The 56,864-nt window shown below is 49.5% G+C and overlaps 3 protein-coding genes, 1 long non-coding RNA gene and 1 other non-coding gene across 14 annotated transcripts in view; 2 read left to right on the top strand and 3 right to left on the bottom strand.

Annotated features, from left to right (window-relative positions):
* Positions 1-8,378: 8,378 nt before the first annotated feature.
* On the bottom strand, positions 8,379-22,327 carry GOLPH3L (golgi phosphoprotein 3 like). 2 transcript variants are annotated; one of them, XM_068174845.1, is made up of 5 exons: positions 22,250-22,327; positions 21,542-21,733; positions 15,544-15,675; positions 14,357-14,471; positions 8,379-9,013 (listed from the first exon to the last, which is right to left on the bottom strand). In XM_068174845.1, the coding sequence occupies exons 2-5, from the start codon at positions 21,719-21,721 to the stop codon at positions 8,586-8,588; spliced, it is 855 nt and encodes a 284-aa protein (XP_068030946.1). In that variant the 5' UTR covers positions 21,722-21,733; positions 22,250-22,327; the 3' UTR covers positions 8,379-8,585. The 2 variants fall into 2 exon arrangements, with proteins under 2 accessions (XP_068030946.1, XP_068030945.1); XM_068174844.1 differs by lacking the exon at positions 22,250-22,327 and having other exon boundaries at positions 21,542-21,736.
* On the bottom strand, positions 15,687-16,774 carry LOC137463579 (uncharacterized). Its single transcript, XR_010993950.1, has 3 exons — positions 16,685-16,774; positions 16,094-16,630; positions 15,687-16,039 (listed from the first exon to the last, which is right to left on the bottom strand). It is a non-coding gene; the product is annotated as an uncharacterized lncRNA (long non-coding RNA).
* A 2,812-nt stretch (positions 22,328-25,139) lies between the features above and the next one.
* Positions 25,140-37,112, bottom strand: HORMAD1 (HORMA domain containing 1). Of its 7 annotated transcripts, none has more exons than XM_068174827.1 (16): positions 36,974-37,112; positions 36,464-36,556; positions 36,302-36,353; positions 35,857-36,001; positions 35,479-35,542; positions 33,725-33,761; positions 33,343-33,363; positions 33,218-33,244; positions 32,562-32,629; positions 31,683-31,834; positions 30,857-31,113; positions 30,387-30,450; positions 27,703-27,770; positions 26,944-27,027; positions 25,299-25,333; positions 25,140-25,253 (listed from the first exon to the last, which is right to left on the bottom strand). In XM_068174827.1, the coding sequence occupies exons 3-16, from the start codon at positions 36,332-36,334 to the stop codon at positions 25,208-25,210; spliced, it is 1,101 nt and encodes a 366-aa protein (XP_068030928.1). In that variant the 5' UTR covers positions 36,335-36,353; positions 36,464-36,556; positions 36,974-37,112; the 3' UTR covers positions 25,140-25,207. The 7 variants fall into 7 exon arrangements, 6 of the variants coding, with proteins under 6 accessions (XP_068030928.1, XP_068030929.1, XP_068030925.1 ...); XR_010993940.1 differs by adding an exon at positions 27,255-27,328 and having other exon boundaries at positions 25,231-25,333; XM_068174828.1 differs by having other exon boundaries at positions 25,231-25,333; positions 36,302-36,380.
* A 7,833-nt stretch (positions 37,113-44,945) lies between these two features.
* Positions 44,946-56,864, top strand: part of KHDC4 (KH domain containing 4, pre-mRNA splicing factor) — a 15,904-nt gene continuing 3,985 nt past the window's right edge. The window contains exons 1-12 of one of the 3 annotated variants that reach the window (XR_010993972.1): positions 44,946-45,095; positions 45,174-45,414; positions 48,300-48,428; positions 49,234-49,313; positions 49,808-49,860; positions 52,275-52,438; positions 52,815-53,026; positions 53,369-53,429; positions 54,219-54,276; positions 54,380-54,633; positions 55,293-55,448; positions 56,457-56,541. Coding sequence is in view for 2 of the 3 variants with exons in the window: in XM_068175147.1 (XP_068031248.1) it covers positions 45,049-45,095; positions 45,174-45,414; positions 48,300-48,428; positions 49,234-49,313; positions 49,808-49,860; positions 52,275-52,438; positions 52,815-53,026; positions 53,369-53,429; positions 54,219-54,276; positions 54,380-54,633; positions 55,293-55,448; positions 56,429-56,541 (1,568 nt within the window). In the remaining variant the exon portion in view is untranslated. Of the gene's footprint in view, positions 45,096-45,173; positions 45,415-48,299; positions 48,429-49,233; positions 49,314-49,807; positions 49,861-52,274; positions 52,439-52,814; positions 53,027-53,368; positions 53,430-54,218; positions 54,277-54,379; positions 54,634-55,292; positions 55,449-56,428; positions 56,542-56,864 lie in introns of all 3 variants that reach the window. The other 2 variants (XM_068175148.1, XM_068175147.1) reach the window with 2 other exon arrangements.
* LOC137463804 (small Cajal body-specific RNA 4) lies at positions 52,601-52,729 on the top strand. The gene has a single exon (XR_010993977.1). It is a non-coding gene; the product is annotated as a small Cajal body-specific RNA 4 (non-coding RNA).

The following is a 56,864-nucleotide window of genomic DNA, read 5'->3' as shown; positions in this document are numbered from 1 at the left end:
GGAAGGAATTCCTGGATTTTAGGAAGGAATTCCTGGATTTCAGGAAGGAGTTTCGGGATTTTAGGAAGGAATTCTGGGATTTTAGGAAGGAATTCCTGGATTTTAGGAAGGAATTTTGGGATTTCAGGAAGGAATTCTTGGATTTCAGGAAGGAATTCTGGGATTTGAGGAAAGAATTCTGGGATTTCAGGAAGGAATTTTGGGATTTCAGAAAGGAATTCTTGGATTTCAGGAAGGAATTCTGGGATATTCAGGCAGCAATTCCTGGAATTTAGGAAGAATTCTGGGATTTCAGAAAGGAATTCTTGGATTTCAGGAAGGAATTCTGGGATTTCAGGAAGGAATTTCTGGATTTTAGGAAAAAATTTCAGGATTTTAGGAAGAATTCTGGGATTTCAGGCAGCAATTCCTGGATTTTAGGAAGGAATTCCTGGATTTTAGGAAGAAATTCATTGATTTTAGGAAGGAATTCTGGGGTTTCAGGAAGGAATTCTGGGGTTTCAGGAAGGAATTCTGGGATTTCAGGAACGAATTCCGGGATTTTAGGGCGAATACTGGGATTTCAGGAAGCAATTTCTGGAATTTCAGGCAGCAATTCCTGGATTTTAGGAAGAATTCTGGGATTTTAGGAAGGAATTTTTGGATTTCAGGAAGGAATTCTGGGATTTCAGGAAGGAGTTTCGGGATTTTAGGAAGGAATTCTGGGATTTTCAGGCAGGAATTCCTGGATTTTAGGAAGGAATTCTGGGGTTTCAGGAAGGAATTCCTGGATTTTAGGAAGGAATTCTGGGGATTCAGGAAGGAATTCCTGGATTTTAGGAAGGAATTATTGGGTTTCCAGAAAGGAATTGCTGCATTTTAGGAAAGAATTCTGGGATTTCAGGAAGGAATTTCGGGATTTTAGGAAGGAATTTCAGGATTTCAGGCAGCAATTCCTGGATTTTAGGAAAGAATTCTGGGATTTCAGGAAGGAATTCTTGGGGATTTTAGGAAAAAAATTCAGGATTTTAGGAACAATTCTGGGATTTCAGGCAGCAATTCCTGGATTTTAGGAAGAATTCTGGGATTTTAGGAAGGAATTCCTGGATTTTAGGAAGAATTCCTGGATTTTAGGAAGGAATTCTGGGGTTTCAGGAAGGAATTCCTGGATTTTAGGAAGGAATTCCTGGATTTCAGGAAAGAATTCTGGGATTTCAGGAAGGAATTTCGGGATTTCAGGAAGGTATTTCTGGATTTCAGGCAGCAATTCCTGGATTTTAGGAAGAATTTTGGGATTTCAGGAAGGAATTCTTGGGTTCTAGTAAGGAATTCTGGAATTTAGGAAGGAATTCTGGGATTTCAGGAAGGAATTTCTGCATTTTAGTAAAGAATTTCTGGATTCTAGGATGGAATTCTTGGATTTTCAGGCAGCAATTCCTGGATTTCAAGAAGAATTCTGGGATTTCAGGAAGGAATTCCTGGGTTTCAGGAAGGAATTTCGGGATTTTAGGAAGGAATTCCTGGATTTCAGGAAGGAATTCTGGGATTTCAGGAAGGAATTCTGGGATTTTCAGGCAGCAATTCCTGGATTTTAGGAAGAATTCTGGGATTTTGGGAAGGAATTCAGGGGTTTTCAGGAAGGAATTTCTGGATTTCAGGCAGCAATTCCTGGATTTTAGGAAGAATTTTGGGATATTGGGAAGCAATTCCCGGGTTTCAGGAAGGAATTCCTGGATTTCAGGAAGGAATTCTGGGATTTTCAGGCAGCAATTCGTGGATATTAGGAAGAATTCCGGGATTTTAGGAAGAATACTGGGATTTCAGGAAGGAATTCCTGGGTTTTAGGAAGGAATTCCCAGGTTTCAGGAAGGAATTCCTGGATTTCAGGAAGGAATTTCTGGACTTTAGGAACGAATTCTGGGATTTTAGGAAGGAATTTTGGGATTTCAGGAAGCAATTCCTGGATTTTAGGAAGGAATTCTGGGGTTTCAGGAAGGAATTCCGGGATTTTAGGAAAGAATTTCTGGATTTTAGGAAAAAATTTCAGGATTTTAGGAAGAATTCTGGGATTTTAGGCAGCAATTCCTGGATTTTAGGAAGGAATTCTGGGATTTTCAGGAAGGAATTTTAGGATTTGAGGAAAGAATTCCTGGATTTCAGGCAGGAATCCGGCATTTCAGGCAGCAATTCCAGGATTTTATGAAGGAATTTTGGGATTTCAGGAAGCAATTCCTGGATTTCAGGAAGGAATTCTGGGATATTCAGGCAGCAATTCCTGGAATTTAGGAAGAATTCTGGGATTTCAGAAAGGAATTCTGGGATTTTAGGAAGGAATTTTGGGATTTCAGAAAGGAATTCTGGGATTTGAGGAAAGAATTCTGGGATTTCAGGAGGGAATTTCTGGATTTTAGGAAAAAATTTCAGGATTTTAGAAAGGAATTCTGGGATTTCAGGCAGCAATTCCTGGATTTTAGGAAGAATCCTGGGATTTTAGGAAGGAATTCTGGGATTTTAGGAAGGAATTCCTGGATTTTAGGAAGGAATTTTGGGATTTCAGGAAGGAATTCTTGGATTTCAGGAAGGAATTCCTGGATTTCAGGAAGGAGTTTCGGGATTTTAGGAAGGAATTCTGGGGTTTCAGGAAGGAATTATTGGGTTTCCAGAAAGGAATTTCTGCATTTTAGGAAAGAATTCTGAGATTTCAGGAAGGAATTTCGGGATTTCAGGAAGGAATTTCTGGATTTCAGGCAGCAATTCCTGGATTTTAGGAAGAATTTCGGGATTTCAGGAAGGAATTCCTGGGTTCTAGTAAGGAATTCTGGAAATTAGGAAGGAATTCCTGGTTTCAGGAAGGAATTCTGGGATTTCAGGAAGGAATTTCTGCATTTTAGGAAACAATTTCTAGATTCTAGGAAGGAATTCTGGGATTTTCAGGCAGCAATTCCTGGATTTTAGGAAGAATTTCGGGATTTCAGGAAGGAATTCTTGGGTTCTAGTAAGGAATTCCTGGATTTTAGGAAGGAATTCCTGGATTTCAGGAAGGAATTCCTGGGTTTCAGGAAGGAATTTCGGGATTTTAGAAAGGAATTCCTGGATTTCAGGAAGGAATTCTGGGATTTCAGGAAGGAATTCTGGGATTTTCAGGCAGCAATTCCTGGATTTTAGGAAGAATTCCTGGATTTTAGGAAGGAATTCTGGGGATTCAGGAAGGAATTCTGGGATTTGAGGAAAACTGGGATTTCAGGAACGAATTCCGGGATTTTAGGGCAAATACTGGGATTTCAGGAAGCAATTTCTGGATTTCAGGCAGCAATTCCTGGATTTTAGGAAGAATTCTGGGATTTTAGGAAGAATACTGGGATTTCAGGAAGGAATTCCTGGATTTCAGAAAGGAATTCTGGGATTTTATGAAGGAATTCTGGAATTTAGGAAGGAATTCCCAGGTTTCAGGAAGGAATTCCTGGATTTCAGGAAGGAATTTCTGGACTTTAGGAAGAATTCTGGGATTATAGGAAGGAATTTTGGGATTGCAGAAAGGAATTCTTGGATTTCAGGAATGTATTCTGGGATTTGAGGACAGAATTCTCGGATTTCATGAAGGAATTTCTGGATTTTAGGAAAAAATTTCAGGATTTTAGGAAGAACTCTGGGATTTCAGGCAGCAATTCCTGGATTTTAGGAAGGAATTCCTGGATTTTAGGAAGAATTCCTCGATTTTAGGAAGAATTCCTGGATTTTAGGAAGGAATTCCTGGATTTCAGGAAGGAATTTTGGGATTTTCAGGCAGCAATTCCTGGATTTCAGGAAGGAATTCTGGGGTTTCAGGATGGAATTCTGGGATTTGAGGAAAGCTGGGATTTCAGGAACGAATTCCGGGATTTCAGGGCGAATACTGGGATTTCAGGAAGTAATTCCTGGATTTTTAGGAAGAATTCTGGGATTTTAGGAAGGAATTCCTGGATTTCAGGAAGGAGCTTCGGGATTTTAGGAAGGAATTCTGGGATTTTCAGGCAGCAATTCCTGGACTTTAGGAAGGAATTCTGGGGATTCAGGAAGGAATTCCGGGATTTTAGGAAAGAATTTCTGGATTTTAGGAAGAATTCTGGGATTTCAGGAAGGAATTCTGGGATTTCAGGAAGGAATTTCTGGATTTCAGGAAGGAATTCTGGGGTTTCAGGAAGGAATTCCTGGATTTTAGGAAAGAATTCCTGGATTTCAGGAAAGAATTCTGGGATTTCAGGAAGGAATTTCGGGATTTCAGGAAGGAATTTCTGGATTTTCAGGCAGCAATTCTGGGATTTTAGGAAGAATTTCGGGATTTCAGGAAGGAATTCTTGGGTTCTAGTAAGGAATTCCTGGATTTTAGGAAGGAATTCCTGGATTTCAGGAAGGAATTCTGGGATTTCAGGAAGGAATTTCTGCATTTTAGGAAAGAATTTCTGGATTCTAGGAAGGAATTCTGGGATTTTCAGGCAGCAATTCCTGGATTTCAAGAAGAATTCTGGGATTTCAGGAAGGAATTCCTGGGTTTCAGGAAGGAATTTCGGGATTTTAGGAAGGAATTCCTGGATTTCAGGAAGGAATTCTGGGATTTCAGGAAGGAATTCTGGGATTTTCAGGATGGAATTCCTGGATTTTAGGAAGAATTCTGGGATTTTGGGAAGGAATTCAGGGGTTTTCAGGAAGGAATTTCTGCATTTCAGGCAGCAATTCCTGGATTTTAGGACGAATTTTGGGATATTGGGAAGCAATTCCCAGGTTTCAGGAAGGAATTCCTGGATTTCAGGAAGGAATTCTGGGATTTTCAGGCAGCAATTCGTGGATATAAGGAAGAATTCGGGGATTTCAGGAACAAATTCCGGGATTTCAGGAAGAATACTGGGATTTCAGGAAGGAATTCTGGGATTTTAGGAAGGAATTCCTGGGTTTTAAGAAGGAATTCCGGAATTTAGGAAGGAATTCCCGGGTTTCAGGAAGGAATTCCTGGATTTCAGGAAGGAATTTCTGGACTTTAGGAAGGAATTCTGGGATTTTAGGAAGGAATTCTGGGATTTTCAGGCAGCAATTCCTGGATTTTAGGTAGAATCCTGGGATTTCTGGAAGGAATTCCTGGATTTCAGGAAGGAATTCTGGGATTTCAGGAAGGAATTTTGGGATTTTGAGGAAGGAATTTTAGGATTTAAGGAAAGAATTCCTGGATTTCAGGCAGGAATCCGGAATTTCAGGCAGCAATTTCTGGATTTTATGAAGGAATTTTGGGATTTCAGGAAGCAATTCCTGGATTTCAGGAAGGAATTCTGGGATTTTCAGAAAGGAATTCTGGGATTTGAGGAAAGAATTCTGGGGTTTTATGAAGGAATTTTGGGATTTCAGGAAGGAATTCCTGGATTTCAGAAAGGAATTCTGGGATTTTCAGGAAGGAATTCCAGGATTTCAGGAAGGAATTCCTGGGTTTCAGGAAGGAATTCTGGGATTTTCAGAAAGGAATTCTGGGATTTGAGGAAAGAATTCTGGGATTTTATGAAGGAATTTTGGGATTTCAGGAAGGAATTCCTGGATTTTAGACAGGAATTCTGGGATTTTCAGGAAGGAATTCCTGGATTTTAGGAAGGAATTCCGAGATTTTTAGGAAGGAATTCTGGAATTTAGGAAAGAATTTCTGGATTCTAGGAAGGAATTCTGGGGTTTTCAGGAGGAATTCTGAGATTTTAGGAAGGAATTTTTGGATTTTTGGAAAGAATTCTGGGATTTTAAAAAGGAATTCCGGGGATTCAGGAAGGAATTCCTGGATTTTCGGCCCAAACCAGTCCAGGATTCCCTTATATCCCTTGCCACATCGCCCTGAGGGACATTCGGGGCTCCAGGCAGAACTTGAAGGAGAATTTTGAGGCTCCCAGGGAGGATTTTGGGTCTCCTGGGAAGGATTTTGGGTCTCTGGGAAGGACTTTGGGGGATCTCCGGTAGGATTTGGGGTCCCAGGACGGATTTTGGAACTCCCAGGTAGAATTTGGGGCTCCTGGGGAATATTTTGGGGGATCTCAGCTAGATTCTGGGGATCCTGGGAAGGATTTTGGGGGTCCCATGTAGGATTTGGGGATCCTGGGAAGGATTTTGGGGCTCCCAGGTAGAATTTGGGGACCCTGGGGAGGATTCTGGGGCTCCTAGTTTGGATGTGTGGATCCTGGGGGATCCCAGGTAGAATTTGGGCATCCTGGGAAGGATTTTGAGGGATCTCAGGTAGAATTTGGGGTCCCAGGAAGGATTTTGGGGATCCCAGGTAGAATTTGGGCATCCTGTGAAGGATTTTTGGGGATCTCAGGTAGGATTTGAGGATCCTGGGAAGGATTTTGGGGTTCCTGGGGAAGATTTTGAGGGATCTCAGGTAGAATTTGGGCATCTTGGGAAGGATTGTGCGGGATCTTGTGTAGGATCTGGGGACCCTGGGGAGGATTTCAGGAATTCCAAGCAGGATTTTGGGGATCCTGGAGATATTTTAGTGTTCTTGAATAGGATTTTAGGGTCAGGGGAGTCTGACAGCAGCACCCAAAGCTTTGTCCCCTGAAGCCATTCCAGGATCTCTCGGCTCCCCTCAGCTCCCAGCCCCCTCCCAGCCCAGTTCCCCCCATCCCGGGCCCGTCCCGGGCCCATCCCGGTCCCCTCATCCCACCCCACCGACCCCCCACCACCCCCCACACCGCCATCACGCCCAAGACGGAAGTCCCGCCCACCCCTACTACTGTAGCCAATCAGAGCCCGGTATTCGCCAGACGGACAACAGAAACAACCAATCGCCGCTTAGGACTGGAAAGAGGGACGTGCAGCCGAGCCAGTGGCAGCCCGCCCGACACCCTCTTCTTCCCCCGGCGGTTCCCCCACCTGTTTCTCCCGCCCGGTCTCTTCCGTGAAGGCGCCGGTACCGAGCGGAGCTGCCATGGCGGCGAGGGGGGCTCGGCGCTCCCTCCGCTGCGTCCGGCCCCGCGCCCTGCTCCAAAATGGCCGCCACCGCCTCCACCGCCTCAGGTGTGTGACGGACAGCAGCTGTACCCAATGGACGCAGAGAAGCGGCCGCAGTGACATCACAATTGACCAATCAGTGCGTGCGGAAGGCGGGGCACTGAGAGGAGGCGGTGCAAACAAAAGAGCGGGGCCGCAATGACTGACACGAACGGCAGCCAATAGAAAATGAGAACCATCGAGTGGGCGGGGAAAGAGGCGGGGCTACAGCAGTCCCTCAGCGCGTTCGAGCCCGGGGCTGGAGGATGCGGGGACACCGCGCGGGACCGGGGGATGCGGGGACACCCGAAAGCGCCCCGGGAAGGGAAAGGGGCCTGGAGGAGAAGGGAGCTCACCCCCACCCGTCCGCTGAGACCACCCTCAGCTCATGTCACCGGTGTCACCAACACCCTCCCGAGCCAGTGCCCCTTGAAATGCCAACGCCGGCAGCTGCACCCACTGAAACACGGACAGAGCCCTGGGCTGCAGAGAAATATTTACGTTTTTAAGTGAACTACAGGAGAATAAAGTGGGGGAGGGAGGAAGGAAGGGGGATGTGAACAAAAATAATCACAGCTTCACTTGGTTTCTTACCAGAAAGAGCAGCTGAGCCATGGGGGCTCTGCAGAGCTGCTCCTGCACGGAGACACGCGGGGGAGCTCTGGGTGCCAGGGATGGGGCTGCTCCCGCCTGCCCAACACCCCCAAACCCACTCCAGGAGGCTGTGAGTCCCTCAGGGGCACCCCCAGAGCTCCCAGGTACGCCCTGGCTGGGGGACAGGCACCCAGGAGCTGTCCCAGCCCCTCGGTGCCAGGGTTTGGCCTCTTGGAGCAGCTCCTGGGCCACCCCTGGCTGTGCCACCTCTGGCTGTGCCACCCCGGCTGGGCCACCCCTGGCTGTGCCACCCCCGGCTGGGCCACCCCTGGCTGTGCCACCTCTGGCTGTGCCACCCCGGCTGGGCCACCCCTGGCTGTGCCACCCCCGGCTGGGCCACCCCTGGCTGGGCCACCCCCGGCTCTGCACTGGCCTCAGAAGGAAATGGCCAAGGGCAAGGAGTGAAGAGCTGCTGCCACCTCTCCCCAGAGGCACCAGGGGCTGTGGTGGTGGTGGGGGGTTCTCACCTCCCAGCCCTACCTGGGGAGGGGAAAAGCAAAATCCCCTGGTCCCTCCCCAGGCTGAGCCCACCCAGTGCCCCTGGAGCTCCAGGTCCCCGTGGGGAGACCCTGGAATGGGACCCCAGGATGGGACCCATCAAGGGTCTCCCCCACCCCACGTGAGAAGTTTAGGACTTATTGAAGGCCACCAGCACGGCCCAGATCATCTCCGTGGCCCTGCCTTTGGCAGCTTCCACCTCAGGTCCCTCTGGGGAGAGGGGTCCCCTTGATGGGATCCCAGGTAGGGTGTGGGGTCTCCTTGATGGGACCCATCAAGGACCACCCCCACCCCATGTGAAGAGTGTTTAGGACTTATTGAAGGCCATCAGCACGGCCCAGATCATCTCCATGGCCCTGCCTTTGGCAGCTTCCAGCTCCAGGTCCCTCTGGGGAGACCCCTGGGTGCGACCCCATGACGGGACCCATCAAGGGTCTCCCCCACCCTACGTGAGGAGAAGTTTAGGACTTATTGAAGGCCGCCAGCACGGCCCAGATCATCTCCGTGCCCTTGCTTTTGGCAGCTTCCACCTCAGGGTCCATATCCAGCAGGTCCTTGGTCCTGTTCATGGCCACGTCGTACTTGTCGTCGGCCAGGCTGGCGAAAACGTTCTCCAGCACGTCCGAGGCGTGGGCCAGCACCAGCAGGGCCAGAGTCCTGCGCTCCATGCGCTGGGGCTCGTTGACCCAACGCTCCAGGACGCTCTCCTGGAGCCTCTTCAGCAGGCGCTGCTTCTCGGAGGCGTTGCTGACGGGGTGGGTGGTCATGTCGAAGAGGAGGAAGTTCTGCTTCTCCGTGGTCAGGATGCCCTTCTCCACCAGAGCCTTGGCCAGGCGCTCCCGCACGTTGCGCAGCTGGTACTGCAGCTTGAAGGGGTTCCAGGTCTCTCCTGAGGGGTGGGAGGCTCTGGTCAAGGTTTGTTTCCCAATCCCAGTGTTCTTCCATCCTTCCACGATGTCCTGCATGGACACCGGGCGCTGCCGCAGGAGCTCTGAGCTCCAAGATTTCCACCGAGCTCCCAACAAAAGAACACCCGGAAAATCCTTCTCTGCCCCCACATCCAGCCTTCCCCGGCTCTCCCCATCTCCAGGGATCTCCAGGGATCTCCAGGGCCAGGGAGGCTCTGGTCAAGCTTTGCTTCCCAATCCCAGTGTCCTTCCACCCTTCCATGATGTCCTGCATGGACACCAGGCTCTGATCCCTTGGTCTGACTCAGATCCTCCTGGCAAAGCTCCCAGTGGAGTTTTGAGCAGAGATCCCAGGGCAAATCCCATCCCTTTCCAAAGCCTCTTCCACCCGTGGATCACCCCCAGCCTGCTGAGGCCTCAGCAGGAACTAAAGGAGAACAAGTCCAAGATCTCCCAGAAGAACACCCGGAAAATCCTTCTCTGCCCCCACATCCAGCCTTCCCCGGCTCTCCCCATCTCCAGGGATCTCCAGGGATCTCCAGGGATCCAGGACCAGGCCAGGGAAATTCTGGTCAAGCTTTGCTTCCCAATCCCAGTGTTCCTCCATGATGTCCTGCATGGACACCAGGCTCTGATCCCTTGGTCTGACTCAGATCCTCCTGGCAAAGCTCCCAGTGGAGTTTTGAGCAGAGATCCCAGGGCAAATCCCCTCCCTTTCCAAAGCCTCTTCCACCCATGGATCACCCCCAGCCTGCTGAGGCCTCAGCAGGAACTAAAGGAGAACAAGTCCAAGATCTCCCAGAAGAACACCCGGAAAATCCTTCTCTGCCCCCACATCCAGCCTTCCCCGGCTCTCCCCATCTCCAGGGATCTCCAGGGATCTCCAGGGATCCAGGACCAGGCCAGGGAAATTCTGGTCAAGCTTTGCTTCCCAATCCCAGTGTTCCTCCATGATGTCCTGCATGGACACCAGGCTCTGATCCCTTGGTCTGACTCAGATCCTCCTGGCAAAGCTCCCAGTGGAGTTTTGAGCAGAGATCCCAGGGCAAATCCCCTCCCTTTCCAAAGCCTCTTCCACCCATGGATCACCCCAGGCTTGCTGAGGCCTCAGCATTTGGATCCTCCAAAATGCTTCCCAGGAGCTCAAAATCCTGTTGAGGATCTGGAAATCCTCCCCAGGATCCACAAATCCTTCCTGAGATCCTCAAAATCTTTCCCAGGATCCCCAAATCCTACCTGAGATCCTCCAAAATCCTTCCCAGGAGACCCAAATCCTATCTGAGATCCTCCAAAATCTTTCCCAGGAGACCCAAATCCTACCTGAGATCCTCCAAAATCTTTCCCAGGAGACCCAAATCCTATCTGAGATAATCCAAGATCATTCCCAGGATCCCCAAATCCTACATGGGACCCCCAAAATCCTTCCCAGGAGACCCAAATCCTACCTGAGATCCTCCAAAATCTTTCCCAGGAGACCCAAATCCTACTGAGGATCCCCAAAATCCTTCCCAGGATCCCCAAATCCTATCTGAGATCTTCCAAGATCTTTCCCAGGATCCTCAAATCTTACCTGGGACCCTCAAAATCTTTCCCAGGATCCCCGAATCCCACATGGAACCCCCAAAAGCCTTCCCAGGAGACCCAAATCCTACCTGGAACCACCCAGAATCCTCCAGGAGAACCTTCAAATTCTACCTGGACACCCTCCAGGGTGATGTGGGAAGGGAAATCAGGGAATCATGGACAGGCCTGGAGAGGGGTTTTGGAGGGATTTGAGGGTCCAGGGCCGTTCTGGGGCTCTCCCCTCTTTTTGGGGCTCCCTCACCACCAGATCCTGGAGCTCTGGACGCAGAGGATGATGCTGGACCTGGGATCCTGGATGGATTTTGGTGGCTTTGACGGGGTCTGAGGGATGTTTGGACAGGCTTGGAGAGGGGTTTTGGAGGGATTTGAGGGTCCAGGCTGGTTTTGGGGCTCCCTCACCACCAGATCCTGGATGCAGAGGATGATCCTGGATGGATTTTGGTGGGTTTGGCTGGGTCTGGGGGATGTTAGGACAGGCTTGGAGGGATTTGAGGGTCCAGGCTGGTTTTGGGGCTCCCTCACCACCAGATCCTGGATGCAGAGGATGATCCTGGATGGATTTTGGTGGGTTTGGCTGGGTCTGGGGGATGTTAGGACAGGCCTGGAGGGATTTGAGGGTCCAGGCTGGTTTTGGGGCTCCCTCACCACCAGATCCTGGATGCAGAGGATGATCCTGGATGGATTTTGGTGGGTTTGGCTGGGTCTGGGGGATGTTAGGACAGGCCTGGAGGGATTTGAGGGTCCAGGCTGGTTTTGGGGCTCCCTCACCACCAGATCCTGGATGCAGAGGATGATCCTGGATGGATTTTGGTGGGTTTGGCTGGGTCTGGGGGATGTTAGGACAGGCCTGGAGGGATTTGAGGGTCCAGGCTGGTTTTGGGGCTCCCTCACCACCAGATCCTAGAGCTCTGGACGCAGAGGGTGATGCTGGACCTGGGATCCTGGATGGATTTTGGTGGCTTTGACGGGGTCTGAGGGATGTTTGGACAGGCCTGGAGAGGGGTTTTGGAGGGATTTGAGGGTCTAGGCTGGTTTTGGGGCTCCCTCACCACCAGATCCTGGATGCAGAGGATGATCCTGGATGGATTTTGGTGGCTTTGGCTGGGTCTGGGGGATGTTAGGACAGGCCTGGAGGGATTTGAGGGTCCAGGCTGGTTTTGGGGCTCCCTCACCACCAGATCCTGGATGCAGAGGATGATCCTGGATGGATTTTGGTGGCTTTGGCTGGGTCTGGGGGATGTTAGGACAGGCCTGGAGGGATTTGAGGGTCCAGGCTGGTTTTGGGGCTCCCTCACCACCAGATCCTGGAGCTCTGGACGCAGAGGGTGATGCTGGACCTGGGATCCTGGATGGATTTTGGTGGCTTTGACGGGGTCTGAGGGATGTTTGGACAGGCTTGGAGAGGGGTTTTGGAGGGATTTGAGGGTCCAGGCTGGTTTTGGGGCTCCCTCACCACCAGATCCTGGATGCAGAGGATGATCCTGGATGGATTTTGGTGGGTTTGGCTGGGTCTGGGGGATGTTAGGACAGGCCTGGAGGGATTTGAGGGTCCAGGCTGGTTTTGGGGCTCCCTCACCACCAGATCCTGGATGCAGAGGATGATCCTGGATGGATTTTGGTGGGTTTGGCTGGGTCTGGGGGATGTTAGGACAGGCCTGGAGGGATTTGAGGGTCCAGGCTGGTTTTGGGGCTCCCTCACCACCAGATCCTGGAGCTCTGGACGCAGAGGGTGATGCTGGACCTGGGATCCTGGATGGATTTTGGTGGCTTTGACGGGGTCTGAGGGATGTTTGGACAGGCCTGGAGAGGGGTTTTGGAGGGATTTGAGGGTCTAGGCTGGTTTTGGGGCTCCCTCACCACCAGATCCTGGATGCAGAGGATGATCCTGGATGGATTTTGGTGGCTTTGGCTGGGTCTGGGGGATGTTAGGACAGGCCTGGAGGGATTTGAGGGTCCAGGCTGGTTTTGGGGCTCCCTCACCACCAGATCCTGGATGCAGAGGATGATCCTGGATGGATTTCGGTGGGTTTGGCTGGGTCTGGGGGATGTTAGGACAGGCCTGGAGGGATTTGAGGGTCCAGGCTGGTTTTGGGGCTCCCTCACCACCAGATCCTGGAGCTCTGGACGCAGAGGGTGATGCTGGACCTGGGATCCTGGATGGATTTTGGTGGCTTTGACGGGGTCTGAGGGATGTTTGGACAGGCCTGGAGAGGGGTTTTGGAGGGATTTGAGGGTCTAGGCTGGTTTTGGGGCTCCCTCACAACCAGATCCTGGATGCAGAGGATGATCCTGGATGGATTTTGGTGGGTTTGGCTGGGTCTGGGGGATGTTAGGACAGGCCTGGAGGGATTTGAGGGTCCAGGCTGGTTTTGGGGCTCCCTCACCACCAGATCCTGGAGCTCTGGACGCAGAGGGTGATGCTGGACCTGGGATCCTGGATGGATTTTGGTGGCTTTGACGGGGTCTGAGGGATGTTTGGACAGGCCTGGAGAGGGGTTTTGGAGGGATTTGAGGGTCTAGGCTGGTTTTGGGGCTCCCTCACCACCAGATCCTGGATGCAGAGGATGATCCTGGATGGATTTTGGTGGCTTTGGCTGGGTCTGGGGGATGTTAGGACAGGCCTGGAGGGATTTGAGGGTCCAGGCTGGTTTTGGGGCTCCCTCACCACCAGATCCTGGATGCAGAGGATGATCCTGGATGGATTTTGGTGGCTTTGACGGGGTCTGAGGGATGTTTGGACAGGCCTGGAGAGGGGTTTTGGAGGGATTTGAGGGTCCAGGCTGGTTTTGGGGCTCCCTCACCACCAGATCCTGGATGCAGAGGATGATCCTGGATGGATTTTGGTGGGTTTGGCTGGGTCTGGGGGATGTTAGGACAGGCCTGGAGGGATTTGAGGGTCCAGGCTGGTTTTGGGGCTCCCTCACCACCAGATCCTGGAGCTCTGGACGCAGAGGGTGATGCTGGACCTGGGATCCTGGATGGATTTTGGTGGCTTTGACGGGGTCTGAGGGATGTTTGGACAGGCCTGGAGAGGGGTTTTGGAGGGATTTGAGGGTCCAGGCTGGTTTTGGGGCTCCCTCACCACCAGATCCTGGATGCAGAGGATGATCCTGGATGGATTTTGGTGGCTTTGGCTGGGTCTGGGGGATGTTAGGACAGGCCTGGAGGGATTTGAGGGTCCAGGCTGGTTTTGGGGCTCCCTCACCACCAGATCCTGGATGCAGAGGATGATCCTGGATGGATTTTGGTGGGTTTGGCTGGGTCTGGGGGATGTTAGGACAGGCCTGGAGGGATTTGAGGGTCCAGGCTGGTTTTGGGGCTCCCTCACCACCAGATCCTGGAGCTCTGGACGCAGAGGGTGATGCTGGACCTGGGATCCTGGATGGATTTTGGTGGCTTTGACGGGGTCTGAGGGATGTTTGGACAGGCCTGGAGAGGGGTTTTGGAGGGATTTGAGGGTCTAGGCTGGTTTTGGGGCTCCCTCACCACCAGATCCTGGATGCAGAGGATGATCCTGGATGGATTTTGGTGGGTTTGACGGGGTCTGAGGGATGTTTGGACAGGCCTGGAGAGGGGTTTTGGAGGGATTTGAGGGTCCAGGCTGGTTTTGGGGCTCCCTCACCACCAGATCCTGGAGCTCTGGACGCAGAGGGTGATGCTGGACGGATTTTGGTGGGTCTGGGGGATGTTTGGACAGGCCTGGAGGGAGCTGGGGTGGTGGAATTTCCACCTGGCCCTACCAGTGAGCAGCTCTATCCAGGTCTGAACCGTCTCTGCTGTCTCCGTGGCCTTGATGTGCCTGAGGGTCTCATCCAGCAGCACATCCCCAGTGGGAGCATCCGACTTCAGCAGCACCTGGCAGGAGAAATGGGACAGAATATGAAAATATTGTCATTTTGTAGCGTTATTGTATAAATAATGTAACATTACCATAATATAATAATAAAACATTATATATATAACGTTATATAATAATATAATGCTACAATTATATAATAACATAATAATAATATAATAACATAACATTATAAATATAATATAGCATTACAATTATATATTACATATAATATGATATAACATAACATAATATAGTAAAATATAATATAGTAAAATATAATATAATATAATATAATATAATATAATATAATATATATTATAACATAGTATAACATAATATATTGCATTTATATATTATATTAATATAACACTATAATATAATATAATATAATATAATATAATATAATATAATATAACATAGTATAACATAATATATTGCATTTATATATTATATTAATATAACACTATAATATTATATTACATTAAATTATTGGCTATATAGTATTATATATTAAAGCTAAGAAAGTATATAATGTACTCTATACAATATATTATAGATTCTATCAATATAACATAATGTATAATAATATAATGATTGATATTATAATATTGGCTTTTTGTAAATATTTAAATGGATTTTATATGTGTAATGTTAAAGCAACTTTGTTATAAACCTTGTAAAGTTTCTAGTATAAACTTCGTAATTAATTGTTATAAACAGTAAACTTTACAAAGCTTGTAAACTTTGTAAATTTTACTTTGTAAAGTAACTTTGTTTTATTTCAGCTGTTAATTAAGCTGAGTAAAACAGCTGATATATGTTACAGATATATATTACAATATGGGCTTTTTGCAAGCATTAAATTGGATTTTATATGTGCGGTGTTAAAATAACTTTGTTAGAGAGCTGCAGCTTGTATTTCTGCTTTGTGGCCCGCATCTCCTATTACCCTCTATGAAAAGTTTACACTTTCACAGCAGAGTGAACAAGTTTATCACAGCGGGACAGGGGCTGGGGCTGGCGGCAGAGCCGTGCCGCTCCCCGGGCAGCACGGCGTGGGCAGAGCCCCGGACCCTGCTGCAGCCTCACCTTCCTCTCCAGCAGCCTCTTCTTCCTCAGGGACAGCGGCTCCAGGCGGATGCGGCCGCGCAGAGCCAGCTCGATGAGGATCCCGCCCCGCAGCCCCGAGGAGATGCAGTCGTTCCAGAAGGACGTGTAGCCCTGGGGAAGAAAATGGGGAGGAATTTTTCCTCTCTTCTGCTCCTCGTCCCTCCTGGCTTGCTTGGATCCTGCCCAGGAGTCTCTCCAGAGCTTCCCAGACTTCCCGGCTCCCATCTCTCCAAAGCTTCCCAAATTTCCCTGCTCCTGTCTCTCCAAACCCTCCCAAATTTCCCTGCTCCTGTCTCTGCTTCTGTCTCTCCAAACCCTCCCAGATTTCCCTGCTCCTGTCTCTCTAAACCTTCCCAAATTCCCAGATTTCCCTGCTCCTGTCCCTCTAAACCCTCCCAAATTTCCAGATTTCCCTGTTCTTGTCTCTCTAAACCCTCCCAAATTTCCAGATTTCCCTCCTCCTGTCTCTCTAAACCTTCCCAAATTTCCAAATTTCCCTGCTCCCGTCTCTGCTTCTGTCTCTCCAAACCCTCCCAGATTTCCCTGCTCCTGTCTCTCTAAACCTTCCCAAATTTCCAGATTTCCCTGCTCCTGTCTCTCTAAACCTTCCCAAATTCCCAGATTTCCCTGCTCCCATCTCTCTAAACCTTCCCAAATTTCCAGATTTCCCTGTTATTGTCTCTCTAAACCTTCCAAATTTACAGATTTCCCTGCTCCTGTCTCTCCAAAGCTTCCCAAATTCCCAGATTTCCCTGCTCCTGTCTCACTATACCCTCCCAAATTTCCAGATTTCCCTGCTCCTGTCTCTCTAAACCTTCCCAAATTTCCAGATTTCCCTGTTATTGTCTCTCTAAACCTTCCCAAATTTCCAGATTTCCCTGCTCCTGTCTCTCCAAAGCTTCCCAAATTCCCAGATTTCCCTGCTACCATCTCTCTAAACCTTCCCAAATTTCCAGATTTCCCTCCTCCTGTCTCTCTAAACCCTCCCAGATTTCCAGATTTCCCTGTTCTTGTCTCTCTAAATCTTCCCAAATTTCCAGATTTCCCTGCTCCTGTCTCTCTAAACCTTCCCAAATTCCCAGATTTCACTGCTCCTGTCTCTGCTCCTGTCTCTCCAAACCCTCCCAGATTTCCCTGCTCCTGTCTCTCTAAACCTTCCCAAATTTCCAGATTTCCCTGTTCCTGTCTCTCCAAAGCCTCCCAGATTTCCAAAGGGAGGTGGAAATCTTTCCCCCACCAGGTGAGAAGCTCCAATTTTCCCCCTTCCTGCCCAAAAGCTCCTCCAAACACTGAGCAGGCTGTGCCCTCCTGGCTGCATGTTGGATTATGCCTTTTTCTGACCCACAGATGGGATAACGGAGAGGTGTTTTAAAAACTTTCATTCTGTTTTCAGTCTCATGTGAAGGGTGAGACAATACAGGTGTTATAATTTACACCATCACAATCAGAAGCTAATTATTTCTTGATTACAATACATTATTATAATGTTTTGGCTTATCAGCTTTAGCCACACCATGCTGTAAATATCTTAAAGCAAATAATTTAAAATTACCCCTTGAGGGTCCTACTACAATACACCTTTCATAGTTCTGTTTCTCCAAAGTTCTCTATTTCTTATTTACAAAACCACCCTTTAAAACTTGTTTCTAGCTCCATTTCTCTCTCAACAATGTCCTATTCTATAATATTTCCAAATAATCTTTTTTTTATCTCAAAGTTTACACAAGATGCACACCATGTGAGCCTTCTGTCAAGATTTGAGAATTCTCTACAAATTCATTTCCCATAACCACAGGGCACACCCAGCTCCACCCAGCCCCAGGGTGTAAAAAATCCACAGAAAAGTGAGAAAAGTGTCAAAAATCATCCAGTTCCAGCCCTTGCCATGGCAGGGACACCTTCCACTATCTGCAAGCCCTGGCCTTGGGCACTTCCAGGGATCCAGGGGCAGCCACAGCTTCTCTGGGCACCTGTGCCACCCTCCCAGGGAGGAATTTCTTCCCAAAATCCCATCTAAACCTCCTCTTTGTCCACTTGAAGCCATCCCCCCTTGTCCTGTCACTCCAGGTTGTTGATGGGGCCTCATCCTGAGAGCTGCCAGCTCCAAAAGCAAAGGATTTGGGAAAGGTGCAAAGGTTTGGGAAATAAAACCCACAAAGAACCAGGAACTGAAACAGGAATTTGGCCCGGGAAAGAGAGGATGGAGGGAGAAGAGGATGAAGGAGATCAGACACATAAAAAGGAGCAGCAAAAAGGAAGAGAATCCAAGTTTCACTGTGCACAGGACACTTCTGGCCTGGAATTGCAGCCAGGGAGGAAAAAACACCTGGACAAGAAAGCCCAGGGAAGGGCAGGGAGGGAATTTGCCCTGGGAATTTGCAGGCAGGGAGCTGGTTGAACCCTGAGGTTCAGCAACGCTCAAGTGATGCTTTCCAAGAGAGCTGGCTCTGCTTTGGAGCAGTGGGGCAGCCCAGGTGACTTTTCCTTTTCCTTTTCCTTTCCCTTTCCCTTTTCCTTTCCCTTTCCCTTTCCCTTTCCCTTTCCCTTTCCTTTCCTTTCCTTTCCTTTCCTTTCCTTTCCTTTCCTTTCCTTTCCTTTCCTTTCCTTTCCTTTCCTTTCCTTTCCTTTCCTTTCCTTTCCTTTCCTTTCCTTTCCTTTCCCTAACCCCATCCCTTCCCTTCCCTTCCCTTCCCTTCCCTTCCCTTCCCTTCCCTTCCCTTCCCTTCCCTTCTTCCACTCCTCTTTCATTCCCTGGTGAGAACAAAGCCCGATTGTTTCCTTCTGTCCCTTGGATTTCAGGGCAAGCCAGGAGCATTCAGGGCTCCGGGAGAGCCTCAGGGGGCTGGGCTGGCATTTGAGGGGTGCCCAGGGGAAGGGTGACCCCAGGGGGATCACACCACCACCCGCTGCTTTGCAGGGAGACCCCAACCCACGTGAATGGGCTCCTGGTGGGAACTTCCACCTTTCTGCTGCTCTCTTCCCTCCCTTTCTGCTCTTCTTTTCCCTCTCTTTCTGCTGCTCTTTCCTCTCTTTTTTTTATTCCTCCCTTTCTGCTGCTCTATCTTTTCTTTTTTCTCCTCTCTTTCTGCTGCTCTATTTTATCTTTTTTCCTCCCTTTCTGCTGCTCTATCTTCTCTTTTTCCCCTCCCTTTCTGCTGCTCTATCTTCTCTTTTTTCCCCTCCCTTTCTGCTGCTCTATCTTCTCTTTTTTCCCCTCCCTTTCTGCTGCTCTATCTTCTCTTTTTTATCCCTCCCTTTCTGCTGTTCTTCTCTGTTTTTTCCTCCCTTTCTGCTGCTTTCTTTCCTCCCTTTCTGCTCTTTTTCCCCCTCCCTTTCTGCTGCTCTTTCTGCTCTTTTTCCCCCTCCCTTTCTGCTGCTCTTTCTGCTCTTTTTCCTTCCCTTTCTGCTGCTTTTTCTTCTCTTTTTTCTCCCCCCTTTCTGCTGCTCTTTCTCTGGATGGAAAACAGGGAGGGAAGGACAGGTCTAAAAGCTACCAGGAGACTGGAGAAAAAGTGAGCCCCTTCCCAAGGAAAACAGGCTGGGACCCCCCAGCCCTCCCCCAGGGAAGGTTTTCCCTCCCCAGGGGTGAATTCCCACCCCCTGTGGGTCTGTTTGAGCAGGGCACGTGGACACTGGCCTTGCCCAGCACTGAGGACCATAAAAGAAATGAAAACTTTTATTTGCTTTCTCCATTTCCTCGTGCAGGAAGACAAAGCAACCTTTCATCCCTGCCCTCCTGCTTTCCGTTCCTGGGTTTTGCTCATGGCTTTTACAAACAAGTTCTCCAGGAAAGGGTGTGAAGATGAGCAAAGGTTTCAATTTCCTGGCCTCAAGGGCAAGTTACCCCTAGGAAATTTTAAATTCCAAAGCTCCTGGGTTATTTCCAGCTTCTGGAATCAGACTGGTTACAAAAGCCAGGCTGGTTTGCAGCCAGGTCCTCCTACATGGACAGACTGGTGCTTTAAATAATGAAATTACACTGTGAGCTCATTGAGTTTGGCAAAAATGGTCTTGTTTTTCCCCAGTCATCAAAGCATGAGTGAACACCCGAGCTGTGAAAACAGAGCCCAGCTCAGGGCCAGGCTGCTGCTGCCTCTGGTTGTGAGTTACAGGAATGTGGAAGGACAGGATGGAGAAAAAAAAAATAAAAGTGTGACAAGGTTTTTTCCTGTATTTGTTGTGCTCTACCAGTTCCTGGTGGCTGAAGGGCCGTTCCCAGGATACATAAACCAAGAACACCAAACACAGCCCAGGAAAAAGGCAGCCCATGGCACCCCACTCCCAGGCTGCTCTCAAATATTTGCTCCAGGATTATTTGCATTGTGTTCCCTTTACAGCCCTGAGCTGCTGCCACTTCCCAGTTGGCTCCTAGGTCTTATCTGGGGCTCTCAAACAGGACAGCCCCAGCCCTTGTCACTGTCACAGCCTGGGCTGGATCCCTGTGACAGCTCAGCACCAGCTGGGACCAACCCAGAACTGCAGAGCCCAGCTGAAAGAAAGGTTCAAGCACCTCACAAAGGTTGAATTCCACCCCTGAGGAATGAAGAGGAGGAGGACATCCACCTCAGCTCCTCAGGGTGGGAGCCAGGCTCACACAGGAATCATGGAATAATTACAGCTGGAAAAGATCTCCAAGGTCACTGAGTCCAGTCTTGACCAAAGTGGGTTCCTGGAGCTGGAAAGCCTCTGTAGAAGCTTCTGCTCTGCCACTGTCACCCCAAGAAGCACTTTGGGCACCTGGTTGGCTTCCCCTGGTCTGCAATTCCCCATCCACTCGTCAGGAATGGCAGATTTTAGAACTGTGGAATAGTTTGGGTTGGAAGGGACCTTAAAGGTCAACTAATCCCATTCCCTGTCATGGCAGGGACAGGTTCCACCACACCAGGCTGCTCCAAGCCCCATCCAACCTGGCCTGGGACACTCCCAGGGATGGGGCAGCCATGGAATAACCTGTGCCAGGGCCTCACCACCCTCACAGCCAAAGATTTCCCCAAGCGGATGCAGAAGATGGATGCAGGGGTGAAGTCAAGGCACAGGGACAGCACAGGCAGCTCAGAGAACTCCATACCAGGCACCTTCCCCTTCCAGGCAGAGCTGACAAACGAGTTCCAACAGCTGATAAGCACAAAACAATTCTGTTTGACCAGGATTCCCTTCCTCCAGGGTGGCAGGCACACAGGAGGAGCTCCCAGCACTGACACTCCCACCCAGCCCCATCCCAGGAAGCCAGCAGAGATGCAGCTCCTGCTCCCTCTGCACCGTGGGTGCAGACTCAGCCCGTGCCTGCTCCCAGCTCCCAGCCCAGCTGACTCTGCTCCCTCGGCCTCTTCCCTCTGCTCTTCCCCACATGAATTTTTAAAGAGCAGAGCAGTGCTCACGGGGTCCCTGTGTGCCAGCTGGTGCTTTGGGGCTGCAGAGGAGGATGTTCACCCTTTGATAAACCAGCTGAGGCTCCTTCTACCCATGGCTTCAGCCCTGGAAAGAACAACCCCCCCCTCTGCTCTGCACACCCACACCTCCTGCCACTGTCCCCAAGGCAGGGCTGGTGGCACAGCACTTACCGGCCACGCTCACAGCTCAGGTTGCCATCTCCTGGCACAGGGAGCCCAGCGCAGCTGGCCCATCCCTGGAATTGTCCAAGGCCAGGCTGGACAGGGCTTGGAGCAGCCTGGGATGGGGGAAGGTGTCCCTGCCCATGATGAGGGTTTGGAACTGGATGAGCTTTACAGTCCCTTCCAACACTCAGTGAGGTTTGGTTGAGGTGCTGGGGTTGGACTCGATGATCTTTAAGGTCTCTTCCAACCCAGTCATTCTGTGAATTCTGCGACCCCAACCCAGACCACGACTCTGTGATTCTAAGCAGGTTCTGAGGGAGAGCACTGACGAGAACCCACCCGATCCCTTCTGCTGCTCCCCGAGAGCCTCGAGTCCAGCGTGAGCACAGCACTGCCCACGTGCCAGCGGACACCTGCCTCACCTCCTTGTCCTTCAGCCCCAGGAGCAGCACCTCCTCCATGAGCGTGAGGCGGATGTCTTTGGAGTCATCGGGATCGTCCTCGTTCAGCTCCCTGTCCGCAGCCGCCTCCTCCTCGCCGTCCGCCTTCTTCTCCGCGCTCCTGCCCTCCGCCCGCCGGCCCCGGTGCGTGAGCGTCGTCATCTCCCGCTGCAGCTGGGCACGGCAGGGCACAGCCGCGCTCAACACCCGCCACGGGCACGGTGCTGGGCCCCAGACCCGAGCCCGAGCCCCCAGAGCCAGACGCGAGCCCCCAGAGCCAGCCCCAGGGGCGCTCGTCCCTTCTAGCCCAGGATTTCCAGCTCCCCCTCCCCATGGCGGAGGCGGGGGGCCGCCGTCCCCCGTCGCCGCGCCGGGACGCTCGCAGTGCCAGGTTCTGCAGGGAGCCCCGGAGGCCGCACGGGCGGTCCCGCACCCCCGGCAGCGTCCCGGGACGGCCCCGTCGCACCGCCCGCGACCCCCGCTCTGTCCCACCCGCCTCCCAACCCCGGCCCGGCTCTGCCTCAGGCCTCCGGGCTCTGTCCCACCCCCCCCCCGGCCCGCACCGTCTCGCCCCGCCGGACCAGCCGCGCTCCATCCCGCCCGCCGCCGCAGCGCCCCGCGGGTGAAGATTCGCCCCCCTCCCCACGAGGGTTGGGCGCTGCCAGACCCCCGCCCACCGCGCGGCCTCACCGCGGCCCGGCGGGTCCGCCCGCCCCGCTCCGCTCCGCTCCGCGGGCAGGAAAAGCCTCCCCGGGCCGCCGCCGCTTCCTGGGCTCCGCTGGGCCCGCCCACGCCGCGGCGCCGACCAATGGGAGCCCGCGCCAGTCGGAGCAGCCAATGAGTGCGGCCAGGCTGGGTCGAGGGGCGGAACTTCCTCCTGTCAGTCAGGGAGTGGCTCCGCCCCCGCCCGCGTGTCCTGTCCCACTCCCGTTCCTGTCCCCGTCCCGTCCCGTGTCCATCTCCGCTCCAGCCCGGTCCCGTGTCCCGTCCCGTGTCCATCTCCGCTCCAGCCCGGTCCCGTGTCCCGTCCCGTGTCCCGTCCCGTGTCCATCTCCGCTCCAGCCCGGTCCCGTGTCCCGTCCCGTGTCCCGTCCCGTGTCCATCTCCCCTCCAGCCCGGTTCCGTGTCCCGTCCCGTGTCCATCTCCGCTCCAGCCCGGTTCCGTGTCCCGTCCCGTGTCCATCTCCGCTCCAGCCCGGTCCCGTGTCCCGTGTCCATCTCCGCTCCAGCCCGGTTCCGTGTCCCGTCCCGTGTCCATCTCCGCTCCAGCCCGGTTCCGTGTCCCGTCCCGTGTCCATCTCCGCTCCAGCCCGGTTCCGTGTCCCGTCCCGTGTCCATCTCCGCTCCAGCCCGGTTCCGTGTCCCGTCCCGTGTCCCGTCCCGTGTCCATCTCCGCTCCAGCCCGGTTCCGTGTCCCGTCCCGTGTCCATCTCCGCTCCAGCCCGGTTCCGTGTCCCGTCCCGTGTCCATCTCCGCTCCAGCCCGGTTCCGTGTCCCGTCCCGTGTCCATCTCCGCTCCAGCCCGGTTCCGTGTCCCGTCCCGTGTCCATCTCCGCTCCAGCCCGGTTCCGTGTCCCGTCCCGTGTCCCGTCCCGTGTCCATCTCCGCTCCAGCCCGGTTCCGTGTCCCGTCCCGTGTCCATCTCTGCTCCAGCCCGGTTCCGTGTCCCGTCCCGTGTCCCGTCCCGTGTCCATCTCCGCTCCAGCCCGGTTCCGTGTCCCGTCCCGTGTCCATCTCCGCTCCAGCCCGGTTCCGTGTCCCGTCCCGTGTCCCGTCCCGTGTCCATCTCCGCTCCAGCCCGGTTCCGTGTCCCGTCCCGTGTCCATCTCCGCTCCAGCCCGGTCCCGTGTCCCGTCCCGTGTCCATCTCCGCTCCAGCCCGGTTCCGTCCCGTCCTGTGTCCCATCCCATTCTCGTCTCTGCTCCAGTCCCGTCCTGTCCCGTGTCCCATCCTGTTCCTGTCCCTACGTCCATCCCCACTCCAGTCCCAACCTGTCCTGTGTCCCATTCCATTCCCATTCCTGCTTGTCCCATCCTGTCCCAGGTCCCATCCCCGCTCCAGTCCTGTCCCGCGTCCCATTCCTTGTCCAATCCTGTTCCCGTCCCTGCTTGTCCAATCCTGTCCCAGGTCCCGTTCCTTTGCTGCTCGTCCCATCCCATTCCCGTGTCCCGTTCCCGCTCTAGTCCTGTCCCATGTGCCATTCCATGTCCCATCCCATTCCCGTCCTGTCCCGTGTCCCGTTCCGGCTCCAGTCCCGTCCCATGTCCCATTCCGTGTCCCATCCCATTCCTGTCCCGTGTCCCGTTCCCGCTCCAGTCCCGTCCCATGTCCCATTCCGTGTCCCATCCCATTCCTGTCCCGTGTCCCGTTCCGGCTCCAGTCCCATCCCGTGTCCCATTCCGTGTCCCATCCCATTCCTGTCCCGTGTCCCGTTCCCACTCCAGTCCCATCCCGTGTCCCATCCCATTCCCGTCCTGTCCCGTGTCCCGTTCCCACTCCAGTCCCGTCCCATGTCCCATTCCGTGTCCCATCCCATTCCCGTCCTGTCCCGTGTCCCGTTCCCACTCCAGTCCCGTCCCATGTCCCATTCCGTGTCCCATCCCATTCCCATCCTGTCCCGTGTCCCGTTCCCGCTCCAGTCCCATCCCGTGTCCCATCCCATTCCCGTCCTGTCCCGTGTCCCATTCCCACTCCAGTCCCGTCTCCCTCTCCCATCCCGTTCCCGTCCCACCGGTAACGGAGCACGCTGCCGCCAAAGCTGAACGCCGTTTAACAGAGGATTGATGATGAACGGACATTGTTAGTTTAAAAGTCAAAACCGTCAAGAAACGTTCAGCTGTCCCCGGCCGCGCCGGCGGGGACGGCTTCACTCCCATTCCCTGCCAATGAACGGTTTGGGGGTGCAGGAGGGCTTGGCACCGCGTCCCACCCCTGCCATAAACAGCTCCAGGGACAGCCAGGTTCTCCCAGGGCTCCCACACCTTGCAACAGACGCTGCCATGGCTCCTCGTGGCATGGACACCGAAATTCCTGCATCTGGCAGGGAGTCTGGAATTTAAGGCATGAAGAGCGCTTGTTCTTCACCTGAGGATGGTGCTTCTGGTCTGGAAGAAATGCAAAGCATCCAACTTCTCCTCCAACTGTCCCGGTAGGAAAAGCAAAAACTGTAACCTCAAAACTGTAACAGCCTGTAACTGACAGCCCAGCCCTCTGGAAATCACCCCAAAACTGCAGAGGTTTTGGGGCAGGCAGGTCCTCAGCTCAGAACCAGAGCCCAGAGGACTGGTGAAACTTTGTGCTGGGGGGATGAATTTCCTCCAGCACCATCAGGGCATGAAGCCAACCCACAAACCCCCAAATCCAAGGATTTCTGATCCTGCCTGAGGGTCCTGTACAAAATGAGTTTGGAATCCTTCAGCTGGGCTTCCTGACGTTTTCCTTCCTTAAAACACACTGCCATGGGACTGCTAATGGAGCAGAACAGATCCTTCAAACCCAACAGTCTCGTGGAACAACCAAACAGGAGTGGAGAACTTGGGACAGCGGGAGATGGGCAACTAAAACGGCTCCTCGGGCTCGCTGAGCTTCCTCCTTTTGGGCAGCTAAAACGGCTCCTCGGGCTCGCTGAGCTTCCTCCTTTTTGGGCAGCTAAAACGGCTCCTCGGGCTCGCTGAGCTTCCTCCTTTTGGGCAGCTAAAACGGCTCCTTGGGCTCGCTGAGCTTCCTCCTTTTGGGCAGCACCTCCTGGCTGGAGGAGAGCTCAGCCTGGTGCACCTGCCAAGGAAAACCAACACCTGGAATTACAGGAGCTCCCTGGGGTCAGGACAGGGCACAGGACAGAGGTGTGACACAGCCAAAGCCTCACCCCAGTCCCTGCCCAGATGTGCTGCGCCTGCAGGAACATCTGGATGCTATTTCCTGGCAGAACTGACCCACTGAAGGAAGGCTGGGAAGTTTTCCTGCTGCCACAGCTGCATCAAGGAGCTGTGTCCATCAGGAACTGCAGCACAGGACAAGAAGTTGTGGGTTCAGACTGAAAGAGGGGGAAATTGAGGTGGGAGACAGAGGAGACATTGTTCCCTGTCAGGTGGGGAGCCCTGGCACAGATTACTCCATGGATGGCCCTGGACCCCTGGAAGTGTCCAAGGCCAGGCTGGACGGGGCTGGGATGGTGGAACTTGTCCCTACCCAGGGCAGGGGTGGCACTGGGTGGGCTTTAAGGTCCCTTCATCCAAACCATTCCCTGATTCCAAGGCAATGCTGGCTGTCCCCCTGCACCGTCCTGTTCCAGGAGCAGCTCTGCACCCTGCAGAGGCTGACTCTGATCTCCCATGAAAAGATGACAATGAACCATGAAAAGATGACAATGAAGCTCCACTGTCCTGTTGGTTATTTAAAGCAATTGTGTTTTGTTTAATACATTTATTATTAAGTTCAGTAAAATCTCTTTGAAAAATACACAGGGATGGTGAGCAAACAGAACAGCCTTCTCTTTTTTTTTTTTGGTCACATCACTGAGTAAGAAAAAGCATTGAATATTATTAGTTGGAAGCAGGGAGGGACCTTAGAGCTCATCCAGTGCCACCCCTGCCACGGGCAGGGACACTTTCCACTATTCCATTTCACTGTGTGCCCAAAGCTGGCCTGGGACACTTCCAGGGATCCCAGGGGCAGCCACAGCTTCTCTGGGAATTCCATCCCAGCGCCTCCCCACCCTCACAGGGAACAATTTCTTGTGTAAAAGAGAGAAAAATTCACCCCACAGGTTTTGGAGAAGGATTTGCCCCTCACTCAGCATTCCCAATATTCCAAATACCTGGTGAAGGCCCCCAAAACCTCCCAGAGCTGCAGCTGCCCAGCTCAGTCAGTGAAGGAGCAGCACAGACATGGGGCCCAAATTCCAGCCTGGACACAACCTCTGCTCCAGCTGTGCCAGGTGGGAAGGATTTGGGTCCCCACAAGCAGCACTGCCTGCCAGACTGACCTGATTAAGCAAATAAAAGGGATTTTTCTTGGAATGAAGGCGTCACATAGGTGAGGTTAAAATTTTGGCCCAGTGTTTCCCAAGTAGAAGCACAAGGAAGCACTGGGTGAGCTGTGCTGGGCATCTCTGCTGCCACAAACTCCCCTGGCTGATGGATGAAACCAGCAGGAAATTTGGCTAAATATCAACTAAAACTAAGGAATCTTTCTCAATCTGTGTTACCTGCACTGAGTCAGCTTCCAACTCTTTGGGACAGAATTTTTTTTGACAGTGTTGAATGAATGGCAATTTGGGAAGTGATGAGAATTTCATTCTGTCAACAGCAAATGCATTCAAGCTCTGAATTTTATTCACTGTTTGGAACAGAAATGATGAAAACTAAAGAAAAACTGATACTAACAATGCAGCTTTGGAATATCTTTCCACTTCTTGTCCTGCTCTCTGACACAATCAGCTCAGACGTTTTACGGGTCAAATGATCAACCTGGAATCAGAAAATAGATTTTGCAAAAATTACACACTGGAGAGCACAGCAGGGCTCAGTGCTGGGGCATTCACTGTTCTGTGCAGTGCCTGAGCCAAAACTGAAATATGGGGGTATTTAAATGGTGATAACCCATGGAAATCACAGCTTTTACAGCCAGGTGTGCTGGAGGGCCCTGGCAGAGAGAAGCATGTGCTGGTTTTACACAGTAAATCACTCACACTTACCTACAGCCATCCTGTTTTAAGAAATCCTAAGGACCTGTATGAAGCAGTCCTCCATGTATAAATGCCACCAATTTCTACATGCAGGGAATATAACCTGAGCTATAAACTTGAATTTTTAAGTTTTAATCAACTTTTAGACAAGCTTTGGTTTGTCAGTGGAATTCCCATTAGGCAGTTTGTTAACATGGAAATTACATTTCCCTTTTCACTCAGAAACAGTCACAGCATCTGTTTGTTTTGAGAGCTGTATTTCAGAGGAACAGCCTCTTGTCAGTGCTTTAGAATAGTTTTGGAAAACACCAGGAAGTGAAATGTAAAGGAATTTTGTCGCTGGAAATAGCAACTGTGGGAAATAAGGCTTCAGCAGATTAACCATGAATCAAAGCAGGGAAGGAACTGCACAGAAGCTCCAGTGAAAGCTGAAGATCACAGGGCAGACTGTTCCTACCTGAGGATTGGAAACATGGGGGGAAGTCTGGATCCCTCCAGCTTCCTCTTCATGAGTTGAATTCTTTTCTTTCCCTTTGAAAGAAGGGAAGAATTGGAGAGTTAAATAAAGGTGTTAACAGCACACCAACAACCCAGAGCAAACAACACCAGCTCTGCCCCAGGGAACACTTCATAACTGCTGGGAACAGACTGTAGACTCCAGTTCTCTGTGTCCAGCACGTCCTTAACTCCATCAAGCTTTGAACTTATTTAACTCAGCCACTTCCTATCCCAACCTCCAGCTCGCTGCAGTAGCAGTTTACACACAGGCTCTCTGGAAGAGTGGGTTTGATCCCCAGCTCCCTCACACACTGCCCTGCTGAAGGGATTTGACTCAAGCCTGAAGCCTCAGGAGCCTGTGTTGTGCTGCAGGACAGGGAAAAGGCCACTCTGGGCCAGCTCCTGCCCTGCCAGCCCCAGCCAAGCAGCAATCCCAGCTGCAGAGGGATTGCAGCACTGCCTGCAGCTGCAGGAACAGGCCCTCAGGAGGGGAACAGGCAGTTCCAGGCAGTTTTTTGCTGTTCCTAATTCATGCTGTTTTTCTAGGATACAGACAGAAGCATGGAATGGTGAATGGGTGACTGTGCATCAGCTGTGGAAACAACAGAAGAATTCCAGGGTGACAAATGCGTTTCCCTGTGCCTCGTAGTTCCTGTAAATAAAACATTTGCCAACTCCCTAGGACAAGAAATTTTCTGGATTTCTGCATGGTTTTGGAAATTTTATGACTTTTTAGAAGAATCAGACACACCTTCATGTGGTTATTCCAGTTCTGCAGCCTACCAGCATTGTCAAGACAAAAATTCTGACCTACATATGCTGTTTCCTACACATTTCCACCATTATTTTTGAACAGCATGGAAATGGCAGCTGGTTTGGCAAAGCTGCACATGTTTCTTCTCAAAAAAACCCCAAACCCAACATTTGAAATGCTTTCTGTACAGCAAATGGGTTCCAGATTGTCTGGATGCTTCTATACAGCCTCTCCAAGAGGAGCAGATCAACAAGCAGCAATTCCTTCTTCAGTTTGTTTGGCAGCAAAGTCCAGTCTTCAGGCCCCTGGGCTAAAGTGGGAAATGTGAACACAAACCATCCTCTGCTTTTCCTCCTGCTTTACCTAAAATCTGAAAAGGAAGCTCCTGAGATCCCTGAGGACCTCATGGATCCCTTGGTGTCTCATGTTTTGAGCTGGAGACAGTCTGGGTCCACATTTTGCTCTGATTAACAGCCAGCAGTGGGGAGTTTCCAGGGCTGGAGGAGCCAGGACAGTTATTTACTGACAGATTTTATTTACAGTGTTAGGAAAAACACTTGAGGAAATTCATTTTTGTGTGATTCATACTAACAAAAATACTTTGCTAGAACTTGTACTTATTAAAGTTCCTTGACAAGGAAAGGCTGAGAGAGTTGGGATTGTTCAGCTTGCAGAAGAGAAGGCTCCAAAGAGACCTCAGAGCCCCTTCCAGTACCTAAAGGAGCTCCAGGAGAGCTGGAGAGGGGCTTTGGACAAGGGCCTGGAGGGACAGGACAAGGGGGAATGGCTTTACCCTGCCAGAGAGCAGGCCTGGATGGGATATTGGGAAGGATTTGTTCCCTGTGAGGGTGGCAGGCCCTGGCACAGGTGCCCAGAGAAGCTGGGGCTGCCCCTGGATCCTTGGAAGTGCCCAAGGCCAGGCTGGAGCCACCTGGGACAGTGGAAGGTGTCCCTGCCATGGCAAGGTGCCACTGGATGAACTTTAAGGTGCCTCCCAACCCAACCCATTCTGGGATTCCATTCTGTGATGGCAAAACCATTCACCTGCAATTCTCCAAGGGCTGCAGTACACAGGGAAAGGGCAGCAGGTCCCCAGAGCACACTCAGCTGGGAAAGGAACTCACAGGAAGCAGCACAGACAAACAGAACCGTTCATAAAACAAAACACATTCTGCTGAGGTTGCTGCTCCAGGAGCAGCAAGTCAGAGCCACGAGCAGCTCCCTCCGGAGGTGCTGCACCGGGGCTACCAGAACACAAAAGCTCCTCCACCCTCAAGAGCCCCGATGCTCTCAAGTCCTCCACAGCCCTGGGCTAAAGGTGTGGGATTCTGGGCTAGTGCAGGGAAAAGGTGGCTAAAAGTGGGATTTCTGCTGAATTGAAGCCCAAAAAGCTGAAATTAAAAACAAAACCAAAAAAAACCAGACCCAGACCACTGGTTTTTGCACAGAGAATTCTGTTTCGCAAGTCTGCAATAATGAGCTCAACAATACAAAACCTCTCTGAGCTTAATGTGCAAACGAAATATTATCAAGAACTAAATAAATCAGTAATTATTAGTAACAAAAATAGTAGAAAAAGCAAATAAAATTTATTTCTAAATATAAACTCCATTCAATTTAGCTTATCTGATAAAATGGAGCAGAAGATCACAATTTTGAACAGTAACATGAAAATGTTAATCATGTTAACATTTGTTAACTGAGTGCTTCACAGAATGAAGCTCTGACAGAAAATAAAGGCACAGATATATGTGAAGAAAATAATAAAAAATTGAATATAGAAAATGGAGGGCTTGAATAATATAATAGATAATATAAAATTATAATACATTATAATAAATATATTATACAATAAAAATATAATATTGAAATACAGATACAAATATTACCTTGAGCTTCTGAAACAGTCACATGATTCTTATCTTCCACTTCATTATCCAAGACAGGATCCTCCTAGATTAAGGAACAGGTCTGTCACTTACTTCAGACACACAGGGAAGAAGGTTTCTACTGAGGTGATTAAGGACACACTTATTAGATGGATTTGTGGTGGAATAAACTGAAATAAGTGATTGTGACACGGGACTGTGAGGTTCCATCTGAGCCCTGTGCTGGGACACATGGCAGTGTCCCCAAGGCACGAGCTGTGCCTCTGCTGCTCCTCGTGCTTGAACAGCGACAGGCTGCAAACTGGAGCAGTAAAATTAAGGAAAAAATGGATTAAAGACATATTGTCCTTCTTAACCAAGTCTGAAAATAGAAGGGGTTACGGTTTACACATAGTGAAATAATAATGGACTTTTTCTAGATGATATACCACAAAAATTCAAAAAGCTACACAAAAAGTCTGTGCTCTTACGCTCAGGTCCTGGCTCTCTTCTTCTGGGTCATCTCTGCTCACTCCACACACCTGGAGAGGCTCAGCAGTCTCTCTCTGCTTTAGGATGCTCTTATCAACATTCTCCATGCGCTGTTTCTCAGTTGTAATTTTCAGTTTCAGCAGATGAAAAGGTGTTGGCACTTCCCCCACATTCAGGTACATGGGCTCCTCCTTAAACAGCAGCCCCTCATCCTTGGCCTCCTTGAACCCTGGAGGCTGGTAATCAGGGGGTGTAACTGCAGAGAAATTAAATGTGTTAGAGTGAAATATGTTCTTGCAAAACTCATTTTAACTCTTTTCCCCTTTAAATACAGAGTTACTGCAAAAAAACATGTGTGGGGAGGGGAATAATCAATATTCACTTTGGAGTAAATGAAGTTCTTTTCTCTTTGCACAACAGGCAAAGCCCTGTAAAAGCTCTTTGGAAGAGGTTGTAGATACAGAGAGAGAAAATAGAAGCTCTGATTTGTCACTGTAAGGCAGTAACACACTCAGAAAGCAGAGCCAGGTATTTGGACAGTTATCAAACTAGAACCAGGCTGGGAAATTATGCTATAGCCTGACAGACCCTGGGAAACTCCAAATGTTTTAAAACCCAGCCAAATCCAATGAAGTCAGTGCCAGGATTGTGTTCCTGCAGTGAGATCACATCCCTCCCCCATGGGATTCAATCTGTCCCGAGAAACAGCCACACGTGAAATAACCTCATTTAACAAGTCCCAGCAGCCACAAAGATTATACACTGAAATATTCCTTTGGATTGCTCTGCAGAGCCTGAACAAATCAGGGTGACATGGCACTGTACCCTCGTCATAGTACAGGAGTTTCATGGTGAGGCAGACGTCGTTGGGCAGGGGGCTCAGGTTCTGCATCAGGATGTAGATCTTGCGGATGAGGAGGATGCTGGCCTTCTTGGTGTCTGCACAGGTGATGGTGGAGTCTGACTTCTTGTCCTTGCTAAAACCACACAGAGCACTCAAGATTATTTTTGACACAGATTTCCATAGTCTGTTTGTTAACAGACTATGAACGGGAGAAGCATCCTGTTTATTGCCCAAGCTCTGAGATGGAGCACTCCAATTCCTAACCCTGAGTCCTGCATGTTCTCTGATCTCTTTGGGAGAGCAAACCCTGGGCCAGGGACATCAGGAGAGTTTGGGGATCAGCACCTGGCACCAACTGCTCTATGCTACATCACACAGTGCTTAAACACCCAGGGATCCCCTCCCTATGGCTGGGGATGCCCAGTGTCCTCACAGTGAGCTCATCTCAGCAATGGGAATCCACCACGACTGAGCTGTGTACCCCAACTTCCATGCCTATTACACTTCTGCTGTGGTTTGGTGTATTTTCTATAATTTCTGCTAAATGAGGAATTCCATGTAACATTCAGTATCTTCAGATAAGTAAATCTGGTGTGAAGCTTCACCTCCTACACATAAAATATCTCAAATATCCTCACAGAGTATCAGACTCTAACACTGAGCATCATCTTCTGAGTGGATATTAAAATTATGAGCATAATCAAACAAAATGATCAACTGTATTTTAGTACATCTAAGCTAGTAGTGTATGTTGACAAAATTAGTCTCAAAATGCAGAATTTAAAAAGCAAACAGATGAAATGCAGAGCTGTGACATTCAGGGGTGTCCAAGGGACATGGAACAGTCCCAGGGGCTGTACCTGCCAAAATCCAGGAGTGGCCCATTGTGGGTGTACTTGAACTTGAAGTGGTAACACTCTGTGACTGTCTGCAAACAAAGCCAGTAATTATTAAACTAATCCTAAACACTCCTGCTGCAGCTCTGCTCAGTAATCTATTAACCTTTAAAGGAAATAACTACAGACCAACTCCCATCCACTTACGTGCGCTGAATACAGGTTCCTAATCCTCTAACAATTAACAGTAAAAATGCATAAAACTCTTTAAAACATAACATAAATGGTGATTCTTTTCCAGGAAATCATCACGATGAAATATTTTGAAAATCAGCTGAAGTTTTTAGCACAAAATATTCCAGTTTCAATCACTATGAAAATGTTTCACACATGGAAGTGATGTGGTGACACCCAGTGGGTTTTGTGTTTTCCACAAAAGTCCCATAAAGTTGTTAGGCAGAGTCAGGATCTCACTCTGCAACGACATTTTGGTTTCTTGCACAGCCTGAGAATACTCAAATGCAACTTCACACATGGCAATTTCCACTGACTCCAGTCATTTTTACACCTGGTATTTCAAAATGCCCTTTTTTTATAAATGTGCATGTTAAATATTCCTGCTGGTACACACATTTCACTATATCCATATTATCATCAGTGAGATATTCCAGCAGATTTACCTGAGGATCTTCTGTCTGGGTACAGACCTGTATTTTTAAAGAAAACAGAGGAATCAGAATGAGAACTGCACATCCCTCAAAGAATGTCCCCTAAAAACATGTCCCTGCTTTTCAGAGATACTCACTGCTAGGACAATCTGTCTCAACTGTCAGGAACATAAACGGAGGGAAAAAAAAAAAAAGAACATTAAATATATTTCATTGCCCATTTGTAATGCCCAAGCTGCTTTGTCTCTAGCTCTGGAATCCAACACAGGCAACTAAGGCCTGTTGGAAGAAAAGCCTTTTCCTCTTCACTCCAGTGGAGGAGAGGATTCAGCTGCAGAAGAAAACACCCACAGATCTCCGTCTTTCTGTGCTGCTGTTTACAAGAATTTTATGCAGAAATGCCTGTGCATCCCACACTGCAGCTGAGTGAGCTCAGCTACTCCCTGAGCAGTCCTACAACTACACTGGCAGATTGAAATAAACATTTCAATACGACTGAAATGAGACTGGAGGACTTACGTATTTCTTCTGCAAGGCATCATAGCATCCTAACATCCTGCAAAAACCAAATAACATTGGCCATCTACTGCTAATTTTCACTTGTTTTTCACTAAATCAAATAGCACCAAAAAATGAAACTCTTGTTTTTACTCTTACTGTATTAGAGCAATAAATAACACTTATTCCATCATTCTCTTATTAGCAGTGATACAAGCAATGACTCTCTTTGTAACACCAAATCACCCCAACCTCTTGAAAGAATAATTAAATATATAATCTGTAGGTAAATCAATTAAAAATATAACCTGTAGGTAAATCATTTATCAGTAAAAGCATATTGCAATGCTTCAAACATTTTCCAACACATGTATTCATTAATCAGGGAAGCAACTTGGTCTGGTTGCAGGTGACCCTGTCCATGGCAGAGAGTTGGAGAAAGGTGAGCTTCAAGGTTTCTTCCAACCCAAACCATTCCATGATTTCATCATAAATCAGTAATTCAGCTGAACAGCAACATTGCTGAAGCACAAAGGAGTGATGACCTTTATTTTTTAGATGTTGACATTTCCTTTTTATACAACACCCAAACAGGGAATCAAAACTTACCCTATTTTATTTTTCTGACGTTCCTTTCAATTACAGTCAACAAACAAAAATTGGGTTTGGTGTGAACGTGATGCTGGGGCGAGAAAGGCCACTCCCAACAGGTACCACACCCCTCCCCTCAAAACCAGGGAGCCTGTTCTGCTCAGCCTCCACAGGCTGCTGTGAGGGGAAGGAGAACTGCACTGCCCCTTCCATTTCCTCACCCAGGGAAGATCCATGAGGAAATTCCAGCTTTTCTCCTCCCTCACTTTGTGACAGCACATGGCTGATTCCATCTTTAACATCAACTCTCAGCCCTCAAGCCTAAACTTTGCTAAGTGCAGCTGACATCTCTGTTGGGTTTTTTGTGTATTTTCTCTAATTTCTGCTAAATGAGGAATTCCATGTAACATTCAGTATCTTCAGATACGTAAATCTGGTGTGAAGCTTCACCCCCCACACATGGACTATCTCAAATATCCTTGTCCCAAAATCCAAACCCCTCAGCACTGCCAGGGGATGAACGCAGCATCCCTCGCACACCTTGTACGAGTGGGGAAAAGAGGGCTAAGAACCTTTATGGAGGTAACAAAATACAGGAATATGTAACTAAGGCAAAGGCCACACAGAGGTTTCTAAAGAGCAAGGAGAGCACCTGGAACAGAGCTCCCAGTTACTGTGGGCAGGAAGAAAACCAGAAGCAGCAGCTGCAGTCCCAGGTGACAGTCCCAGCCAGCTGTGGCAGTGCTCAAGCAGGCAGGCTGTCACTGGCAGCACAGCTCTGCCTTTGAACACTGACAGTGCCGCTCTTAACAAATCTATGAGCGAGATCTTTAAATTTAAGATGCAAAATGGTGGCATTGAGTCTCCTGAGCAACTAGAGAGGAACTACTGGTTAGACTTTTGCATTTCTGTGCACCCTTGAGTGCTCATGAGCACCCAGAGGAATGAAGCATACAAATACATAGGGTTAGATATTTAGTAAATATAAAGTATAGTCACTCTGCAAACAGAGGTTTGTGCTCTCCTAAGCCTTGAGCTGAAAACCTTTCTGGAAACATGGATGTTACATCTGTGACACAAATGTAGGAGAGAACATTTTGCCTTTAACTGGAAAAAAAACAGGAAGGAACCTTTGAGCACTTACATGCTGAGGAAGTGTTACCTGTGTGCTGGAATCAACCTACCATTTCACCAGCTGGGTAGAGCCAGGACAGTTTTTGTCTTCCCGCAGAATTTTGACACAGACATCTCAAAAAAAAAAAAGAAAACCCCCCCACACACATTTACTTAGGGCAAAGTGCAACGAAAAGTTCATTGCCTAAAAGTACAGATCAAGAAGAGACTAAAATTAACATTACTGACAAGCATGAGCATAGTTTTAATGCTGAGTTTGCAGCAACAACATTAACGAAATTATTAATTTAAAAATTTAATTCATTCATTCGTGAAGTTCCCTTTACATGCACCAAAATGGCGTCCAGTCATTAAAATGACCAAGTGGCTTTAAAAACAACTCCATGGCAACAGCTTTTTTGCAAATTTTCATGGAAACAGCCCCTTACCATCCATGTATCTGGTTCCATAGGCACTTTCAGGGAAGATTCCCCTCAGGTATGTGATGCAGGACACTGCCACTGCCAGGAGCCTCTTCACCAGCATCAGGGATTGCTGCTCCGTGGCTATTTTCTTGGGAAATACAACTGCACTCTGAAAATCACAGCAAGAAATCAATTAATTTTTGTGATTTATAAAGTTAAGCACATTCCTTACACTTGGTGTTACAACATTTGTAGGACACAGCTGGTTTCTACCAAGTGTACGAAGACGAAATTCAGATTATTCTTCAATTTTTTTTTTCTATATATTCTTTATTCATAATTAAAAGACTGAATTAGCCTGCTATTTTCACATTAAGAAATATCACAGAGCACCTGGGTGCACTGCTCCAGCCAGAACTCCCCCATTTTTCTCCCATTGTTGTGCTGAAATACACAAACAAAACCGTACCACAGAACTCCTTTGCTTCTGAGCAGTTGCCATTCTGCAGAGACTCCTGTGCCTGTCAATGAAGCACCTGCATTAGCACCTGGGTAAGGAAAAGGGCAGCTCCTCCAGGGCATTCCCTGGATTTCCAAACACCTCCTGCACAATCTGCCAGCTCAAACAAACCTGTGTTTTTCATGAAACAGAGCAGTTCAGTTCCTCTAATCATCCCCAGTATCAGATTCTTGATTTTCACAGCAGCACAGGCCTCCCCTGAGGCTACAGGATGCAATAATTAGAACATTTATATCTGTATTTCTATGAAATATGAACCGCCAAAGACAGCTCTCTTCAACCTACGGGATTTTCAAAGGACCTTATGAAAAGGCTCCCCACATTTCAAACACCCCCAGACTTGAGTTGTTTTCATCTGTAATTTAAATGAGTATGGGAGAAACAAAACCCTCACCACCCTGAGCCTGACTCCACACAAGCCTTCCCCCCAAATCAGGAATATCAAATGCACCCACGCCTGAGGAAAACACCTTTCCTGAGTTAGAAATGAGGTCTGGATCACGAAGGGCACCGAGCTCCCCTCAGCAATCCTCCATAAAACCCCCAATGACAGCACGCGGCCGAGTCAGGCCCCGCTGTGAGGAAAGAGCCGCCCCCCAGCTGCCTCAGCCCAGAAACCACCTGCTCCCTCAAGGGAAACTGAGGCAAGCAGGGGATGAAAGCGCGAAGACACAATACTGCAGAGCAGCGCGGGGCGGCGGGCAACAAAACTCGGAGGGGACGTGTGGGTGAGTTGAGAGAGAGAATGGAGGAAAAACTGCAGGAGAATGGGAGGAGAGAGAAGGCAGGCGCAGGAAGGCGACCGCCCACCCTCACCCTCAGAGCGCCCTCAGCCGCCCTCGCCCTCAGGCGCTCTGCCGAGCGGCCGTGCTCAGGCGCGGGGGGAGGCGGGGCTCTCCAGCCGCGCATGCGCAGCTGCTGCGGCTTCTCTGAGGGGTCCGGGGCGTGAGGAACGGCCTGGGCTGTGCGGGAATGGCCAAGCTGTGACTGTACCTGGCCCTGCACTGACACCCAACAGCCCCGCTCTGGGCTGTGCGGGAATGGCCAAGCTGTGATTGTACCCCTGACCCTGCACTGACACCCAACAGCCCCGCTCTGGGCTGTGCGGGAATGGCCAAGCTGTGATTGTACCTGGCCCTGCACTGACACCCAACAGCCCCGCTCTGGGCTGTGCGGGAATGGCCAAGCTGTGATTGTACCTGGCCCTTCACTGACACCCAACAGCCCCGCTCTGGGCTGTGCGGGAATGGCCAAGCTGTGATTGTACCCCTGACCCTGCACTGACACCCAACAGCCCCGCTCTGGGCTGTGCGGGAATGGCCAAGCTGTGATTGTACCTGGTCCTGCACTGACACCCAACAGCCCCGCTCTGGGCTGTGCGGGAATGGCCAAGCTGTGATTGTACCCCTGACCCTGCACTGACACCCAAAACAGCCCCGCTCTGGGCTGTGCGGGAATGGCCAAGCTGTGATTGTACCTGGCCCTGCACTGACACCCAAAACAGCGCCGCTCTGGGCTGTGCGGGAATGGCCAAGCTGTGATTGTACCTGGTCCTGCACTGACACCCAACAGCCCCGCTCTGGGCTGTGCGGGAATGGCCAAGCTGTGACTGCAGCCCCTGACCCTGCACTGACACCCAACAGCCCCGCTCTGGGCTGTGCGGGAATGGCCAAGCTGTGATTGTACCTGGTCCTGCACTGACACCCAACAGCCCCGCTCTGGGCTGTGCGGGAATGGCCAAGCTGTGATTGTACCTGGTGCTGCACTGACACCCAACAGCCCCGCTCTGGGCTGTGCGGGAATGGCCAAGCTGTGATTGCAGCCCTGGCCCTGCACTGACACCCAACAGCCCCGCTCTGGGCTGTGCGGGAATGGCCAAGCTGTGACTGCAGCCCTGGTCCTGCACTGACACCCAACAGCCCCGCTCTGGGCTGTGCGGGAATGGCCAAGCTGTGATTGTACCTGGCCCTGCACTGACACTCAACAGCCCCGCTCTGGGCTGTGCGGGAATGGCCAAGCTGTGATTGTACCCCTGGCCCTGCACTGACACCCAACAGCCCTGCTCTGGGCTGTGCGGGAATGGCCAAGCTGTGATTGTACCTGGTGCTGCACTGACACCCAACTGCCCCGCTCTGGGCTGTGCGGGAATGGCCAAGCTGTGATTGTACCCCTGACCCTGCACTGACACCCAACAGCCCCGCTCTGGGCTGTGCGGGAATGGCCAAGCTGTGATTGTACCTGGCCCTTCACTGACACCCAACAGCCCCGCTCTGGGCTGTGCGGGAATGGCCAAGCTGTGATTGCAGCCCTGACCCTGCACTGACACCCAACAGCCCCGCTCTGGGCTGTGCGGGAATGGCCAAGCTGTGATTGTACCTGGTGCTGCACTGACACCCAACAGCCCCGCTCTGGGCTGTGCGGGAATGGCCAAGCTGTGATTGTACCCCTGACCCTGCACTGACACCCAACAGCCCCGCTCTGGGCTGTGCGGGAATGGCCAAGCTGTGATTGTACCCCTGACCCTGCACTGACACCCAACAGCCCCGCTCTGGGCTGTGCGGGAATGGCCAAGCTGTGATTGTACCTGGCCCTTCACTGACACCCAACAGCCCCGCTCTGGGCTGTGCGGGAATGGCCAAGCTGTGATTGTACCTGGCCCTGCACTGACACCCAACAGCCCCGCTCTGGGCTGTGCGGGAATGGCCAAGCTGTGATTGTACCCCTGACCCTGCACTGACACCCAAAACAGCGCCGCTCTGGGCTGTGCGGGAATGGCCAAGCTGTGATTGCAGCCCCTGGTCCTGCACTGACACCCAACAGCCCCTCTCTGGGCTGTGCGGGAATGGCCAAGCTGTGACTGCAGCCCTGGTCCTGCACTGACACCCAACAGCCCCGCTCTGGGCTGTGCGGGGATGGCCAAGCTGTGATTGTACCCCTGACCCTGCACTGACACCCAACAGCCCCGCTCTGGGCTGTGTGGGAATGGCCAAGCTGTGATTGTACCCCTGGTCCTGCACTGACACCCAACAGCCCCGCTCTGGGCTGTGCGGGGATGGCCAAGCTGTGATTGTACCTGGTGTTGTACTGACACCCAACAGCCCCGCTCTGGGCTGTGCGGGAATGGCCAAGCTGTGATTGTACCCCTGACCCTGCACTGACACCCAAAACAGCGCCGCTCTGGGCTGTGTGGGAATGGCCAAGCTGTGACTGCAGCCCCTGACCCTGCACTGACACCCAACAGCCCCGCTCTGGGCTGTGCGGGAATGGCCAAGCTGTGATTGTACCCCTGACCCTGCACTGACACCCAACAGCCCCGCTCTGGGCTGTGCGGGAATGGCCAAGCTGTGATTGTACCTGGCCCTGCACTGACACCCAACAGCCCCGCTCTGGGCTGTGCAGGGATGGCCAAGCTGTGATTGTACCCCTGACCCTGCACTGACACCCAACAGCCCCGCTCTGGGCTGTGTGGGAATGGCCAAGCTGTGACTGCAGCCCCTGACCCTGCACTGACACCCAACAGCCCCGCTCTGGGCTGTGCGGGAATGGCCAAGCTGTGATTGTACCTGGTGTTGTACTGACACCCAACAGCCCCGCTCTGGGCTGTGTGGGAATGGCCAAGCTGTGATTGTACCCCTGGTCCTGCACTGACACCCAACAGCCCCGCTCTGGGCTGTGCGGGAATGGCCAAGCTGTGACTGCAGCCCTGACCCTGCACTGACACCCAACAGCCCCGCTCTGGGCTGTGCGGGAATGGCCAAGCTGTGATTGCAGCCCCTGGCCCTGCACTGACACCCAACAGCCCCGCTCTGGGCTGTGCGGGAATGGCCAAGCTGTGATTGTACCCCTGACCCTGCACTGACACCCAACAGCCCCGCTCTGGGCTGTGCGGGAATGGCCAAGCTGTGACTGCAGCCCTGACCCTGCACTGACACCCAACAGCCCCGCTCTGGGCTGTGCGGGGATGGCCAAGCTGTGATTGTACCTGGCCCTGCACTGACACCCAACAGCCCCGCTCTGGGCTGTGCGGGAATGGCCAAGCTGTGATTGTACCTGGTGTTGTACTGACACCCAACAGCCCCGCTCTGGGCTGTGGGGAATGGCCAAGCTGTGACTGCAGCCCTGGCCCTGCACTGACACCCAACAGCCCCGCTCTGGGCATCCCTGAGAGCCTTGTCCAAACCTGGCAGCCCCGGAGCCGTGCCCATCCCCTGAGTGGCCTGGGCAGTGCCAGCACCCTCTGAGGGAAGAACCTTTTCCATCCTAAACCCTGCTGACACAGCTCCAGCCATTCCCTCGTGTCATACATGCATGTTATAATATTGGCTGTGAAAAATGCACATTTTATGATTGGCTCTTCGCAAATATTAAATTGAATACTATATGTATTATGTTATATTGATTAGAAGTGCTGTATTAACATTTTAATAGTATGGTATATGTAGTTTTGTAGTTAAAATAGAACCTATGTATGTGGGGTTTTTTTTACCAGCTCAAGCAAGAGATGAGATAATGAAGAATCTCTTCACACAGAGATGACAATGATGGGGGCCCATAAAGAATTACTGTCTCCTTATCAGAAAAGACAAACATTCTTCCACCTTCTCTCCGTCTTTATGGAACCACCAGGATTAAGGGGAAGAAGTTGACAAGAACCAGAAAAGTTCTTAATTTGCAAGGAATTTATGCATCATGGATGAGATATATGAATATGCAACAGTGTATGGTTTTTAAAGATTATTCCTTTGTTCACAAGGCATGCTTATTGGGCTTAAGTGCCCGAGAGCATCCGGACATCCGTAATTCTTTACTTTTTATTGTCTTGTAATTGTCATAACTCTAAATTTTCATTACTCTAATTGTATTACTATTTTTATAACTATTTTATTATTATTAAGCTTTTAAAATTTTAAAAACCAAGCGATTGGCGTTTTTCACATTGGCTTTTCGCAAATATTAGAGTGGATTCTCTATGTGTGATGTTAAAGTTACTTTGTTATAAGGATGTGGTTTTTATTTCTGTTCTTAATTAAGCTTAGGGAAATAGCTGATATAAGTATGCTTGTGTTAAAATGCCTGCTTGGATGGGGTAACATCCAATGAACATAAGAAAAAGACACCTGCTACAGATCTGCCAACTATCAGCACCCACGATCTGAGGGCAGTGCGGACCAAGGCTGCAAAAACTGGAGGTTATGATAAAATGGACTAAAACCACGAGCAAGGAATCTGCATGCTCTGAAAAGGTGGAACCAAGGAGGAGCCATGCTGAACAAGTCTTGGAATGTGTAAACTAGTTTGGGAGAAAAGTTTGCTCTGCATCATCATTTATGAATATGTAACAAGCTAATGTAATAGAAGGAAGTATTTAAAGGGTATCGCCGAAGATAAGCGTGCTCTTAGCTAAGTACTGCGGTAAGCACATTTCTCTCAGGATTTTTCGTAGAGGTGCACAGAGAGAAAGAAAGAGAAAACAATTTCAATTTCTGCTCCTTGTTTTTCCCATGTGGAATGTGCTTGGAGAATTGTTTACCTGGGGTGATTGCTTGGTTGGATTCTGGTGAGGATTGTTTGAGCTTTGTGAAAAATGCCAATCACTTGGTTTTTAACATTTTAAAAGTTTAATAATAATAAAATAGTTATAAAAATAGTAATACAATTTGAGTAATAAAAATTTAGAGTCAGGACAATTACAAGACAATAAAAAGCAAAGAATTACGGACGTCCGGATGCTCTCGGGCACTTAAGCCCAATAAGCATGTTTTGTGAACAAAGGGATAACCCTTAAAAACCATACACTGTTGCATATTCATACATACGTCATGGTTATGCATACATTCTCTTTAAAATAAGAAACTCTGTCTGGAATATGCCAACTCCTAATCGCCACGGCCTCTTCGAGTCTGAGCGAGGCCTGAAGAAATTAGCTTCTTCTGCTAAGAGAACCATAAATTCCTCTTCTCTGGAAGATTTAGGTGTTTTGGGATTGTTCTCTCAAAGCGAGTATCTCATTTTTTAAAAAAAACCCCACCTACATAGTTTCTATTTTAACTACAAAACTACATTTACCGTACTATTAAAATGTTAATACAGCACTTCTAATCAATATAACACAATACATATAGTATTCAATTTAATATTTGCGAAAAGCCAACCATAAAATAGGCATTTTCAGAAGCCTGATGGCCAATCCAACCCACCTGTGTCTGCCCTCGAGAGAGAGGGTCACGAGTTGTTAGCTGGTTAGAGATGGTAGGTAGAAAAAGTAGCTGTGAAAAATGCAGATTATATGGCTCTACGCAGATATTTACTATATGTATTATGCTAGGTTGGAAATTTAAGTTGTATTAACATTTTAATAATATAGTAAATGCAGTTTTGTAATTAAAATTAAGCTTTAGTAGTTAAAATAGGAATTATGTGTGTAAGGTATTCTTTTAATTAGCTCAAGAAAAGGAGAAGATAATAAAAAAATTCTTCGCACAGGGATAACAATTACAGGAACCCCTAAATCTTCCAGAGGAGAGGAATTTATGGTTTTCCTTATCAACAGAAACGAACTTCTTCAAGCTGGACTTAGACTGGAAGGCGCCTGGGGATTACAGAAAATTTCTTGACAAGTACCAGATGGATTTCTTGTTTTAAATAAAATATATGCATATTCATAAAGTGTTTTGTATATGCAACAGATTACCCTTCTTAAGGAGTAAATTTTCTTTTAACGGGGTCGTTTTCCTGGCTCACTTTTGTCCAGAAAGAGGTACCCAGCCCGGGCTGTAACTCTTTGCTGCTATTGTGTCTTGGTTTGAAAAGACAGGAGTCTGTGAAGGAAGGCAAAAGCCTCCTGTGAAATGGAAAAGGTAAACCCCCTCCTTCCGAATTATCACGATTTCAGAATTAAAAGGGCTCTCAGGCAAAGATATGAGAATGGGAATAACAGTTTTTTACTAGGAAGGAAAAAAACTAAATAACAATGCAATTTAGCACAAGCAAAAAAAAAAACACTGGCAGAGTGAGAAAAACCTGACACCCTGAGAAGTCAGGGTGTTGATAGTAGTCCAGCCAGGTGGTGGCTGCTCCTCCTGGAGCGGCAATCTGCAGAAGGGTGTAGGTCCTTTCTGAAGATGCAGCGAAGGAGCAGCTGGGCCTGGTTCCTGATTCCTCTGGGAAATCCGGCGAAGAAGGCTGTCTGTTGTCTCAGAAATGCTTGTTTTATGGTGGCAGGGATGCTTGGCTCCTCCCTCTGGGTGGAGCATCTCACAATGGGATGATGTAACTAGTCTTACCAGCCACAGTGAGTAATTCAATAGCCCATTAACAGGAGATTATCTTCCTGGCAGTGTCATTGTTCTTGAAAGAGCTAAGAAAAACTGCCTAACTCCCAACAGATGGCAAAAATAGAATACATGCTTATTTTACAAGCCAGGATATATTGTCTCATTAATTGTCCTAACTCTAACTGTGTAACCTTTATTACTACATTTGTATTATTTTTATAACCATTTTATTTTTATTAAACTTTTCTAAATTTTTGAAACAAGTGATTGGCGTTTATTACATAGCTATGTAGTTTTAGTGTCTCCTTTAAATAGCATATTAATGTAGTATGGTTATGTGAAAAATGCAGATTATATGGCTCTACGCAGATATTTACTATATGTATTATGCTAGGTTGGAAAGTTAACATTTTAATAATATAGTAAATGTAGTTTTGTAATTGAAATTAAGCTTTAGTAGTTAAAATAGAAAATATGTGTGTGGTATTCTTTTTGCTCAAGAGAAGGAGAAGATAATCAAGAAATTCTTCACACAGAGATAACAATTACAAAAACCCCTAAATCTTCCAGAGGAGAGGAATTTATGGCTTTCCTTAGCAACAAAAAACCGAACTTCTCCAAAATCGACTTAGACTTCAAGGCGCCTGGGATTAACAGGAATTTCTCAACAAGTAGCAGACGAACTTCTTGTTTTAAATAAAAAATATGCATATTCATGAAGTGATTTGTGTATGCAACAGGTTACCCCTCTTAAGGAGGGAATTCTTTTTATCGGGGTCCTTCTCCTGGCTCACTTTTGTCCAGAGAGAGGTACCCAGCCCGGGCTGTAACTTTTTGCTGTTATTGTCTCTTTAATTGTCCTAACTCTAATTGTTTAATCTTTATTACTTTACTTGTATTAATTTTTTTCCCAATTTATTTTTATTAAACCTTTATAAATTTTAAAAACCAAGTGATTGGCGTTTATAACAGTTATAACAAAGAAATCATTCAGCCTCCTGAACTGGACTCAGACATCCCTTCTTCCCACCGGCTTCGCCTGCATTTCACAATAAAGTACCAAGATGCACCCGGCCGTAGCAAGCTTTGCTTTATTGTCGTTGTCCCCTGCTGTCCTTTGGTGAACTCTTCACGTTTTCGCAGGAGACTGAACGCGTTTCTCACGGCGGGGGTTGGAGCAGGTCCTCTCCGGGGTGCCCTCGCCGCTCCCGACCCGCGGAGCCACGTCCGTCCCCGTGGCGGCGGCCGGAAGTGGCAGCGGCCGGAAGTGGCCGCGCCGTCCCCATGGCAACGGCCGGAAGTGACCGCGCCGTCCCCATGGCAACGGCCGGAAGTGACCGCGCCGTCCCCATGGCAACGGCCGGAAGCGGCGGCGCGCGGCGGGCGCGGGGCCGGAAGTGACGCCCGGGAGCCGTGGCGGCCATGTCGGCGGGCGGCGGAGCGCAGCGGGACGCGGGGGCCGCGGGCGGGTGAGGCGCGGCCGCGGCGGCTCGGGCGGCCCCGGCGCCCCGCGGAGCAGCGCCTCACCCTCCCTCTGTCTTTTCCAGGCGCCGCAGCAAGTGGGATCAGCCCGGCCCGGCACCCAGTTTCCTCCTCCCCGGCACGGCGCCGCTGCCCGGGCGCCCGTTCCCCGGGGGGGGCGGCGATGGCGGCGCCGCCGTGGCCGGGTCCGAGAGCTCCGCGGCGCCCTCGGGGGCGCTGGATGCGGCCGCGGCCGTGGCGGCGAAGATCAACGCGATGCTGATGGCCAAAGGGAAGCTGAAGCCGGCGCCCAGCACGGCGGACAAGGTGGGTGGGCGCGGGGGTGTCACGGCTGGGTCCGGGGACATCGGTTCAGGAAATTGGCTGCGATAAAAGCCGTGGGAAATAATGTTTAAAAATTTTTTTAGCGTAACAAAAAGCACTGGGTAGCTGTGAGGTCAGTCCGCTGTAAGACTTTACCAAAGCCACCTGTAGGGAGGTGAAAAACTTTTTTTTCTCGGAGCTGTAGAACATTGTGAATTGTAAGGGAGCCGCGAGGATTTTTCCTGAAATGTTTTCCGGAGAGCAGAGCCGATGGAAAAACTGCTGTGTGAAACAAATGCTTTAAACTATGGGACCAAATGATTTTTGTGCCTGAAGAAGTTACCGAAGTATGTCAAAGCCCTAAACATCTTGTTCAGCCTTTGCTGAGCCCTGCCCCGAGCCTGGTTGACCCTGGTGAGCTCAGGCAGTTGGACTGGATGCTCCCTGCGTTTGTCTTACATAGTCTCTGAGTTTCCTATTCTAAAGCAAGTGTAACTTAAAGCTGCTTTTCCAGTTCCAGTCACAGTCTTGTCGTGCTCTTCTGCCTGTCCTCAGCCTGTGCTAGAGCCAAGTTTAGAAGCTGGTTCAGATTTCATGGAATCACAGGGTGGTTTGGAGCACATCTTGTGCTCCAGGGACACCTTCCACTGTCCCAGGTGGCTCCAGCCTGGCTTTGAACACTTCCAGGGATCCAGGGGCAGCCCCAGCTGCTCTGGGCACCTGTGCCAGGGCCTGCCACCCTCCCAGGGAGGAATTCCTTCCCCATATCCCACCTAACTTTGCCCTCTTGTCATTTTAAAACCATGGCCCCATGTCCTGTTTACTACATGCCCTGGGAAAAAAAATCCTTCTCCCTCCTTTTTATAACCCTTTATGCCCTGGAAGGGGCTCTGAGATGTCCCTGGATCCTTCTCCAGGTGAGCACCCCCAGCTCTCCCAGCCTGGCTCCAGCCCTGGGAGCAGCTCTGTGGCCTCCTCTGGACTCCCTCCCTTCCATTTTTGAGGACCCCAATTTCCATCCAAACTCCTTGAAATAAAAAATTAACAAGAAGAGTTGGTTTTCTGGTGTTGTATTTCCTTTCTGCACCCAAAGGAGTGTTCATTTTTCCATGGGATTTACTCACAGATTAAAAAAAGAAGGGGAGGTTTTCCCAAATTCTCCTTAAATTGCTTCCCTGTCACTGCTGGGGCTGAAACCACCCTTGCAGCCTTTTTGGAGTGCTCATTTTGTCATGGGATTTACTCACAGATTAAGAAAAGAGTGGGGAATTGTCCCAAATTCTCCTTAAATTGCTTCCCTGTCACTGCTGGGGCTGAAACCACCCTTGCAGCCTTTTTGGAGTGCTCATTTTGTCATGGCATTTACTCACAGATTAAGAAAAGAGTGGGGAATTGTCCCAAATTCTCCTTAAATTGCTTCCCTGTCATTGCTGGGGCTGAAACCACCCTTGCAGCCTTTTTGGAGTGCTCATTTTGTCACGGGATTTACTCACAGATTAAGAAAAGAGTGGGGAATTGTCCCAAATTCTCCTTAAATTGCTTCTCTGTCACTGCTGGGGCTGAAACCACCCCTGCAGCCCTTTTCCTGTGCCAGGTTTAGCAGCAGGTGTTTTTTGGAGCATTGCTGTCAGGAATCCCACAGGGAAATGATGAGACTTGCTTCTCAGTGCTGAACAATCCCCCCAGAAAGGGTGTAATTTCCCAGCTTTAAGGACACATGGCTTGGTTTCAGGGAGCCTCCATAGTCACAACCCATGGAAGTAAAATCCATTTGCTGACTGGCACTTTGAGACATCCAAAAATTGGCAGATGCTGGTGCTGTCTCATTCTCCCAGCTCTGTTTTTGTCACAAGCTCTGGTGGCCCTCTGGCATCCTGTGACAAACTGTTTTGCTCTGGGAACCATTAATCAAGTAATTAATGTGCATTTGGGGTGCCAATTTTTATTGCAGAGATTTTTTATTTTTTAACATAGTAACAAATATATATAATATGCATATAATTCTTTCACTGCATATTTTGCTTTTGGAAGAACATGTTCAGTGATGCCATTTCCAGAGTAATTAACTCTGATGACTTTTCAGGTTGTGAGGAAATGGAAATTAAGGAGCTGCAAGTTAATGAATATTTTTTTTTTAAGTGTGGAAAGAATGGAGCAGTTTGAAGTCAGAACAGTGCCCTGTACTGGAGTCCCTCTGTAGCTGCCTTGTGGCTCTCCTGCAGGTGCTTCAAGTGATATTTGTGAGAGTGGATGGGTGATCCTGGAAGGTTCTCTTTTTTTAGAGTCTTGTTTGACCTTGATGTCCCCCAAATTAATTTCAGGATATTCAGAAGGCTGTGCTAACGCTGTACATTGCAAAGGTCTTTGTGGTAACTCCCAACTCTTCCCCTGTATCTTCTGAATCTGTGACTGGGGCTTTTTATTTCTTAGCCTGACACAAAATATTACACCCCTGTCTTAAAGGTGGAGGGAAGTGCAGTGTGGATGAGTTCAGATCTTGAGCAGGAATTCTAAATTCTGTCTGTAAAGCCTGTTGAGAGGAGCAGGAGCTGCAGACATGAAGTACACATTTCATTGGCCTCTCAGATTTCTGTCAGAGCTGCCAACTGAAGTGTGAAATGCTGAAACTCTACATCTCGGTTCCACATCACGTACAGAGCAGAAACATTAATTATTCTATTAATATGTGCTGAAGATAATTCCAGTGTGCTTGTTTGGGCTGTGAGGAGGCAGATCAAGCAGTAATTCCAATGTGCTTTCCACTAATCTCGGTGAGGATTTTGCCTTCAACAGCTGAAAGGGGTGAACAAGAAGGACGTTCACCCCTCCAGTTTGCTTTCCTGGCATCACTGCTTTCCACCCACTTGTGCAACTGCTTCTCTTTGAAGCTGCAGGCTCTGGGAAAAGGTCCAGCTACGAGTAAAAGCAAAGATGACCTTGTGGTGGCAGAGGTGGAGATCAACGACGTCCCCCTCACGTGCAGGAACCTGCTGACCAGGGGCCAGACCCAGGATGAGGTATGTCCCACAGCCACAGCAGCTCTGCTCCCTTGGCAGGGAGCTCTGGCCTTACATAGCCCTCTACACCTTTCTCCTTGTCTCTGAGGAGAGAAGGTGAAAAGAACTTGCAGTGAATTCTCTTCAGGGCTTGTTTCTTTCTGGAAAACTCGTGTTTTCTAAAAGTGTTTGTTGGTTTGTTCAGTAAATTGTTGTATTGATGCCTCAGGTTTTGAGGTTTGTATTTTTCAGGTTCTGTGCTGCTAAAGTGTGTGGGTCTGGGTTTCATATTATGGGATGGTGAGCTCTCTGCACAGAGCAGGGAGACAAAAGAATTCCTTCTCTAGCTGGGGACCAAGGACAAATGACCCAAATCTCAGGCCCAAGAGCACAAACAATGTGGGCTGGAGAGATAAAAACAAGCAGGATGGGACTTAATAACCTAAAGCTGTAATTGTATCATTAACTCCAATATGCAAATGGAGCAGAACGTATAAAAGTGTGAGCTCCCATGACCTGTGGGGCATTTTGGGACCATTTTGGTTCATCTTGGGTGCAGCCCTGTCTGGGCTCTTGTGCTGCCCAAGGTGGATCTGTTGATTCCTCCTAATAAATCCCTGCTTTATTCTTTAACGCTGTCCAGCCTGTGTTCTAAATCAGCCTTCACAAGGCATCAGTATTGACTTCAGAGCCAAAAACAGTCTCTTAGCACTTTATTAATGATTTCTGGGGTTTTTTACAGCAACATTGTTTAAATTCTGGTGTTGTGGGTGTGCCCTGTTTGTTGTTGGTGGGTGTGTCACTGGGCTTTGTACATTTTTTGCAGATCAGTCGTCTGAGTGGAGCAGCTGTCTCCACTCGAGGGAGGTTCATGACTGCTGAAGAGAAAGCCAAAGTGGGACCTGGGTTTGTATTTCTTTTTTTGGAGGTTCTGCTTCTTTTCTCCTGAGGTGACAAAGTGCTGGGGTTCCTGCTTGGTTGGTTCTCCAATAAATTGGCCGTTCTGGTGGTCCTAGCTGCTGTGCTGAAATAACCACCCCAACCATCGCCCTGGTAGATGCCACTGTGCTCAACTTCTCCCCACTGAGCACTGCAACTTCCCAAATACAAATTTCTTGCTGCTTTTAGTTAGTGACACATTTATGTGAGCAAGCTAATTAAATTTTTCAATAGTGTAACTTTTCTGAGTCATCATCAACTCTTGAATCACATTTTCAGTGCAGAGCTTTCCTGCCTGAGCACTGTGATACTCAAGGAATTTGTATTCTGTTATCTGGAGGGCATTTCAGATTTTTATGGAAGACCCTATGTATGTAATTACTGTACTATAATTAGATTGGATCCATTATTATTGTGTTGTCTGTGGGTTTAATTGAATATTTGACTTTTTTTTTTCCCAGAGATCGTCCTTTGTATCTTCATGTTCAGGGTCAGACACGGGAGTTGGTTGACAGTGAGTACAAAATATTCTGCTTTTTCTCTCCCTGTTTGTGATAAAGGGTTGGATTTGAGTTGTAAACACCTTGGTGGTGATAACAGACTCCATGCAAACATTGATGCTGGGATCTCTGCTCAGAAAACCCTGAGGTGCCATGTACTGCATTCATCAGGAAATTAAAATTCTGGATAGACTACAAGGAAGGTGGGGGGAGTGGGCAGCTCTTATCTCACTGATAACACTGAGATCCATGGCAATAGCTGTGTGACAGGGACACCTCCTACCAGAAGGGACGACAGAGGGTCACTTCTGGTGCCACCGCCCTGTGCAGGCAGGGCCATCCCAGGGCACAGGATTGCGGCCAGGCGGCTCTGGGATATCCAGGCAGGGAGGCTCCACAGCCTCTCTGGGCTCTGCTCAGGCTGGCACTGCCCAGGGCAGGAGTTCTGCCTCCTGGGCAGGGGCAGCTCCTGGGCTCAGGCCCTGCCCGGGGCTCTGGGGCCATCGCTGGGCCTGGAGCAGAGCCTGGGCCTGCCCTGCCCTCTGCACACAGGGACAGACAGGGGGACACAGGGACACACAGGAGGACACAGGGGGACACAGGGACAGACAGGGGGACACAGGGGGACACAGGGACAGACAGGGGGACACAGGGACAGACAGGGGGACACAGGGACAGACAGGGGGACACTCAGGGACACACAGGGACACTCAGGGGGACACAGGGACACACAGGGGGACACAGGGACACACAGGGGGACACAGGGACACTCGGGGACACAGGGACACACAGGGGGACACAGGGACACACAGGGACAGACAGGGGGACACAGGGACAGACACGGAAATCCAGAGACACCCAGGGATACTCAGAGACACTCATGGACGGACAAGGACACTCAGGAACACCCAGAGACAGCCAGGGACAGACAGGGGGACACAGGAGGACACACAGGAGGACACAGGGGGACACAGGGACAGACAGGGGGACACAGGGACACACAGGGGGACACAGGGGGACACAGGGACAGACAGGGGGACAGACAGGGGGACACAGGGACAGACAGGGGGACACAGGGACACACAGGGGGACACAGGGACACACAGGGACACTCAGGGACACACAGGGACACTCAGGGGGACACAGGGACACACAGGGGGACACGGGGACAGACAGGGACAGACACAGAAATCCAGAGACACCCAGGGATACTCAGAGACACTCATGGACAGACAAGGACACTCAGGAACACCCAGAGACAGCCAGGGACACCCAGGGGAACACAGGGACACCCAGGGGAACACAGGGACAGACAGGGGGACACAGGGACACACAGGGACAGACAGGAGGACACAGGGAAACTCAGGGACACCCGGGGACACTCAGAGACATTCAGGGGCATTCAGAGACAGCCAGGGACACCCACGGAAATCCAGAGACACCCAGGGATACTCAGAGGCACTCATGGACAGACAAGGACACTCAGGAACACCCAGAGACACCCAGGAACAGCCAGGGACAGCCAGGGGGACACAGGGACAGCCAGGAGGACACAGGGACAGCCAGGGACACACAGGGACATAGAGGGACAGCCAGGGACACTCAGAGACACCCAGGGACAGCCAGGGCTGAGGCCCCTCTCAGCTGGGGCTCCTCTCCAGGCTGAGCAGCCCCAGCTCCCCCAGCCTTTCCTGGGCAGGGACCCTCCAGGCCCTTCAGCGTCTTTGTCACCCTCCAGGAGCTCCCTGTCCCTGCTGTGCTGAGGGTCCCAGAGCTGGACACAGCACTGCAGGGGTTCAGCACTCCCTGGATCACTCCCTGACCTGCTGGGAATGCTCTTCCTCACCCAGCCCAGGACCCCAGTGGCTGCCAAGGCACAGTGCTGGCTCAGGGACAGCTTGGTGACACTCCTCAGATCTGCCCTAGCAGGTCACCCCCCAGCCTGTGCTGGTGCCTGGGGTTGTTCCTCCCTGACCTTGTCTTAAAACATTGGCCCAAGCTTTATCAGGATGGAAATGGAGAAGAAATTCTGATACTTCACTGAATACCTGAGCTGGAAGGGATCCACAGGGATCACCCAGTCCAACTCCTGGCCCTGGACTGACACCCCAAAATCCCACCCTGTGCATCCCTGGGAGCAGTGTCCAAACCCTCCTGGAACTCTGACAGCCCTGGGGCTGTGCCTGGGGAACCTGGGCATTGCCCAGCACCCTCTGGGGAAAGAATCTTTTCCTATATCCAGCGCAAACCTCCCTGACACAGCTCCAGGATCCCTGGGGATCCTTTGTGATCCCATACAGGGGTGCTAACCCTGGGCCCCACTGGAATCTGCAATCCTGTCACAGAATATGGAAAGCAACCCTGTCCTGTCACAATTTGGTTACTCTGGGCTGCTGAATAAGAATGAATTTCATGTTCTCTCAACCAGGAGCTGTTAACAGAATCAAAGAGATCATTACCAATGGAGTGGTGAAGGCAGCCACGGGCTCCAGCCCCACGTTCAACGGAGCCACAGTCACTGTCTATCACCAGCCAGCCCCTCTCACTCAGATAACTCCAGCTGTTGGCCAAAAACCTCCATTCCAGTCAGGGGTGAGTGATCCATTGATGTGGGTTTCATTGAATATCACTGCTTACAAGATTTGTCTTCTGCAAAGCAGACATGTCATGTGCTATTTATTTAAAAAAAAAAAAATTACAACACAAAAGATGAAAAAACACCCCAAAAAATCACCCCCACCTCGTGTTGTGAAATCTGGAGGACTAGCAAGACTGAGTCTGGAGAGTGAGACTCTGGTAACAGTGGCCTCCTAAAAGAAAAAGGATGGAGAGAGCAGTCCTGCTTCCAGAAAAGCACAGGGCTCACTGTGCCATCTGACACTGAAGCCTTCTGTCTGTCACAGCCATGAGATGCCTGCCCTTAGTGAAATTAGAGTGAAATATTAAAGCTTTTGCTGTTCATTTACAGATGCATTATGTCCAGGACAAGTTATTTGTTGGGCTGGAACATGCTGTTCCCACGTTTAACGTGAAGGAGAAGGTGGAAGGGCCTGGCTGCTCCTACTTGCAGCACATTCAGATTGAAACTGGTGCCAAAGTCTTTCTTCGAGGGAAAGGCTCAGGTTGCATAGAACCAGCATCAGGCAGAGAAGCCTTTGAACCCATGTACATCTACATCAGGTATGGGGGAGTTAAAAAAAAAATCCCATTAAAAACCCATTTTAGAAAATCCCATTAAAAACTAATTTTAAAAAAATCCCATAAAAATCCATTTTAAAAATCCCATTAAAAATCCCAGTGGCTGGTCAGGAATGTGTCTTAATCACTGTGGGGAATTCTTAATTTGGACTGATTTAATGCAAATGAAATAAGTTTTTGAACCTGGTTTGACTTTAGAGGTATCTCTAAAGTCATAAGGATGTAACCATATGGTGATGAGGCAAAGAAGAAACTCCCAAATTTGACAGAAAAGTTGGTTCTTATGAGTTTGTTATTTTTTTATTTTTTTGTGTATTTTTTCAGTCACCCAAAGCCAGAAGGTTTGGCAGCTGCTAAAAAGCTGTGTGAGAACCTCTTGCAAACAGTGAGTAACCCTTACAAATATGAGATTTCCAAGCCTTTTGTAGCTTTGGGATGTGCATTAAGGAATTCTTACTGCTTTCAGCAAAGCTGTTCATGTGTCTGACTTGCTCATAGGTTTCTCCTTCCAAGGGTTGCTTTCTAATTCTTGTACAGAGAATAAACATTTCTCAGGAAGGAGCTGAGAATTTTAGAGGGGAAAAAAAAGCAAATGCTTCCTGAGCAGAACTGGGGGTGAGGACAAGGGAATGTCTGACTGTAAACATAACCCTACTTTTTGCTCATTGCTCCAGCTCCCCCTGCTTTGATGTCCAGAGCTGCACTCTCTGCTTTAGCAAAGATAAAGTGATTGGTGTAGGAAAAAAGTTCTAGAAAATCTCTCACATGTACACAGAGAATCTTCAATTTCTCAGCTTCTCCTATATGAGTGAAAATAAAGTCCTGGAGAGTCTTTCACTTAATATTATATTAAGATAATGGAGTATGGGGTACAAAATCTCTTTTGAAAAATATTTGGAAGCTTTTTTATTCTCTGAGGCTCTGTTGTAGTAATTAATTTGCCACTGCCTTTCCTATGAAAGAATATCCCATAATTTACACAAATCTGCCACAGAGGCCAGTAGGATCAGGGGGATGTTTATTGGGGTTTTGGTGGGTGGATTGTTATGTTTGGGTTATTGCTGTCCTTGTGCACAGTGTGTTCTGTAATCAGCATTCTCTCACATGGTTATGGGGAATTGCATAAAGGTTAATATTTTTATTTTTGTTGTCTAATCTTTGAAATTCTTTGTAGGTTCACGCCGAGTACTCCCGATTTGTGAACCAGATAACCACTGCAGTTCCCTTGGCAGGTAAATATCAGCGTTGAGACTTCAGCCTCTTTTCCATTTGGAATTAAACTGGCTATTTTGGTGACTGTGGCAGAACTAAGATATCCTTTCTCCCTCTCTCCAGGTTTCACCCAGCCAGCCACAATCAACAGTGTCCCTTCCCAGCCCTCCTATTACCCTTCCAACGGGTACCAGTCTGGTTATCCTGTGGTTCCCCCTCCTCAGCAGCCTGTCCAGCCTCCCTATGGGGTGCCAGGGATAGTCCCCCCTGCAGTGCCCTTGGCTCCTGGAGTCCTCCCAGCGCTGCCCACGGCCGTGCCACCCGTGCCCACGCAGTACCCGATACCTCAGGTCCAGCCTCCAGCCAGCACTGGCCAGGTACTGCCCAGGGGCACTCTTTGCTGTGTAGTTGGGCACTTAACCACCAAGAAAAGACTTTTGTAGTTCTTCTTTAGGGCTTTAGTTTTGCCTTTTTTTGCGTCCTTTTGTTGGTTTGTTTGTTTTGGGGTTTTTTTGGGAGGGTGTTTGGGTTTTTTGGTATTATTTAGCTGATCCTTCCTTCTAAGCAACTAAATTGTTGTGTTGGCAGCTTCCTACTACGTCTTTCCTCTCCTGTCCTTCCTCTCCTGTCCTTCCTCTCCTGTCCTTCCTCTCCTGTCCTTCCTCTTCTGTCTTTCCTCTTCTGTCTTTCCTGTTCTATTCATGTTCTAAATATTCTATATTCATATTATAAACTACACCTGTGCTCTTAACAGCAAGGACATTTTAAGGGCTGGGGGCTGATTTCTGAGGAGCATCATCACACTCTGTGATGCCCCTGTGTAGGTGCATGAGTTTAAGTTACAGCTGGGGATTAGTTTGAGGTGTGAGCATTCTCTAAATGAAATCCTTTTTTCACCTCTTTGGTTGTGAATTTTCCTCTAAGTTGTCTTATATCTAGAGAAGCTATCTGTGTGTTCTGCTCCTTTGTATGCACTGAACTTTACGTGCACATTATCAAATTTTCTTGTGTTTTCTCTCTGACTTGTGCCCGGCAGAGTCCTCTGAGCGCTCCTTTCCTTCCTGCTGCCCCAGTAAAAACCAGCATGCCAACTGGTACCCAGCCCCAGGTCCAGCCCCATCCTCAGGGCCAAAAGAGACGCTTCACCGAGGAACTGCCTGATGAGAGAGAGTCAGGACTGCTGGGATACCAGGTGGAATAAAATCAGCAATTTTCCTTCCCTCACCCAGGCAGAAAGAGCGGGGTTGGAGAGAGGTTGTTGTTAGCACAGGTTGTTGCAGCAGTTGTGCAGGGCCTTGGGCAGAGGGCACTGGTTGTTCCAAAGCACAGGGCTCACACTTCGGTGTCTCTGAGTGGATGCACTGCTCTAAAGCTGTGGCTTTAACTCATTCCAGCTGTTTTCCATCCCTCAGCCCTTCCCAAAGACGAGTGGTGCATCCAGGTCACAGACATGACAAGAGCGTGGGACTGCTTGGCTTAAAGGGAGATTATCTGGGGGTTTATTGGAATTCTTGGGGTCTTTAGATGGGCTTTTTGAGGGAGGGAAATGTAATAACTTCTAGTTTTTCCCATTTACCTTGCAGGTTGCACTTGAGAGGATTTCAAGAAGCCTAGTTTAAAAGCTTATTTAGGTAGTTAGATGATTAAAAAAAAAATTAGATAGATGATTTTAAGAAAAATAATTTTGAGTTCTTCCAATTTGCATGTGAGCAAAGGGAGTGTCTGTAAATGTTTCTCTGATGCTACACCCCTGCCACAGGCAGAGCCGTTAATAAAAGCTTTGCCTAGAGGCAATAAGGAACTGCCTGTGTGTTAGAGCTAATATTAGAATCTCGAGCAGATTCCTGTGGCATGAGGTCTGTTCAGTGTTCAGAATTAGCTGACTGAGGAGGTAATAGGTGATCCATGAAGGGAGCAGCTCTCTTTATTGTCCTGAACTACTGACAAAGTGGAGTAGGTGGTGAGGAGCTTTCCAGAGTGGTGCTCAGGCGTGTTTCCCACCACACTGCCCTGAGTATTTTTAGGAGAAAGCATTCTGTGTAGCAGTGGTGATTAGAGATTCCTTCTGCTAGTTGGCTCTGAAAGGTTGGGTTTCCTAACAGTATCATTAAGGAGCTGTAGCTTTTGTTGTAGTTGTAGATTTGCTAATGCCGTGTGTTTTTCTGCTCATAGCATGGACCCATTCATATGACTAATTTAGGTACAGGCTTCTCCAGTCAGAGTGAAATCGAGGGAGCCGCGTCGAAGGCAGCAAGTTCCTCAGGAAAGGAGAGAGAGAGGGACAGGTGAGTGAGGAATCATGAGCAGGCTCTCCTGGTTCTGAGGCAAAGCTTATTTCAGAGATGTGTTTCACGTTCTCTTCTGGAACATGGGGATTTTTTGGTTGTAGGTGGGTTTGTTTTGTATTTTGGGTTGGGTTTTTTTAAGGAGAAGGGATGCAAGGGTCACCTTTTGATGCTACAGAATGAAAGTTGCTTAATTTCCACTCCTACCTGAGTCTTTGTGTGGGTCTCATATTTTGCCACTGTCACACATTTCATTGTACTGGCCCTGGCACAGACCCTCAAAGGCCACCACTTGTTACTAATTTCATCTTGGACATTGAGCT

The sequence above is a fragment of the Anomalospiza imberbis genome, chromosome 29, assembly GCF_031753505.1.
Source record: "Anomalospiza imberbis isolate Cuckoo-Finch-1a 21T00152 chromosome 29, ASM3175350v1, whole genome shotgun sequence".
In the NCBI taxonomy this organism is placed as follows: Eukaryota; Metazoa; Chordata; class Aves; order Passeriformes; family Viduidae; genus Anomalospiza; species Anomalospiza imberbis.
Note: the sequence above shows the minus strand (reverse complement) of the source record. Positions and strands in the feature narration are given on the sequence as shown.

Excerpts from the sequence above, each read along its gene's own strand:
- HORMAD1 (XM_068174827.1), bottom strand. The coding sequence starts at position 36,334 with ATGGCAACTGCTCAGAAGCAAAGGAGTTCTGTG. Across the intron at positions 30,451-30,856 it reads AAGAGAGCCAGGACCTGAGC|GAGGATCCTGTCTTGGATAA; the intron begins GTAAGAGCACAG and ends TCCTTAATCTAG. Across the intron at positions 27,771-30,386 it reads GACTGTTTCAGAAGCTCAAG|AAAAGAATTCAACTCATGAA; the intron begins GTAATATTTGTA and ends TCAAAGGGAAAG.
- GOLPH3L (XM_068174845.1), bottom strand. The coding sequence starts at position 21,721 with ATGACGACGCTCACGCACCGGGGCCGGCGGGCGGAGGGCAGGAGCGCG. Across the intron at positions 15,676-21,541 it reads TGGGGCTGAAGGACAAGGAG|GGCTACACGTCCTTCTGGAA; the intron begins GTGAGGCAGGTG and ends TTTCTTCCCCAG. Across the intron at positions 14,472-15,543 it reads AGAGGCTGCTGGAGAGGAAG|GTGCTGCTGAAGTCGGATGC; the intron begins GTGAGGCTGCAG and ends TTCTCCTGCCAG.